General features: G+C 43.0%; 1 protein-coding gene across 7 annotated transcripts; it reads right to left on the bottom strand.

Annotated features, from left to right (window-relative positions):
- Window positions 1–12,821: 12,821 nt before the first annotated feature.
- On the bottom strand, window positions 12,822–46,651 carry RBBP6 (RB binding protein 6, ubiquitin ligase). 7 transcript variants are annotated; one of them, XM_051847515.3, is made up of 19 exons: window positions 46,512–46,641; window positions 43,628–43,808; window positions 39,104–39,203; window positions 36,693–36,729; window positions 32,433–32,477; window positions 30,334–30,422; window positions 30,111–30,207; window positions 29,188–29,327; window positions 26,354–26,526; window positions 24,096–24,199; window positions 23,658–23,995; window positions 22,575–22,671; window positions 22,368–22,446; window positions 22,210–22,264; window positions 19,901–19,969; window positions 18,187–18,549; window positions 17,793–17,894; window positions 15,183–16,937; window positions 12,822–14,811 (listed from the first exon to the last, which is right to left on the bottom strand). In XM_051847515.3, exons 2-19 carry the CDS (start codon window positions 43,791–43,793, stop codon window positions 13,242–13,244), a joined length of 5,379 nt encoding a protein of 1,792 aa, XP_051703475.3. In that variant the 5' UTR covers window positions 43,794–43,808; window positions 46,512–46,641; the 3' UTR covers window positions 12,822–13,241. The 7 variants fall into 7 exon arrangements, with proteins under 7 accessions (XP_051703475.3, XP_002711874.4, XP_089177857.1 ...); XM_002711828.6 differs by lacking the exon at window positions 46,512–46,641 and adding an exon at window positions 44,813–44,950; XM_089321731.1 differs by lacking the exon at window positions 46,512–46,641 and adding an exon at window positions 27,423–27,536 and having other exon boundaries at window positions 43,628–44,295.
- Window positions 46,652–72,089: the final 25,438 nt, after the last annotated feature.

Genomic DNA, 72,089 nt, shown 5'->3' on the forward strand with positions numbered 1-72,089 from the left:
CAAAACAAAAGACAATATTAAAGTGACAATACTACCAAAAGCAATCCACAAATTCAGTGTAAAACCTATCCAAAGCCCTAGTTGCCTTTTTTTCTAGAAATGGACAAGCTAATCTTAAACCTCATATGGAAATACAAGGGGTCCAGAATAGTCAAAACTATTCTAAAAATGTATAGTGTTGAAAGAATCATACTTCCTGATTTTAAAACTTACTATAAAGATATAGCATGATACTGGCATAAGAAAAAAATCAGTAAAATAGAACTAAGAATCCAGAATTGATTTTAGAGAAGGTGCCATGGTTCAAATTGCAGTCTTTCAACAAATAATCTGTGATAAAAAAAAAAGAATGCAGTTGGACTTCTATTTCACACTATATGCAGAAATTAACTCAAAATGCTTCATAGATCTAAGAGATTAAAAGCTATAAAATTTTAGGGAGAAAATTAAGGAGATATTTATGACCTTGTATTAGATAATGGTATTTTATATGTGACATCAAAAGCAGAAGTGAAAAAAAGATAAGTTGGACATCATTAAAATTAAAAATTTCTGTTTTGGGGTTAGAGTTGTGGTGCAACAGATTAAGCCACCACCTGCAGTGCTGGCATCCCATATGAATGCTGGTTTGAGTCCCAGCTGCTCCAAACCCCAGTTACCCCTCTTGGGAAAGCAGTGAAAGATGGTCCAAATATTTGGTCCTTGTACCCATCTGGGAGACCCAGATGAAGCTCCTGGCTGTGTCTGGCCCAGCCCCCGCCATTGTGGCCTTTGGGGAGTGAAACAGTGCATCGAAGATTATCTTTGCCTCTCCCTGTCTCTCTCTCTCTCTCTGTAACTCCATTTTTCAAGTAAACAAATAAATCTTTGAAAAAATTAAAAAAAAAACTGTTAAAAAGGACACTACAGAAATAAAAAGTGAAAAGTAAAAAGACAATCCACAAAATGGCAGCAAATATTTGCAAATCATATATCCGATGAGACTCTTATATTCAGATTACATAAAAACACCTACAACTCAACATTTTTTTAAGAAAGATTTATTTATTTATTTGAAACTCAAAGTTACACAGAGAGAGGAGAGGTGCAGAGAGAGAGAGGTCTTCCATCCGTTGGTTCACTCCCCAATTGGCCGCAATGGCCAGAGCTGCGTCGATCCGAAGCCAGGAGCTTCTTCCAGGTCTCCCATGCTAGCACAGGGGCCCAAGGACTTGGGACTGCTTTCCCATGCCATAGCAGAGAGCTGGATGGGAAGTGGAGCAGCTGGGTCTCAAACCAGCGCCCATATGGGATGCCAGCACTTCAGGCCAGGGTGTTAATCCGCTGTGCCACAGCGCCAGCCCCTACAACTCAACATTAAAAAGACAGATAGCTCAATTAAAATATGGGCCACCTGGGATGCTGGCGTCTCACGTGGGCCCCGGTTCACATTCTGGCAGCTCCACTTCTGGTCCAGCTCCCTGCTAAGGGCCTGGGAAAGCAGTGGAAAATGGTTCAAGCATTTGGGCCCCTGCTACCCACATGGGAGACCAAGATGAAGCTCCTGGTTCTGGCCTGGCCCAGTGCTGGCCCATTGCAGTCATTTGTGGGATAAACCAGTGGATGGACCATCTATCACTATCCCCCTCCCTCTGACTTTTAAACTACATAAATCTTAAAAAAAAAAAAAAAGAGGAACAGTTCAGTAATTCAAAACTGAAGCACAAGTATGTGAGGATACTGAGTTGTTTTGTCTTTCAGAAAGTTATTCCTCAGAAACAACAAAACTTAGAACCGATTTCATGTTGTAGGAGAATGAAGTAGCTTCTACATCTAATGACCAAGTTTCACGGAAAAGGAGCAGCAAAGGAGGACTGAAGGTAGATGAGAAATGTGATTTTGAATTTAAAAATTACAGAGAACACGAATGGCAGATTGTACACGGCGACTATTGAATTAAGAAGATAAACTATGCTTGCTCCCGGCAGAAAGAAAAAAGATAAAAAATTGTTGTGTCTTTAAAGTTTGTGGAAAAAAATACATGTGGAAGACAAATCTCTTAGCTACACCCTACAAGCTATCAGAGCTACCAAAGAGAGAAAAGAAGGTGTGTGGTGGGGGGGAGGGAAGGAGAATGAAATAGTGGATGAAAATGTTCTTGATCTAAAGAAACAACTTGTGTTGATATAACTGACTGAGGAGCCAGAGTCACAAAACCAGAATAGCCCTGGGGCTTGCATTGTGGCATCAGCATCCCATCTGGGCACCGGTTTGAGTCCTGGCTGGTCCACTTCCGATCCAGCTCTCTGCTGTGGCCGGGGAAAGCAGAAGATGGCCCAAGTCCAAAGCCAGGAGATAGGTGCTTCCTCCTGGTCTCCCATGCGGGTGCAGGGACAAATGACCTGGGCCATCCTCCACTGCCTTCCCAGGCCACAGCAGAGAGCTGGACAGGAAGAGGAGCAGCCGGCACTAGAACCTGGCGCCCATATGGGATGCCGGCACTGCAGGCAGAGGCTTAGCCAAGTGAGCCACAGCGCTGGGCCCAGCTTTTATTTTAAGATTTATTTATTTGTGTTTCTTTTTAAATTTTATTTATTTATTTTTTGACAGGCAGGATGGACAGTGAGAGAGAGAGACAGAAAGGTTTTCCTTTTCCGTTGGTTCACCCCCAATGGCCACTGCGACCAGTGCACTGCGCTGATCCGAAGCCAGGAGCCAGGTGCTTCTCCTGGTCTCCCATACGGGTGCAGGGCCCAAGGACTTGGGCCATCCTCCACTGCACTCCTGAAATAGATACACAGAGAGAGGAGAGGCAGCAGGCGCGGGGGACGGGGAGAGGTCTTCCATCCACTGATTCACTCTCTAATTGGCTGCAACAGCCAGAGCTGCTCCGATCTGAAGTCTGGAGCCAGGAGCTTCTTCCAGGTCTCCCATGCAGGTGCAGGGCCCAAGCACCTGGGCCATCCTCCACTGCCTTCCCGGGCCACAGCAGAGAGCTGGACTGGAAGAGGAGCAACCGGGACAGAATCTGGCGCCCCGACCGGGACTAGAACCTGGGGTGCCGGCGCCGTGGGTGGAGGACTAGCCTAGTGAGCTGCGGCGCCGGCCATATGCAGCACTTTTGACAATTACTGAACAAGCCTGCTCTGGACTTTCCATCAGGAAATACGGGGAGAAGGGCTGTTGTGAACACAGGGGAATCCAATCTAAGACTATATATGCTCAATCGAGCCTGCTTGGCTCCAAAAACTCCACGGTAGCTAGGTTTGTAATTATACCGCATCTTCCACACCTCATTCTGAAGAGTGGCGGATTCCTCTCTGGGGAGACCAAGCCTGGGAAAAGTACCTGAAAGATCTCCAATTAAATGCTCCACCCAGATCATCTCAATGCATCCCAATGCATAGCTTCACACACCAATTTATAATACAAGGAGAATAAGAAAATCCGGCCGGCGCCGCGGCTCACTAGGCTAATCCTCCGCCTAGCGGCGCCGGCACACTGGGTTCTAGTCCCGGTCGGGGCGCCGGATTCTGTCCCGGTTGCCCCTCTTCCAGGCCAGCCCTCTGCTGTGGCCAGGGAGTGCAGTGGAGGATGGCCCAGGTGCTTGGGCCCTGCACCCCATGGGAGACCAGGGAAAGCACCTGGCTCCTGGCTCCTGCCATCGGATCAGCGCGGTGCGCCGGCCGCAGCGCGCCGGCCGCGGCGGCCATTGGAGGGTGAACCAACGGCAAAAGGAAGACCTTTCTCTCTGTCTCTCTCTCTCACTGTCCACTCTGCCTGTCAAAAAAAAAAAAAAATAATAATAATACAAGGAGAATAAGAAAATCCCAACACAACCTGTCCTGTCTCCACAAGCCCTGTGACATGTATCACAAAAGAACAGAATATTATGAAAAGCAAACAATCAAAAAAACAGACAACTCTCAGATACTGTAAATATTGGGGCCTGCGCTGTGGTGTAGCGGGTAAAGCCACCACCTGCAGGGCCAGCATTCCATATGCACTCCAGTTCAAGTCCCGGCTGCTCCACTTCTGATCCAGCTCTCTGCTATGGACTGGGAAAGTAGCAGAGGATGGTCCAAGTCCTTGGGCCCCTGCACTCATGTGGGAGACCTGGAAGAAGCTCCTGGGTCCTGGCTTTGGATCAGCCTAGGTCTAGTGCTGTGGTTACTTGGAGAGTGAACCAGCAGATGAAAGACCTCTCTCTCTGCTTCTTCCTCTCTGCAACTCTGCCTTTCAAGTAAATAATAAATAAATATTTTTTAAAAAGAAACTGTGACTATGCCAGCAGAAATTTAAAAACTGGAAAATGTTGAAGGAACTCACAGCAAAAAATCCTAAATGGGAAATAAGAGAAAAGGAATAAGAAAATTAGCCCTTTGAGGATCCATTCAGGAAATCTTAACATCCAAATAATTAGTTCCAGAAAACGAATGTAGGAAAAAAATAGAACCAAGGATATTTTATTATTATTTTTTAAATTTTTAAAAAGATTTATTTTTTTGAAAAGCAGAGTTACAGGGAGAGGAAGAGAGAGAGTTCTTCCACCTGCTGATTCACTTCTCAGATGGCTGCAATGTCCAGAATTAGGCCAATCCAAAGCCAGGGGCCAGAGCCTCCTCAGGTCTCCCACTCAGGTGCAAGGGCCCAAGCACTTGGGCCATCTTTTGCTGCTTTCCCAGGTGCATTAGCAGGGAGCTGGATCTGAAGTGGAGCAGTCGAGTCTTGAATCAGTGGTCTTGAACCGGTGCCCACATGGGATGCCAGCACCCAAGGTTGCTGCTTTACCCCCTACACCACAGCACAGCCTGAAACACATTTTAAAAGAGTCATATATCAAGATACACCATTGGGGTTTTTAAAATGTATCAGGATAAAAGGAATTTTACAAAAGATTTTGGGGTAGGGGGGAATGAGAAGTCTGAATGGCTTTGAACTCCTGATCAGCAACACCAGAAGCAGGATTATGACAGAGAAGTGCCTAAAATAGGAGCGAAAATCATCTCCAGCCTGGAATTCTCTGCTAGCCAAATCTAAATTGTCACATTTGTGACAAGATGGCTTTAACATATTTTACCTCGCAAGTACTCTTCCTCAGGAATTCACTAGAGCCTGGGTCGTCCACCCCGAATGAGGGGGCAAACCTAGAGAGAGAAAAACACGGGATGGAAGACGTCAAGAGCCAAGGCTGGAGGAAAGGTGCGTGGGGGTTCCCAGGGACTTTCAGGCTTACAGGGAGACCAATTTCATTGGCTATGTAGAAGGAGGAAGGTTCTAGGAGGATTACTTTCCCCTCACGGGCCACCCCAAAAAACCCGACGGAACACTTTATTATAGGGAAAGGAAGTTTTTTCAGGTGAAACAATTGTTGCTATTAATTCCAGGAAAAGTGAAGACAATTTTATGAGAAAGAAATCCTATTACAGCAAGACTCAATTCTGAACAGTATGCATAGATCTAGTAACGCACAACATTGTTTTGACTTTTTTTAGGTGTCAATATTTACCACTTTATTTTGTACAAAACAGTAGCAATGAATATGGAAATTATCTTTCATTGGCACACAGGCAAGTTGTGAGCATTCCAAGCCAATGTATATAGTTTAGAGCAGAAGGCTAAATAATAGCATCAACCATGCTACCGAACATAGGAAAAATGTTTTTTATTTAAAAAGGTTAAAAATTAGATAGCAATATATTCTTTTTTTTTTTTTTTTTTGACAGGTAGAGTGGACAGTGAGAGAGACAGAGAGAAAGGTCTTCCTTTGCCGTTGGTTCACCCTCCAATGGCCGCCGCCGCGGCTGGCGTGCTGCGGCCGGCGCACCGCGCTGATCCGATGGCAGGAGCCAGGAGCCAGGTGCTTTTTCCTGGTCTCCCATGGGGTGCAGGGCCCAAGCACCTGGGCCATCCCCCACTGCACTCCCTGGCCACAGCAGAGGGCTGGCCTGGAAGAGGGGCCACCGGGACAGAATCCGGCGCCCCGACCGGGACTAGAACCCAGTGTGCCGGCGCCGCTAGGCGGAGGATTAGCCTAGTGAGCCGCGGCGCCGGCCGCAATATATTCTTAATATTGCTCTCATCATTCAAACCTAAAGAAAAATAAGAAGTGACTTTATAAGTTTAAAAAAGACGAGGGAAAGAAAGAAATCAAGAGGCTGCTACAATACTGCCATCCGGCCAAACCATCATCCTTCTATATTTGCATACTTGATAGTAGCATTATTTTTTCTGAACGATGTGCAACTAACTACATGTAGAAAAGCAGCAAAGCAAAAATATCATAGCAATTATCCATTAAGAACCAAAAGAAAGAAAACAAACAAAAACAATAACTCTAGGATGAACACACTGTAAGACAGACGAACATTCAGGAAGAATGAATCAATATCTACATCCTTGGACTGTTCCTCTGTCCCAAGAAAATTCAACTATCAATTCAACTGTCAACTGTGCATTTTTGGCAAATGTGAGTTTCTCCATTATTATTATACTGTATGCAAAGGGGTCATAATAAATCCTTCTACACAATGAACTTTTAAGTAGATAGCTGAAAATAAATTTACTACTTGTAAACACATACACAAAAATACAAACAATTTTTTTTATCTTCAAACAATCATTGTTTTCAAAAGCACATTATCTTTGATATTGACCTCTTCCCCCTCGGTCTCTGTCCCGATCACATAATCACCCTCTTTCTCCTTCACGGCCTCTGTCTCTATGTCTCCTCTGTTATTTCTAGAGTGATCTCACTCTCACTCCCGATTGCTTTCATGGGGTCTGCTCCTCCAGCCACTGACAACAGCTCGTGTGCGATGCAGGAACTCATCCACCCTTATATCATAATCACGCTAGAACAGGGAAGAAATGGGTTAGGCATGTCAGAAATCCAAAGAGTCTGCAAGTTCCTATATTATGACTGGTAGAGAGAAAGAATCTAGAGAAATGCAATAACGAACTGGTTCACAGAACGCTTACTCAAATCTATTCAGCTTTAATGACGTCAGGTGATTGTATTGGCGAGATTGTGGACAAAATACTCACCTAATCATAGGCATCAAGTATTATGCCTACATGCTGCCCATGTTTTTCTACAACAGGCTAACCTTATTTTTTCCCCCCCTTGAATTCTACAAGTACTCATCAGAACAAATTCTGCCCTCTTAAGGTGAAATTGGGAAGTCTTACACTCTGAATTTTCTTTCAAACTAAATAGCTGTTGCTAACAATTTATGGAATTTTAAGAGAATACGTACTTCTGTTTCAGAGTTAACACCATACAAAAGGGAAGAGAGAACAGTGAAGGGCAAGACAGCCATTAAAATGAGGCACGAGGGCAAACTGGCTACCTGTAGCTTGACTCCACTCCTGTTTAAGGTTTCCAATCTTACCTCTCGGCTTGCTTTTACTGATTTTGGTCCCTTTTCAAAAGTCAGTTTAGGGGACCAGCACAGTGCTGCAGTGAGTTAAAGTGCCAGCATTGTTGTTCTAGTCCCAGCTGCTCTACTTCTGATCCAGCTCTCTGCTATGGCCTGGGAAAGCAGTGGGAGATGGCCCAAGACCTTCCCAAGACCTTGGCCCCTGTACCCATGTGGTATTCCTGGAAGAAGCTCCTGGCTCCTGGCTTTGGATCAGCTCAGCTCCGGCCGTTGGAGCCATTTGGGGAGTGACCCAGAGGATGGAAGACCGACCTCTCTCTGTCTCTGTCTCTACCTCTGTCTGTAACTCTGCCTCTCAAATAAAATTTTTTTTTTGAAAAACAAAACAAAACAAAACAAAACAAAAACTGTCAGCTTAAATGTAAAGAACATACAATTCAAAAATACCATTCTATACTACCTTTCATAATAATGAATAAATGATCATAAACATACATATACATATACAAACCAAAAAGTTGTTATGTACAAGTCCATGAACTAGAGCTTGTTAAAAGTACAAATACACTTCAATAAAGGAATCTTAGAAAGACTTCCTATTTTAAAAATCACTTGATTATTTATAAAAGGCATGCTTTAAAACACCCCAACTCTTCAGTGCAGATATACACAGGCTGTGTATTTCTTTCTTAACTCAAAAAAAGTACTCAAAATCTGTCTTACTTTTTTAAAAAATAGAAGTATTATCAGAAAAAAATTGGGCAGCATTTAAAAAACTAAAAATCAAAGATCTCAGACTAGCTACTATCTTTCACACATCCCATTTTGAAGTGATTCAAAAAGGCTTTCAGATTAATCAAGTAATTTATGTGAACCAATTACTTTTATTCTTTTCCATTTCTTTTTTTAAAAGATTTTTATTTATTTATTTGAGAAGTAGAGTTACAGACAGTGAGAAGGAGAGAGAGAAATGTCTTCCATCTTTCATCTGCTGGTTCACTTCTCAAATGGCCACAATGGCCAGAGCTGAGCTCCAATCTGAAGCCAGGAGCCAGGAGCTTCTTCTGGGCCTCCCACACGGGTACAGGGGCCCAGGCACTTGTGACATCTTCTACTGCTTTTCCAGGCAATAGCAGAGAGCTGGATTGGAAGTGGAGCAGCCGGGACTCGAACCAGAGCCCATGAGGGTTAAACCAGGGAAAGGTTTAACCTACTGCACCACAGCACCGGCCCCTCTTTTCCATTTCTTAATGTATGCTTGTTACTTGCTAGTGTTATCATAGCCAAAGGAGGTAAAGGACAGGTGGTACCAACTTTCTTGGTTCCTAGTTTCAACAAAATTTGGTAGTAATACATTAATGAGTTTAGAAAAATCTGTTAATGTACTCTGTTTAGAAGACTTACTAACTTAATAGACACCATTTATCCTGTAAAAATTGAGTTAAATATACAAAAAGCTTAAAAATACCGATTGCAGTATTAATTATTTAACTATCGTTAAAATCCTAGAACAGAAAGAAAAATATCTTAGGTACCACCTACCCAGGACATAACAGTTATACTTGTCTGTGTAGGAATTGCTTCAACTTTGTGTAGGAGTTGCTTCAAATAATTTGTGACTTGATTGGAAAAAGGAACATAGTCTACCTAAATAATCCAAACATGTATGAGCAAGTATTTTTAATAAGAACAATTTTTGAAATACCCAAAAACAGACTACATTTAAGAATAGAAAATGGTCCATTATCCAACATAATCTGGTATTCCTATATTTAAATGACCTGCAGAATTCTAAGAAGTTCCCTCACTCCTTGGCCTTCTTGTGCAGTTGCTACTCGCTTGTTTACCTCTGTATCTTGCTTCACGTGGCACTGGCTGATGTTCTGAATAAGGTGGATGAGCTTGAAGAGGTGGAGCGCGCTGTTTATAGTAAGGATGACGTGGAGGTTCTTGCATTCCTGAATAACGGGCTTCCCTTGCCAAGACTTTTAACTGGAGAATGGGGGAGGATAGATTTGTGTTAAGGTGGTGGGAGGATGGGGAATTAGGTTGGTTTTGAACATGGACATCACTCTAAATAGCTGAAGACAACGGAACTTTGTTTATTGGCATTTTTATCAGCAGTGATATTTAACTTTTCCAAGTGTTTATTGGCCATTTGTATTTCTAATAATTGAGATTGTAATTTTTAAAAACCGTAGAGAGAAAAAGTTGGCCTTTTAAAGAACAGTAGCTTCTTCTGCCCTCTAATGGCACAATTCATCTCAAGGGAATTGTTTCTTGGTTCAGAAAGAGATAGCTCACCAATTAGTTTTTGTTTAAGAGGTGAAGAGCCTGTAACACAGGACAGAGAAGGATGAAGTGCCCTGGAAAAATGTGATTGTGTGATGTGTTCTGGGGAAATAGGAGAGAAATGACATAAAACTTACAAGATTGAGATTCACCAGGAAAAGACATCAAGAAATCAAAGAAGAAGAAAACCAGACCTCTCACAACAATCTTCAGAAACACCGGGGTAGACCCTTGTTTCCAATCTACCAGTCAGTTTGAAAACCTAAGCGATTAAAGATGAGACGGTAATCCCAGAAGACCTGAGAATGTTACTCAATTCTTGGGTCATGCCATTTTAAAAAAATAAATTATCATAGTAGTTATCTACTTCTCTAAAGCTACTTAATGAGAAATTTATCCTTTTCATATTTACTTATGCTCAAAAGTGTTACTGTACTTTTATATGAGACAATTTCTGGCATTCTACTCAGTTCTACTGAGTTGTCTATTTGAGCATCAACCTCATTGTTTTGAAAACCGCAAGCCACTCTCCCTCCTAAACGGCCAGTGGGAACAAGATCTGGATGGCCTGGCCTCCTTCCCAGCACTGAGACCAGCTGTAACTGTTTTTGGGTAGAATCATCCTCCTTTCCCATCAACACTGTATGTAGCCTATGTCCTCAGGTTTCCATTGTGAACTTTTCGTCGTGTAGGAAGTAACTTCAAAGGGAATACTGGGAATATACCTCATTTGTTCCACAGTTTACCCTGTCCCTCCAAATTATGGAGTGTTCATAATTCCCAAGATGTTCTACTCAAGCTTAAGAGCTATCTGCTATATAAGGAAAAAGAGTTGTCACTGGGTGGGTGTCTCTCCTTCTTAAAAAAAAATTAAAAAGATGTAGTACTATAGCAAAAATTTCATATTCTGCTATGTCTGCCTCATTGATTCCCACATTTCTAGCAACAATAGTTTCCCAATTTTCATCATATCTATTAGTTTTTAAGGACATTAAGTATCTTCAAAAAGTATATGAAAAATGCATTATGAAAAATGAATGAATTTCAAAAACTTTTGGACTAAGTTTAATTTGCCCCAAAAAAACTTTGAAATGCATATACATGCAGGAGCTTCAAAAATTTATGCAAAAATGTGTATTAGAAAAAGACTGAATGGATGCACCGAAAGGAACTATAGACTAGGCAACGTGGACAACAGACATAGGGACACTTGCATAAACTTAGTAGCTTTCCCCGTCTGAAAATCCTTACCTTAAGTATTGTGGTAAACTTAGTAGCTTTCCCCCTGTCTGAAAATCCTCACCTTAAGTATTGTGGAGGCTTAGCTCCCTTCCTTTGGCAGCTGACACTAGTTATTTTTAAGCTCCTGTTTTTAACACTTTGGAATATCCTTGGCACACTAAAGGACCTAGTTAATGGAAAGGGACTATTCTTCAAATCTACATAACTCAAAAACTAACTACATAACTCAAAAACTCACAAAGGAAGCGGACATACTGCTGGCTGGCTGTGAAGTTTGCTCCTTTGGCCATTACATGTATTTATTTTAGCTGCTGTGCAGATGAAGATTAATTTGCTCGGTAAAACATGACCTTAAAGTTAAAAAAGCTTATTTCAATTTATTACCATGTAGAAGATATGGCTTGACTTCTGGAATATAAGCCAGACACTCTTCTGAGGCTCAAGCTCAGTCCAATGAAGGGGACAAACACAGCCCACAGCAAACAACCTGCAGCAGGGCGGCAGCATATTCAGAGATGCCACCATCAGGGTGGGCAGGCAGACCTGTGAGGAAGTAAGTCTAAACAGGTGACTTAACACTTGAATGAGCAGGAAATTGCGGGAAAGGCAGAGAAGGAAGAAAATTTCAGATGAAATAGCCCAGTGTAAAAGATACGGAAATACAATTTGGCAGGCCAGCAAAAATAGGTGTTCTTATGTGTTGTGACTTCTCCAGTTGGAGCGATTCTTCATAGGCGGTGCAGTTTTCTGCTGAAAGTAGCAGGAGACTTTAAAAGATTAAAGTCAAGCACCTGGCGCAATGCCTGGCAAGTAGCTTCTTAAAAGTCTTTGAAGCTTTTTGTTTCACTAAGCAGCATTCAGCACCCAATTCAGGCTAGAGAATTAAGTGCAGCAAGATGGCTGAGAGGGAGCAGGTTTGGGGGGCTCCCCAAACCTGTGATTGAGAGAAGGCAAAGACACCCTCATGCCTGAGTAAAATCAAGAGGAAGGAGCTCCAAGACAAGTTGTGGATGAAATATTGGAGCTTGTATTTCAAGAGGAGGATGGCCCCAGGTGCTCTGTAACTTCAGAAAACTGACATAGGAGAGGACTACAGTTAAAGCAAAGGTCAGATGAGAGTAAAGTGAGTCTAGGCAATGAAACAAACTGCCCTGATGATGGAATTTATTAAGTCAGCTCTGTATGCCAAAATCTTCAAGAGAATATGGGAGACAAATACACATTTTTTATACAAATTAGCAAGAATTAAGAGTATAACTTAACAGGACCCTGAAAGTAAAAAGTGTGTTGAGTTGGGGGTTAGAGAGGGAAGGGCTGAAGTGTGTAGAGCAGACATCTCAGCCCAGGCTTTGGGGTGTCTGAGAAACAAAGACCAGTATCCTAGATCACCACAGACCAGAACTGTTCTCTCTTCCTTTTTCTTAACAGGGAGCAATACTTACTGCCACGTTGCTTAAGTAGTTCTTACTCTCATTCCCCACATCTCAGTAGCCTTTCACTGTTTACAATGTACCTCTTAAACCACAGCAAGGAAGGAAATCCATCAGAATCTTATCTAGTACCCACTGCTTGCTTTCATCAACCAGGCAGATAACGTAGGCCACTCAATTTAATTATCAGGGTTTCAACAAAAATATATGGCCATCATCTTCATCTCTCAAGATTCAAAACCAAGTTTTATTACAAGGCCAAACCTGTAATTACTGTAGTAAGACCCTCCCAGATTTATTCAGCTCCATCTCCAATTATCTTGACATATTTCTGGCCATCTACTACCTATGAAGTATATATTTTCAATGTTAGTTTAGAATTTTGTATGGCGTGAGTTCACTTATATTAATAAAAGCTCAAAGGATTTCCTTAAGTAGGGAAATGGAAGGGGGAAGAGAAAATGATACCATTATTAAAAAATGCGAACATTCGACATTTGAAAAGTTTACCTGAAAACTTTTATTGTAATCAAAAAGTGACATAACGGGGTTGTAATGAATTCAGCAAATCATTCTGCTGATATTTTAGAACTGGTATCAGCTTTTGCCAGGCAATTAAAAAAATTCAAATGTGAAAATTTCACAGTACAGTAAACTCCACCTCAACTAATTAATGGTGGTTAAAAATAATAGGCCCTAGCAAAACCTCTCATGTTACATGGTCACAACTCACAATTCTGTACAAAAGTTCGTGTTATAAAGCTCTGATGTAAAAATCAAATAATCAAGCAGCAATAGTTTAAGTGCAGCACAGGGTCTTCCATATCATTATTTACAAGACTTGAATCTCTTTACATTATAACAAAATTTAATACAGATGACTTAGTAATTAAGTCAATTTTTAAAATCTGTCCTTTTACACAGTGACAGATTTCACTTTTTGGTCATCTTTCTCCTTCTCCTTTTCTTTATCTTTGCTCTTCTTTGACTTCTTCTTCTTGTGTTTGTGTTTTTGGCTTTTTTCCAATTCTGCTTCGGTGCCTGCATGTTTCTTATGCTTCTTATGCTTTTTATGTTTCTTGTGCTTTTTCTTTTCCTTCTTTTTCTTCTTCTTCTTGCTGTCCTGACTCTCCGCTGAGCTGGCACTGCTACTATGGCTTCGGGTCTGGCTTCCAGAAGGGCTGTGACTTCTACTTGGACTAACGCTGGGACTGCTTTGACTCTGGCTCCTGCTTACACCCACCTGGCTGACAGTTGCTGTGTCCAGGATCTCTTTTGCTTTCTCCATTATTTTGTCTTTCAGGTCCTTAGCAATGTTTCCAGAAGTTTCCTCGTCTTTCACAGATACATTACTTTCACTGTCACTTTCATTATAGTCTGGTTCAAAAGCAGCTTCATCAGTTTCTCTCGTTAAGTCAGAGGAAAGTCTAGAGGAATGACTTAATGGGGGTTTCGGCTTGACAGCATTCTTGTCAACCTGCCCAGTAATTTGCTCTTTTTCAATCTGAGTCTCTAGTGGGTTAAAAAAATACAGCAATTTACTGCCACTTGACTCTTTATTGTTTCTTGCCTCTAATATATGTTTCTCACGATCTTTACAAGGATTTTTATCCACAGATTTTGTCTCTTCACTCGAGCGTTTAACATCATAAGTGGCTTTGTGTTCATGAGGTTTTTTGTCTCTGGAGGGACTAGAATTACTTTTTTTGGACTCTCCTGTTGCTTTTTTAGGCAAATCTCTCTCCTCCCTCGGCTTATTTTTCTGTCCAGATGATGAATCTTTATTCCGAGAAGGAGACTCTTTTCTTCTGGTCAGTTCATTCCTTTCATCTCTCCGTTTGGAACTTGAATATTCTCTGTTGTCATAGTCAGTTTTCTTGTCTCTATTGGGAGTGAAGTCTTTATTTGAGGAACCACGAATGGAATCATGCTTATCTGAAGTTCTAGTCTCTTTGGAAGACTGAGATACACTTTTAAAATTTCCCTGTTCAGCCAGACGTTCCAAATTACTATCCTTTTCTGGTTGGGTGCTGTTCTTTCTCTTTTCAGGGTTTTCCTTTTCTAACACTGAATGATCTCGATCTTTGGTTTTCCCTTTGTCACTAGATGTAGAGTTTTTTGAACTTTTGACCTCATGTGGTATTACTTCATGGCTGACTTCCTTGGTGAGTTTCTGAATTTTTTCTGGTGGCTCACTCTCTTTCTCAGTATACTTGACTGTGTTTGATGGTTTAGTACTGACATTTTTTATAACACTAGCAGGCTTCGCTACAGTTGATATAGGCTGTGTGGATTTAACATCTTCTTCTTCAGATTCAAAATCATCTTTATCCCACTTGGACTGAGGAACCTGAATCATAATAATGACATCTTCAGCAGGAGCTGTGTTGTCATTGTTATATTCTTCCATAGTTTTAATGACAGTTCGCTTTGTGTCCGTCTTTTCTTCAGATTTCCGCACAGGACTGCCTCCAGTTGAACTTGTGCTAAAAAGGAATGAAAAACTTTTAATAAATGAAGAATTTACTATTAATTTTAAGATACAATACATAAACACAAAAATCGCTAACATAAATATGATAAATGTCCTTTTAACTTTAAAAAGCCAAAACATTCTGCTCTAATATACACAGAATTTAATGAAATGACTGCATAAAAACAAATGTGGTTCTCATTCCCAACATCTACTTACAACCTTGTCTTTAATAATAATTCTTTTCTTTAAAGGCAGAAAGAGTAAGCTGGCCTATCCCCTGTGATCAGCACATTCTTAATCAACATAATAAAGCATAATCATGAACTAAAGGAAATCTTTCCCCAAAATTCCATCCCTACCCACCTACCCACAATCAAATACCTGGTATAATCCACAAGAGTTGAACTGGACCCTTCGTTTCCAGTTACTTTTCGTCTGACCTTTCCTTTGATTTTTTCCTGTTTCACTTTGCTCGACGTTGACTCCAATTTTTCAGAGGGCTCTTTTGTATTAGATGTATTTTCTGCACTTCCAATTTTTTTCCCAGTTTCTCTGTTGAGCTTGATTTTTTTGGCTGGAGCTGTTGATGAAACTTTGTCCTTTTCAGGGGTCCTGTCCATTTTTTCAATATCAGGTTCCAGTTTGCGCTTTGGTGATGGTTTCACTATTTCAGTTACTTCTAGTTTAGAGATTTTCACTGAAAAACACTCAAAATCCTTATCTACACCTTTTTCCTCTGTTTTCCTTTTTCTTTTTTCTCCCTTGCTATCAAGCAGTTTATTTTTCTCACTAGGCTTTTTGGCCTTTTCTTCCTTATTAGTTAGCTTTTCTGATTTGACATCTTTGGAATAGTCCTTCTTCACTTTTTCCTCTTTGACTGATTTTGTCTCTTGGTGTTCTTTTGCAGATTTAGAGTGAGCTTTTCTGGGTGTACCAATGACCTTTTCATCTTTCTGAGATGATGATGATGATTTCGCAACGTCAGTCTTTGGGGTCTCCTCTTTGGCTTTTTTAAGTGGAGGTTCAGGTCGAGGAGATTTTTCACGCTCTCCATCTAGTTTTTCTTGAGGTCCTTTAGAAGGCTTTACAACATTTTCTTTTTTAGATACAGCAGATCCATCGTTTTTCCGTTTGGTCTTGTCACCTTTTGCTTTCGGTTTATCTTTCTCTCTCTTTTCTTTCTCAGAAACTGACTTAAAAGTGATAGATTCTGCATCCATTGGTTCATCTCTAACAGGTGTAGCATCATCTCTACTTGGGAGAACAAACAACGAGTCCGTTTTATTTTCTTCAACACCTGTAGGTTCTCTTGATTTCCTAGAAGTCTCTAATAACTCTGGGTTCAGAAAGCCTTCACTTTCTTCCCCTTTTCTTCTTTTTCTGTGTTTCTTATGCTTATTTCCTTTACCATCCCCTGCAGCATTTTCACTCTCCTTTTCTTTCGACTTTGTATTGTCCTTCTGATTGTGACTGTCTCTTGTTGAAAGTTTTTCTGGATAGCTGCCACCTATATTTCGACTTCTATGACTTTGTCCACCAACATAATCTTCTCTGCGGCCTCTAGTGAAGGGGGAATTCCTGACATTAAGTGGTAAAAATCTCTCTGGAGAAAAGTTCTCTCTGTTTGCTGAGGGCCTAGGCTGTGCTCCAGCAGCATAACCTTTATAATATTTTTCGTACCACTCTCTGTATTTTCTCTCCCATTCTCGGTAACGGTCTTTTTCAAATGGGTCTCTAAAGTCAATATTCCTCCCATAATAAGCTTTTATGTCATAAGGTGGTGGTACTTCTCTGTACCTATTAAAATATTCACGTTCTGTCTCCCCTTGAGGTACAGCACGCTTACTGGGAGACTGTCCCCTAAATGCCTGAGGAGATCTTGATCGTGAATGATAGCGTCTGTATGGGGGTGATCTTGACCTAGATCGATGATATCCATGAGATCTAGATCGTGAACGGTAATTTCGACTCTTCCCTCTCCCTCTTCTGGGGTATGGAGGTGATCGTGAATAGGAGCGAGAATGTGAACGGCTGAATGACCGAGAATAAGAGCGTGAACGTGTTGAACCCGATCTTGATTTAGAGTAAGTATATGAACTTCTTGAATAGGATGAACCACTATAGGGCGATTTAGACCTAGAAACAAAAACAAAACAACAGTTGATAGTTGAGAAATATATCAAAATAAAATACAGATTCTCAGATTCTAGTATTCTCTCCTCACGGTTTGATTTTTTTTCTTTATATCAAGTTTCATCTCAGATGATTTAAGAGGCACAGTGACCTCTATTTGGATGGAATAAAATACACAAAATCAGAGCAATCACTTGTTACAAAACAAAAGTGAAGTCTTAACAATTAGGAGTGGAGTGCATTAATGTACCGTGAGTTATATGAGCCAATTAACATTAAACAAAATGCCAATTAAATTTTACTTCCTATCTGATTATTTAATAGGAGTCCAATTTTTGTCCTACACTGGCCAATAGTCTAGCTTTACAAAAAAAAAACCACGCCTCAAGTGTAAGTTGAAAAAAATAAAAAAATTTTAAACAAACTTCCAGGGAATGTTTATAGTTCATTTTCTATCAATAAAGCAATTTGTATTGTACTACTACTTTATAATTACACAGGTTAATGTTCCAGCAAGAAGCTGTAGCCTTATGGTGAAAGGGTGCTCAGAAATGTTTTTAAAGACTATTCCCCTATTTCTTTCCTTCCATAACCATTTCCCAATTACTTCACATTATAAATAACTTCAAGGGACATGGGCAATTTAATCCCCATAACTGCTAGTTCTACCACAATAAAATTTACACTGAGACATTATTTCAATAAACAGATATTGGGAAATAAGCTACATCTCCATTTCTATAAACCTAGACCGAATCAGAAAAATTTCATAAGTGCAATGCTATTATATCCATAGCTAATCCCTGGATATTCAAGTCCCATTTGTAATTCTGTTGTGAAGGCTTGCAAAACACTAACCTGGAAAATGAGCGCCTACGCTCCTTTTGAATCTTTTTGTATTCCATCAATTCCTTAGCAAAATCATTTGTAAACTCATCTAGCTTGGACTTTTTCTTTTCCCTAGTAAAATAAAGTTAAAGAGTGAAAGTTAACAAAAACCATTTAAGAAAACTAACAAGACAAATGTAATTAGATCATGAATGAAATGAATGAAATTGCCATTAGTTTTCCACTTTAAAACTACAAATAACTAGGAATCCCTGAGGAAGTTGCTTGTATGGCTTTGGTTTAAATTTTAGGTGAATTTTCTTGTACTAACTGGAAAACACTGTAAAATGTTTCCAAACATACCTATTTAATGTTATATCAGAAAATGAAAGAAGTGTCTAGTAATTCAAATTAAAATGCTTACTCTTCTTTCAGTCGTCGCTGCTCTCTATAGAATTCTTCCCTGGACAGCGGTGGTGCTTGTGTTGTTGGGATGGTATTTGAATGAGCTGTCTGCACTCCTGATGATACCCAAGGTGTTGATAAATTGGCAGGAGCAGGAGGAAACCCTGGCGGAGGGACACTATACCCAGCAGGTGGTGGCTGGCCAGGAGGAAACTGAGGAGAGAACTGTGGAGGAGGAACACCTGGAGGGAGAGGAAGTGTATGGGGAGGAGGTGGATACAGAGGAGGTGGAGGAACAGGCACAAAGACTGGCGTTGCTGGAAGCGATGGGCCTTGGGTCCTCTGTGATCTCTCGCTGTGGTGTCGCCCTCGGTTTATACTTCTGGAGAAATAAATTCCAAAGTATTATTCCTTCCAATTCAAGTCATCTGAGACAATCAAATGTGTCTTCTACCCACAATTATTTTCAAACTTACAAATAGCAGAAGAGAATCAACCAGTATAAAATACTGATGCCATTCATTTGTAAAAGTAATTCTATAACAAAATCATGATTTTTAAGGACACTTAGGGAATGAGATAATATGTTTATAAGACCATGGAGACACTGTATTTAAAAGCTATCTTTTGTAAACTTCAGATTGATCATCATGCCATTAGTTATCATCTTTCCCATCTCTTTTGAAAGAACTGACAGGTTAATGCTGCTGTGACCCAACTCTCCAAAATGCCTTTCAACATCAAGTTTAAAGAAAAGCCACTTTCTGGAACCTCTTTTTTGAAAGAGGATTTAGACAAGCTTCATTCAGTGTTTTCTCTCAAAGGGTTAAGTAAAAACAGTGCTCAAGTTTCTGAACTGCATCTCATTAAAGAAACTGAATGGGCTTCTGTTGAGCTCAAGGTTCACTAAATTACAGGCAAGTGGCATACAATAGAAGAGGGGTTTAGATTTTAAGTCTCTCCCCAGAGAGCTAGGAATTTGCAAATATTACCTTCTTTTAACATGTGATCTAGTAATACAGTAGTTAACTTTCATAAACTTAGCAATTTTCAATGGAACATCAGAAGATAGCTTTCTTATCTTTGTTACACCATTTTGGAGGCGGCCCCTCTATCCCTGGTGGTGACTGACCCAGGCATTAAGATCTACCTATGGCTTGCTGCTTAGATTCACACTGCTTGTGCCTATCAGGGCAAGGTCCCTTAACAATCTCCTTATGTCTTCTTGTGGAAGACAGAAGATAGGAAAAGAGTAGGACAGTTCAGTCTGGAAGAAAAATAAATGCAGTTCTTCCTCACACCTGGGAGCTAAGCTGGTTAATGTGCATCTCAAATTAAACTGCCATCTTAAATGCTGTCTGGACCTAATGGCTTCCTTCTGCCTCCAAGAGAAAATGCAAGACAATATTTTTTGGGCCCCTGTACCCATGTGGAAGATCAGGAAGAAGCTCCTGACTTCAGCCTGGCCGGCCCCAGCCACTGCAGCCATTTGGGGTGAACCAGCAGATGGAAGATCTGTTTGTCTCTCCCTCTTCTCTTTTACTTTGCCTTTCAAATAAAATAAAATCTTAAAAAAAAATTACCATTTGGAATACTAAATGTAACTTATCCTTGAAGATAACCACTAAGGACTTGAACTAGGCACAAACCAGTCACCTGCCCCCTGTGCTAAATTTCTATATTTTTCAGTATGTCTTAAGACTATTATTTTCTAAGATTTTTGGCCTTCCTACCTGTAGCAGCTTCTCTCTCCTCTTCTAATTTGCTGTGGTGGAGAAACCAGATATCCAAGCTTGTTGGAACTGTATAAGAAGAAAAAGGTAAAACAGACATGAGCATTTCTTCAAGGGTATTAATACACGACCTTAAGTGTGTAGACTTTAGGGTATCTATTTTAATTTTCTGAGAACATCTTCCTAGTCTGTGATTCTTAATTTTTCCAGATACAGATCTGAGTAGAAATACTACCTTTACTTAATATTAACATCTTTCTTACTAACTGTATTATAACAAACTTCAATATAGAATATTTTTCTGTCATGTATTTTAATTAGTACTCTATAAAAAGGAAAAAGAGCCCTTTTACCTGCAAAGCACTATGCAGGCACTTTACATGTTAAGATAGGCAGCATCATTCCAATTCTACAAATGAAGAAATGGAGGCTGAGTAGTAAAACCATTTGCTCACTATCATATAAGTAAACAGAGAGGCTGGGATGGAAACCAGGTCTACTCATCTCCAAATTCCATGTTCTCTCTACTAATACAACCTACTAGGCTTTCATTTAACATACTAAAAATATCAAAATTTTAGAATATAAGTCAAATTGGATTACAGAAATGGAACTGCTAATATATATACATATATGTAAATATAAAATAAACCCAATGATTTTTAATACCATAACACATCTCAAAGAAACTGAAGTTCCTTGTATTTCAAGGCAGAAAATTCATACCACATATATTTTAATATGTAACAAAATTTTAACAGACACTACTCAAGAAGTTTTTTTTGAGATTCAAAATATTTATTAGAATCAAGGACTTCCAGCCAGAGCAGCATGGAGGGGGCCATCCAAGAGAGGAAAACCTCAGGAATTTTGTAATTGGTAAACTTTAACCATAATATGGAATATTCACTGAAATGAAATTTGAATCATCTGAATTGAGATCAGAATTCCACAGTTAAAGTAAGTTTTCAAGTAATTATTATTTACTTGCTAACTGAGGTCCTGCCAAGATCTCTTTTATTATTCATAAAAAGTGGGTAAGAATTTGTGATTTTTGTATTTTACTATTTTTGAAAATTATAGTTAACCATTGAACAACATGGCTTTTGCATTGTTTGGTCCAATTTAAAGTGGCCTTATTTTTTTTTTAAAGATTTATGATAATTTGAAGAAACCCAGGGATGAATCATGCCAAAGAGACATTGAAAAAATATGAAAAATGTCATGAATGCATAAAATATATATAGATAACAGCTTATAATGTTCTGCGATAAAATATACACAAATTATAAAAATATAAATTTATCAAAACATACACTTTTTTTTTTTTTTACAGGCAGAGTGGACAGTGAGAGAGACAGAGAGAAAGGTCTTCCTTTTGTCATTGGTTCACCCTCCAATGGCCGCCGCCACTGGCACGCTGCCGCACTGATCTGATGGCAGGAGCCAGGTGCTTCTCCTGGTCTCCCATGGGGTGCAGGGCCCAAGCACTTGGGCCATCCTTCATTACCTTCCCGGGCCACAGCAGAGAGCTGACCTGGAAGAGGGGCAACCGGGACAGAATCCGGCGCCCCAACTGGGACTAGAACCCAGTGTGCCGGCGCCGCAAGGCAGAGGATTAGCCTAGTGAGCCGCAGCACCGGCCCCAAAACATACACTTTTAGAACCATATATGGTTCTGCCATTTGAAGCCAAGAGAAACGTAAACAATGGTACACAGTGTTGAATCATAACTGCATAAAATTACCTGTAGTAAAATACTGTGCTACTATTGTAATTTTGTAGCCACTTCCTATTGCTGCTACAGCAAGCTCAAGTATTGTTATCTGCTTAAATGCATGGGATGGAATTATTTCCACCTGAGCAGTTCCTCATTCTAGTACTACTATGTATTACAGTAAAAAGTGACCTCTTGTGGTACTCATGTATTTTTCACCATATATAATTTATATAAAATGCAAAGCATGCGATAACTGATTACATTATCAAAGGGCTTTCAGTAAATAGCCGGGCATTAGTAGATAAGTTTTTGGGGAAGTCAAAAAAAGTTTTATATATATTTTCAACTGTATGGAGACTGGTGCTCCGAACACCCATGTTGTTCAAGGGTCAACTGTACACTCATTCTTTTAGAAAACAATGCTTCCCATCAGCCTGAATTTGTGACATTTCACAGAGAAATTGTATTAATCTGCCATAAAAGGAAAACTTACAATGAAAATTATTTGGCAACATACTGCCTAGTTTGTAGTTCCCACTATCTGGTTCAAAGGCAATTATCTAGAAGATTATTTTTAACATATACTCACTGTTCCCAACCTGGTCGACCACCACCTGGACGAGCAGTATTTATTCTTACTGGACCTTAGAAACAAAAAATAAAAGCAATTAATACAAAACTGCATGTTAAATAAGCCCAAATTATTTTTAGAGGAAAAAAGTTTCAAACCAAAATGATTTTACTCACCAGTTGTGGGGATCAACTGTCCGTGTAGTAATGACTGTCCAAGCAAAGACGGGGCTCCAAGTACAGGCACCTGGTATCCCTTTAGGAACAACCAAAAATAAAGAGGAATGGTTTAAAAAATGGAATAGCTAAAAACAAAATTAAAACAAAAATCAAACCAAAAGACTACTGTAAAATAACCCTCATTTAAAAGCCAATAAAACCTACCTTCTCTTCCATAAGGGCAGTGATTGCAATTGAGGATGTTCCCTTTGAGTGTTCTGATGCCAGGGCTGCAGCTGGCAACATTTTACCATCAGAATCCCTAGAAAACACAATTTACAATACATTAAAAATTCATCAGAAGTGGAGGATTAAGGATTTACCACTATCTGCTTATCCATAGTCATCCACATTAAGATGACAAGTCAAAGATGACGAAAATTTCTGGGAAAGTGAGAGACCTGGACCTTTAGAAGTTTTTATATTGAAGTGGCAAAATAAAAAGAGGGACCCACCGAAAGTACTACAATATGATCAATAAACTTCAAAAGAAGAAGAAAATCAATGTATGAGGGGGAAAAAAAGAAGACAGATTTAGGAGTAAGTCTTAGTCACTGAAGTGAAGGGATAATCTTGAGCAAGCCAGCTCCTAAACTCTCTGGGCCTTATTTCTGCCATCAGCCAAATAAAAGGATAACCCAGCTCAGTGGGGTTTCTTAAATATGTGTTAAGGCCTCATCCTAAGAATGGTGCTGTAGTATATCTGAAACAGGCTCCTGACACCTATTTTTTAAAAGCTGCTGATATTTTAAGAAGTTGTAAGCAATTAGCCTATATGGTCACAAGACCTATACTTCATTTCTGAAGTAGGATTTAATTTTTACTATTCTGCATAATTATGCTCCAAAACAATTGTTCCCAATCTCTCTACATCTATCAATGCTTTGTCCATTTCTCTACCTTTTCCAAATATTTCTTATTTCTGCTCAACTGTACTCCTTTCTAATACCATCATTACGATCATTATGAAGTGAATTCTCCTGCTTCTGAATTTCAGAAATGTTGTGATTTAACATTTAATAGGAGTTGCGGGCAACTTGAGTAGTATTTGATATTGGGATGTTTATCATTTGCCAAATGAATCCCATTTATCTGCCTCTACCACCAATAAAGCTAAGTAATTTCTTCTAAGTCAGCCCAACTTACTGAGCATAGTCATCCACTAAAAATAATGTTACAGCAATATATAACAAAAACTATAGCACTGAACTCACTTATTTTTTAACAGTGAGAAATACACAGACTTACCGAAAAGGTCCATCTGATTTTTCTGAATGGACTGATATGGATACAGTTGCAGTTATATCAGGTACAGGAGCGGGAGCAGAAGATGGATTTCCAGGCACAGGAGGGGCCAAGGAGGACTGATTAGAAGTTAATGAAGACATAGAGGAAGCTGGATGAGCTGATGAAGACGTCACTGGAATCATCAGAGGATCCTGCTGTCTAGATATCGGAGATCTCATCAGAGGTTGCAGATTCCGCTGAATGAGTGGCCTCGGAGGTGGTATTGGTGGAGGTGGTGGAGGTAACTGTTTTCGGAGTCTTTTTGTATAACCAGTTTCATTTTTGAAGTTATTAACAGCCTATAGATACAAAACAATGTAGAATAGTGTAACGTATCACTTAAAGTAGTACAGTTAAGAAATTAAATTTTGTGCATAAAAGGAATACAAAGATAGCTACCTGTCGTAAAAACTTATTGGCAATTAACGCATCAGGAGAGACATCATTTTGATGACACGTTGGACATGTATGTTCATCTGATTCCAAGAGTGCTGTTCTTATACCTATGTATGGCAAGATTTTAAATATTAATCAGACCATAATAGGAATTCAGTGTTTATAGAATGAGTATTTTAAGAAATGGCCTATAGCTGTTCAGTTACATTACTGTTTTCCAAGCACAGATTATTGACAACTTCTTGGATAAAGAAACAAGTAAAAGATCGTCTCACAGCATTCCTCTGCTCTAATTTTTTTCCAGGACCTAAACTACATTAAAAAGAGAACTCAATACATATGCTACATTAAAAAAGAGAAAAAAATAGAAATAAGAGGTAGTCTAGATAAGAGTGAAAAAAACTTTACATAATTTGTTTAGGGTTTTTTTTTTTTTTTTTTTTTTTTGACAGGCAGAGTGGACAGTGAGAGAGAGACAGAGAGAAAGGTCTTCCTTTGCCGTTGGTTCACCCTCCAATGGCCGCCGCGGCCAGCGCGCTGTGGCCGGCGCACCACGCTGATCCGATGGCAGGAGCCAGGAGCCAGGTGCTTTTCCTGGTCTCCCATGGGGTGCAGGGCCCAAGCACCTGGGCCATCCTCCACTGCACTCCCTGGCCACAGCAGAGGGCTGGCCTGGAAGAGGGGCAACCGGGACAGAATCCGGCGCCCCGACCGGGACTAGAACCCGGTGTGCCGGCGCCGCTAGGCGGAGGATTAGCCTAGTGAGCCGCGGCGCCGGCCTGTTTAGGGTTTTTAAAAAGGCATCAGGGCAGGCATTTGTCCCAGATGCATCTTGCGACACCTGCATCCCATATTGTAGTGCCTGATTCCCAGTACTGGCTCCACTTTCAATTCAGCTTCCTTCTAATGTGCACCCAGGGAGGTAGCAGGTGATGGCTCAAGCACTTGGGTCCTCCATGCAGGAGTCACAGGCTGGGTTATGGCTTCCTACTTCTGTCTGGCACAGCCCCAGCTGTGGTAGGCACTGGAGGGAGTGAACCACAGATTTTGAAAGCCCTGTCTCTCTCTCTCTCTTTCAAGTAAATGAAAATAAACAAAAAGGTAAAAGCATCATAGTAGGGCATGTTAAGAATCAAGAATTGGGGCCAGTGTTGTGGTGCAGTAGGTCAAGCCGCTACCTGCATTATGGGTAGCCTCTATGAACAGCAGCAGTTTTGAGTCCTGGCTGCTCTGCTTCTGATCCAGCTTCTAGCTAATGCGCTTGGGAAAACAGCAGAAGATGGTCCAAGTGGTTGGGCCCCTGCTACCTATGTGGGAGACCTGGAAGGAGTTCCAGGCTCCTGGCTTCTGTGGGGCCTAGTTCTGGACATTGCAGCCATTTGGGGAATGAACCAGCAGATGGAAGATCTCTCTCACTCTCTTTCAAATAAATTAATCTTAAAAATAAAAAATCAAGAACTATTCAGGCAAGGAAATGAGATATCTACAGCAGCCTAGCAGGTAAAAGCAAATTACAGACTCACTGATGATAATTCAAGAGTAAGTGGTTTGTTAAATCCAAGACTAGACTGTGAAAAAAGTTTTAAGATATCTCTTCTTGACCTTGGTCTTCCAACTGAAGAGGCCCCCAAATTAAGATTTATATTTCAAATTATCATTAGAAATAAAAAAGCCAGAGTAGCACCCAGCAGTGAAATTTTCAGATAATATTTTCTTCTATGTAAGAGGCAGCAAACCTAGGACAAGTGACAGTGAAAAAACAAACAAAACAAAAAAGCCAAAAAAAAAAAAAAAAAAAACCAACAACAACAAACTAAACGCTAATAAAAGTGATTAAAGAAGAAAAGGCACAACCAAATGGCAATGTTAGGTAGTATGTTTACAGAAAGCAGGTCATAATTACACTCAGGAATTTTAGAATAAGCCAGTGTTCACAATCTGGTTTTGGCATTTACGGACCATTTCAAAATATTTCCAAAACTGCCTAAGACTTAAAAATTCCATATACTAAGTAAAACATACAGCAGAAATTCTGTATTTGAGAGAAAAAAAAAGGTAGTCAATTTCAATTATAAAAAGACAAAGAGGCTAGCGTTTTAAAAAGATGCAGCAACAAAACCAGACTCCTCACTATTAAATGCACTGATCAGTAATTACTATCAACATTTCCTATTATTAAAATAGATAATGTAGGTAAGAGCCTTTCCAAATAAACACAAATATTATAAAACACACATTTTTGGAGTTTCAGTATTTCTTACATTCATCACAGTAACTGTTTCCACAGCAGGGAATGACAACGGCATCAGTCATAATATCTTTGCAGATGAGACATAGTAATTCATCCGGGATAGGATCATCTTCTTCTGAGGAAGAAGATGGTTCTTCTGGTAAAAAGGGTGGTTTTTCCTTCTTCCCAATTGCATATGCTTCTCTGTAAAAGAAGGTTTTAGTGTTTCAACATTATTAGGAAGGCAATGTATTCATCTGCATGTTCTCCTACAACTTAATGGGAACATACTCGTTTAAACAAGCATAAACATTTGCCAAAGTAAGAGAGAAGATATGTACATCCTCCTCTGAAACAAAGAGACACAAAACAAAACCCTAAGTAAATATAAAATTAACAGAAATGCTATAAAAGCAGCTAAATGGATCTTGGAATCCTCAAGCTTAAAAGGGCCACAGGTAAAGCAATATATTAAGTGCCAGAAAGTTCTTCAGTGACAGACAGGATGTGAACTTAAGATAATAGCCTAATCGCAATTTTCCTTTATCATGTTTTGTGCAAAAAACAAAACAAAAACAAACAAACAAAAAAACCTCCATATTCCAACAGTCTCCAAAACCTGTGAAGGTTATTAATAGTGAATACTGCAGATGGGAAACTGAATGAATATGGACATTGTAAAATTAAGGGAAGACAGTTCAAGAGAAATACATTGTCACCAAAGTCAGAATGACACTTCAAAACCAATATCTACTTGTAATTACTATTTTAAAAGACAGCTTAGTCTATTGCTAGTCTATTAAGACATATCAATGGCTTTAATGGTCAGAATATGTTACAAAAAATATGAAGTAACACTTCACTAGACATTCTGGGCCCAGTTTTTGTAAAAATGCATTTTGTAGAAATGTTGGATATTAAATATACAAAAACAAAAAAAGCTATTCTCAGATTTGCCACTGCTGCTTTTAAACCCCCATCTCATAATCAGGCAAACTTGTAAACAGGAATTCTAGAGAAATCCTTTCTATTTCATTAGGAACACTGTGTTTATCTTAATGCTGAAAATCAAAGAATCTCAGCTATACCGAGGAGGGTACCTTAGGTGTGTTATTTGTGTTGCAGTTGCTCCATAGACATCACCACGATTCCAGAAATAAGTATCAATTTGCTTATGCCCCATTGTTCCCAATTTGTGAAAGAGGAGTCTCCCACTGCCCAAAAGAGAGAAAAGAAAAAAAAGAAAAAAAAAAAAAAGAAAAAAAATAGAAGAACAGAGGATAGAAAAAGAAACAGAAGAAGAGTCTGAGTTGCTTATCAGTGGTGTTAGTGGAAAGAGTGAAAGTTTCATTTAAAATATTTGGGCTCCCATCTTTCCCCAGTATCTTATCTGCTGTGTGTCTGACACAAATGGGCTTTGTATTTTATTTCAGCATTCTAACACAAGGAAGTTAATTATTAGTTAGTGTTCACAAGCGCTGTCAATGTTTCCAACACAAATTTCTATACTTTTAAGAACTTTTACATAATATACATTAAGCAGTCTGCTCTTAAAATTGTCTGTAAAACTCAGTAATTTCAAGTTGAAGTAGTCTGGAAACATCTATGAAATGTCTCTGAATTACAAACAGCGTAACAGACTGCTCTAAGATGAACCACAAGACACAGGATGGTGACTGATAGAAAATAGATGGGGGTGAAGTTGAGGGAGTGAGCAGGATTGGGTTTTGGAAAACATTATCTGTGACCTAAACACTGTATTTACTAAAATACATACTCAATGTCTTTTCAGTATCATTACACAGAATAATGACGTACATCATCCCCACCTACTCACTACACTACGACAATATTTTTAGCATAAACACTGTTATATAGCTGGTTTTTTTTTTGGGGGGGGGGAGGGGAGTCACTGAGAAGATGGACATCTATTCTCTTAAACTGATTTCTCCTGAATTATGTCCTGAAGATTCTTTAACTACATAATGTCATTTAAGACTTGTTAAAAACACAGAATCAGAGTCTTATCAAATCACCTCTAAATCAAAAACTGAGGAGTGAGGGCAGGGTTCTTAGAATCTTTTATCACATTTTGGTAGGAGTCTCATGTACCATGAAGTTAGAGAACCACAGTCTAAAGGAACACTTAATGCTATGTTATATATTATGTGAGTTTACAACTGTTAAAAGTATTTAAGAGCAAATAAATTTATAAGAGCAGATAAAATGGGGAAGTTATTAAGTTGAACCAAGCCACTGGGTTTTCATGTCTACCCCTTTCATTAAAAATTTATCACAAGATCTGAAAATACATATAAGTATTAAGGTGTTTTACAGAGCTATAACTGAACTACTGCTTTAATAAATCTTACATTAGAATCTTAAGATTCACATGGTATATCCAAACTTCAAGAATCCTCAATATTTCATTTGTTTGGCACTAAAATTTGCCTCAGTATCTTGAGGAACTTTTAAAACCTTCTGTTTCTCAAAATGACTATGTTTTGCTCACCTAAGAAATGCAAACAGCATCTATAATAAGATTATGTGGGAGCATGTATGTGAATGAGTAAGAAAGCAGGGAATGACAGAATAAAGAAAAAAATTAGAAGACTACAAGGGAAGTGGCACTCACTGACGACAAAAAAAAAACCCAAATCCATCTTAAAATTTGCTTTAAATGGAGCAGACTGCAGACTCTCATTCTTAATACAGAAATTCAACATGTGGAGACTTCTGGTCTTGATATATGATATACAAAGTTCTCAAGGAATCCAAATAGTGAAGTTACAAGCCCAAGATTAAAACCCTGTGCCCTGGGGCTGACTGCAGTCCTCAGAGATCACAAGTCTGTTGCACACTTACGCATCTATAGTTGGTATTGCATATTTTCCAGTGTTGGTAAGCATTGCACCTTTCATGTTAGGATCTTTTACTTCCATCATAAAACTTCTGGGAATTCCAGTGCTCTTTTTAATCCTAGGACCTGATTCAAAGTTCTTATCCTATTTGGAGGAAAAAGGGAGAACAGAGGTGAAGGAAAAAGCAGTCATCATTAATATTAGCAAACATCATACAGCAATGTTTTACAGACAATTCAAAATCTCCATGAAAAATGAAATTAAAGATATGCTTATTTTAAATGTCAAAATCCATTCATGTTCTCATAATACATATCTCTCATGAACTTTTTGAGACAACTCATACTACGGTCTCATTTAATCCTCACAACAGCCCTATGAGGTAAGTATTATTATGATCACTTCAAAGAAAAAATAGGCTTACAGAGACTAAAAACTCGCCCAAGCTCACTCAGCTACTAAGCTGTACAAGCAAGACATGAAGCCTAGCCAACTGGTACCACTGACTATACTCATTTTCTGTTTAATAGAGAAGGAAACATTTATTAAGAAAAGCTATTGGCTTCGGGCCAATATTTTATTGCAGGAGGTTACACCACTGCTTATGATGCCAGCATTCCATATGGGCACTGGTTCAATTCCCAGCTACCTGCTATTGCACCTGGGAAAGCAGTGGGAAGACAATCCAGGTCTTTGGACCCCTAGACCTACATGGGAGACCCAGATGGAGTTCCAGGCTCCTGGCTTCAAACTGGCCCAGTCCTGGCTGTTGTGGCCATCTGGGCAGTGAATCATCAGATGGAAGAACTCTCTCTTACTGTGCCTTTCAAATAAATAAATAAAAAAAAAAAATCTTAAAAAAAAAAAGTTGGCTAAGAAATAATTCTAATAAAAATATGTGTGCCACAGTTTCTACTTTGGACTTACCCCATTTGTTGGGCAATTCTTAATGTAATGGCCAGGTTTACCACAACGGAAACAAGTATAAGATGGAGGTGGTGGACCTAGAGGTTTCTTCATGTAACTGAAAGGGAAAAGGGGAAAAAAATTACATGTACATAAGGACTTTTAAAAAATAATGCTGTTGGTTAGGGAGTAAAATCCCACCCCAAAATTTCTTCTTGTTAGTGTAAAATACTTAGGAACTTACTTGATTGGGTCGTATTCATGGCCAGATTGCGACATCATTGCTTTAATTTTATCTTCTTCAGAAGCATTGGCTTCAGCCAGATTGGCAGTCTGTTTAACAGGTAATTATTTGACACACACATTAGAAGCACATTTAAGACCACACAGCCAAAGATAACACACCACACATCCTCTAAAGAGCAGTATCTAACCTTGCATAAAAACAACTAATTACATGTAGAAATCTGGGAGTTTTTTAGGTCATTAAATGAGGTGTGGGCACCTGCAAACCTTAACAAAGACTTTCTGGGGGCACTCTGGCCTTAGACCCTGTTTGTACCTTACATTAAGATTTGCATACTGTTCATCTAAGACTAAAAAACAAAACAAAAACAAAAAACTGAAATTAAGTTAAAAAAGAAACACTTGATGGTCTTCAACCTTAAAGATATTTCAAGTGTCACAGGATGAAAACTGTAATTTACACTTAGAAGTTGGAGGTAAGGGTAGGGGTAGAATGACTAAATGTATTACACAGTAGACTGGAGACGTCAGAAGGCTTGTCAGGCAGTGTACTGTTTCAGTTTTAAATTAAGTACAAAGGACGTTCATAACTGTTCATGATTTTAATTCCTTAGATAAACTTTTTATATACAACAGTCTAGATATAAGCAGGGTCTAAGGGAGCAAATTCTAACTGAAATTTTCAAGCAGCTAACATATGTTATCAGCCACTCGCTGAGTTCTCTCTTTACATTCATCCACAAAACAAGCAACCAGTTTTAACATTTTATTGCAATTTTATATACAAAGAATACTTAACATTAACAGAGCTTAGAACAGCAGCAACATTTACAGAAAACTGGATTACAAATATTTAACAACTAATTTGTTTGAACCCAAACATTATTTTACAAATAGATTAAAAAAAAAAAGTCCCCAAAAGTCCCCAACTCTTCCCCGCAAAGCAACAATGGTAGGAATAGACTAAAGCTTCAATATGGTCCTTTACAGAACATAAGAATAAAAACAGTAAACTATAAACCACTAAAGGTCTTAATTCTATGCTACAGCATTTTGCATTAGAAAATTATAAAATAGGACGGCTTTAGAATTTTTAGGTTTTGTTTCCTAGGACAGGAGCTTAAAATGCCATTATTCTTCACTAGAACATTTTGTGGAGATACAGTCTAGGGGAAAGGATACAACCTGTAACAAAGCCAAGGAATAGGGACAGCACTAATGGAAAATTCATCTTTTCATTAATCTTGGTTGCTGAATTTGGCTTCACATTTCTGATAGTAGGGAAAAAAGAACTTTGGAAAACTGGGTAACTTTCCTTCTTGGTCCCCAAAAATCTGTCTTTTTTTTAAAGGTACAATTTGCAAGCTAAGTGTATATATTTTTTAGAGTAACCCATCACTAGTGCTTTCCCAAACAAAAGATATACATTGTTGAGAAGAAAATGCAAGCAACTGTATTGAAAACACGCCACATACAGTGAGTTCAGGAGTTAACAATGTGCCCTCTGCCAAACATACATTGTGGGTATATTCCTGCAAACAGCCTTAGACACTCGCACAATTCATGTAGTCTGTGTTCAAACAAATTAGGTTGTTTAAAACTTTTTCTAAGCAGACAGACTACAAATCTATAGCATAAACAACTGTATCACATTTAAAATATTGACCTTCATGGGATCAATTCAAATTTTCAAGGGAAAAAAAAAAATCATGCAATCGTCCATGCAAAGGAAATCTTCTGCTTTGGCTGCTTAAAAAAAAAAAAAAAGTCCACATAATTTAGAGCCAAAACCAGGAAATGCCTTCAGAACTTTGTTAGCTTCCAATGTGTAACTAAACAAAAATGCATGAGGGGAAAATGATTAAGTGTAGCTTCCTTTATTTCTTCTGTCTTGAAGATGGATAATACTCCAACCTGAGGCTGAGCTGGCAAAGTACCCCCTTATCTTCTTAAAACAGCAACTACTCTTTTCAGGATAGTTATATGTACAATGCTTTCGTAAACTATATCCTCCCCCCAGCGCATCTTAACAAACTGCTCCACATAAAAAATTTTAGAAAAAGACATATTTCCAAAAAAAAAAAGATATATATATACCTTTGTAAGCTGGGCCAGTGAAATAGATGCAGAAGAGTCATCAATCTGTTCACAAAAAATTAAACACACATTCAAGTTCCACACTGAAAACATCTGAAAGTGATCATTTAGCTCCTAATGCCACTTAAGTTCAAATACTGGGCATTTTCTTACTTTTCTAAAGAATGCCATTTTGTTTAAGCCTTCAAGTGTAGCTCAACTCTCTTCATCCTTCACTACATATTTCATACCGTTATAAAGGTTATCAGTTGGGGGAGACTCAATTACAAGGGGAAAAAGAGGGTGAAGAAAAGTTTATCACACAGGAAATCTGTTGAGATTGCTAACTAAACACCAGAAAAGAGTCTTGTGTCTCTCAATGGTCTCTAAATTTGATAATGAACAAAAGAATGTACACTGGAAGAGATAATAAGAATCTTTCTGATTTTCCCCCAATGCCCATTATGTGACACTAAAAATAAGCAGCTCTTTAAAGGCTCAGATAATTGCTTTAATAAAAGCTCCTACAGAACTGCTACTTTTTTTGAGCATGCGCTGCTCTGTGCAAAGAAGTTTTTTATTCTCGCATACAAAAACTAAAATAGCTTTTTGCTAAAGATACCACAGCTTTATTGGGGGAAAGTATTAAGCAAAAATTAAAAAAAAAAAAAAAAAAAAAAAAAAGGAATAACAAAAGTACCAGGGGGAAAGAGTAAACAGCTGCCAACATATGATGATGAATCCCAGCATCTGAGACAGGAATGTTAATTTAATCAGAGTGAATCTATGAGTGACATAAGAGGGCTTTTACAGTTTTTAAAAAATTGTCATTGGATCTCCTAAATTGACTAATCAGCTTTAAAAACATGTGCATATCTACGTGTGCATACACACACACATATACATATATGTAGCAAGTAACCCTGAAGATAGGATTTCCCTACTGTTTCCTATGTAGTAAGTGGGCTGCTTATTCAACACATTATATGTTCCTCTCGAATCACTGGTCAGAACAAACTTAAAATGGACAGAATGTTAAGATGTTTGGATCAAAGAAAAAAGTCTTCATCAGGTACTTCAAGTTTTTCAGAGAATAAGAGCATTAAATTAAAGACGTATGATTTAAGAGCCCCAAATAGAATGCAATCTGTTTCAATAGGAAGTTTTTAGCCAATGCCCATTATGTGAGTGATTTAATAGATGTAAATAAAAATAGTGGCTCAATTTAAGATCCATCTTACAAGTATCTTAGGATTTTAAGAGTTATTTTTATGGGTATTATAATTGAGATTTTTAGATAAAAAGTTCTTTGCTCCATCTTGAGGAACCCAAGAGTTCACATTCCTAACACACTAATCCCACATTCCTAATGCATAACCACATAACCCATCAGTGGGTTCTCCTGCCAAGCTCTGAAGTATTTTTCTCTTTAAAAGATTAAGCAAGGGGTAAGCAGAAAAAAAATATATACAACTATTCTAAACTGCTGTCAACCATCATCTATACTACGTTCCTAACCAATAAAACAGATTAATAGCCCTTAAGGTAGTCCACTACTGTCTAGAATGTGAACGTTGAAGATTTTCTTAGAAAGCGAGCTGTTGTATTAATTTTCTTATCATTGGAACTAAAAAACTAATGTGCAAAAAAACCCCTTCCATTCCTAACATCTAAGACAGACCCTCTTTTTGTTTTTATGCTGGGCTTTCTTTTTAATTTCCTGCCAAATTATTGTATCTTATATGCTTGAGCTTAAAGTGGTTTCAGATTTATAATTGCATCTTTTCCACCAAATAAATTACAATAGCACTTTATAATCCACAAAGAAGTCAAATTTATCACAAGTTTGGAAAAGCATCCAATTTTGTTTTCTTCATGTGTAGCAAGGTGTTAAGAAATTAGCAAAGAATGCTGACAAAGAATGGTTTAAAAATTGACAAAGAATGGTTTTAAGAATTGTTTAAAAATTAGGAATATATATATATGTACCAAACATCAAAACAGTGTATGATACTGTAATAAAAAAAAAAAACCCTGCCATGTTAAAAAAATTTAGTTTTCACAAAAATGACTGGTGCACTGTAAACATTCAACTTAAACCACCTCCCTTCATTTAATTAGGGGGTCTCATTTCTGGGGGCAAAAATCTGAAATGTTAAGCCAATTTACTTGCTTGAAATTAAAGGACCCTGCAAAATGTAATTCTGATGTTTAACTAGCAAGAACAGCAACCAGCTTAAGTACCAACATGGAAGGATGACTAAATAAAACAAGGCTGGGGAATATGAAAACAGCCATCTCTGATTAGAGTTGGCTCACACTGCCAAAAATGTACCTATACTTTTATTCGTCAGAATAAAAATGAGGTCTTAGTACCTCTGCTTTGTGAATGTGCACAATCCATGCGATTCTCCCAAAAAGGGCACTAATTACACTTCAAGAACATACTCTCATTCTAAAATGTCAGCACATGTACTCCAAGCAACAAAGATGGAGATATAAGTTATCTGATGTTTCCATTTCAGATAATTCTACCTAAAAATCAAAGCCACTTTTCAATGTATAAAAAAAATAAAAAAGAACAGAAAAGAGAAACCTAAATAAGCTTAAAATAAACTGCTTATAAATGCAATACAGACATGCCAGGGAACACACAAGGCTAAAAGAATGTTAACTTTATTTATGAACATGTGATTTGTGTTTATACACATGCTAATAAACAAAAAAGAACTCTTTTCAAGAAATAAAACTTTATCTGAATTAGTTTAAATACTATATAAAATGTACTTTATACAAAATGTGTTACATTAACTACTACAGTCACCAGGATAGTCAAATCTAATTTGTGCTAGCATTTGGATACATAAAAATCAATTTTAAACCAATCAGCAGCAAAACAGAAACTTGGACAGTTTTTACAGCATTATGCTTAAAAAAAAAAAAAAACATATATCCAAAAAGAGGGGAAAAAAACCCAAACACTAAGACTTTTGATCTTTGAATCACTATATTTAGTTCCACAAGAACTAAATGCCATATACTTTATAAAAACAAGTCCAAAGTTCAGTTACTCTGTGTTACCATGTTTAGATCCAATGATCCAATGTGAGTGAAATGCCTCATACACAAAGATCAGTAGTATTTAAAAGTATAAAGGGAAATAGCAAGCAATACCCTTCAATTCTAAATGAAGATTTCAGACATCTTGCATTGTGTACAATATCAGGCCTGAGCAGTAAATGTTGAGAACCACCAAGTGTACAGAACCCAATTACCATAGACCTGTGTTCTGAAACATGCTTCAACCACAACTCAAGAATGCTGCTACCTTTTACTGAAGAGCTCAAAGTCAAGAGTGTCAAGCTTAAGGTTTGTCTGTGATCATAAAAATTAAGATGGCATCCTGGTTAAAAGGAGTTACCTTTGATAAGCTACAGCTTTCAAATAGCCTATAATAAAGCAGCATTAAACTATCTTATAAGTGGGATGTATTTTAATTGGTCATATGGAGTCTGAACAGAAGTGGAAGACCCTGTATTAAAATTTGAAAACAATGTACTCAAACTGTGTAAAAATTAAGATCACTGAGACATTTCTATACTCATGGGGGAAGAGGAGGCAATTTCAGATTTACTTTATACCACAGTTGTAAACAAGGAGCTCAAAATTGCCAAATTAAGCAAGATTAAACAATAAAGCTGCATCAAGGGTTTCTTGGAAAGCTCTTTTCTATGAGGTGTTTGAACTGGGAGAAAGCACCAAACTTAGCTTTGCATGTTGCTTATGCATTTCGGAAAGCCATCAATCAGGCAGAAAAAAAACTAACAAAAACTAAGTGATACAACGTGAAAATGGCAAAATATACACTCCAAACATTTTTTTATTGCAAGAAACAAAAAGCACACAACAGCCTGTACATACATACAAAATACTAACTATAGACAGACAGATGTAGAACATGTTATCATGTTCATTAGTGTAAAACCTACACGATCTAAAAAGATCATACATTAACTGTACAACACAGTGTCATACAGGGAGGATGCTATCATATTTAATATGGAACAGTGTTATGGGCACAAATTACCCATTTCTACAAATAAGTGTGCAAATTATGCCACATATATTCATATTCAACTGAGCTGTCAATCAAAATACATTTTATTTACAATATGTTCTATGATCAGTTGGATGTTAAGTTTTAAAATGATTTACTTCACTGCTACATTATAAAGGTAAAAGCAATGTGTAGAAAAAGTGTGAGATTGTGTTTTTACATACTGCTTTTGTAGTCCCCATGACTGGCTCAGATCGACTTCTAAAAAACAAAACAAAAATAACAAAAACTAACATTAGCTATTTACACATTTTTGTGCTAACAAATCTTAATACTTAGCTTCAATCACATTTTTTTTTTACAAGTTTTCTTTAGGTACACAGATTTAAAAAAATACCAATTTCTGAAGTAATGAACAAACTATTTTGATTAATCTTTACTGGCTTGAAACAGTTTAAAATACATCAGTAAATTCTATACTAGGATTTTATAAAATAGGTGTATCTTGTGACTTAAATATTTTCTGAAAGGTAGTATACAAATTTTGTTATATTTACAAACTGTGTTTTAGTCACAGACTGAAAAAAATTATATTATTCCCTATTTTTTGAGTGGGTCCAGATGTAAATTTTCACACATTAAGTTTTCTTAAAGTAAGACACTGTTGTTAACATTTATGATCTGGATCCTTGAGAAATTGTTGTGTTCCAAAACTATCAGATCAAGAAAAACAGGCTGATAGCTATTTTCAGTTTTACAGTGTTTCAAAACAGTGACCAAGGACTGAACTTGAATTCCAAGTCCCAGGAAAGTACAACATAGTCTTGAGAGCTTTTTAGTTCAAAGAGTAGTTAAATGGTCATATAGAAATATTCAATAAAATACATCAAAAACCTCAAACCAAAAACCTTTAGTCCACAAAGGAAAGGGGTTACATGTTAAGTTGACTTTAGAGGCTTGGTTTTGAAAGTTTATGCTACTTTATCTTAGGAAAATGTTAGATAATATCTAAAAGGAATGTCTGGGTTTGTGCAAAACTTGGAAATCCTGGTATTAAAAACACTGAAGTTTCAATTTTCTATTAGTTGCCCAAGCTCATAAATATTTTATAAGGAAAATTTATTACAAAATATTATGTATTGTGAATTAACACGCAATTCTATAGAAGAATTCAAATAATTTCTGATTACCAAAAAAAAAAATTAAAGGAAACTGAAAGTTTGCTACTTCAAAAAAAGTACACTTACTAATTAAGGGCACTAGGAGTGTAGGAATTAATTCTATCCTTAAAATTTCTTAAAATCATTTTATTCTAAAAGCACATAATACTAAGCTCACTTGATGACCACAACAAAGAAAGTCTTTAGCTTTTAAAATTTGTCACTGTATAAGATATTACATAAAATATTAAGATACAGAATTGAACTTTACAACTAATGAGAAAAATCTTAGAATACTTGCCCACATGAGGGAAAGCTCCAAGAAATGACTTTATTTTACCTCAATTCGAGAACAAATAGAATTGGCCCAAATGTCAAACAAAACTATCTGACTTCTTTCCATAGCTCCAGTTGCTGTCTTTTTCACCCCTATAGCTCACTATGACTTAAATTACTGCTCCTTCTAATGCATTTAAGAACCAAACTAGTCTTGAGATTGCTGCATACTTATTCCAGTAATGGGCAGGCACTGTTGGTTTAATTCTTACAACCCCCTTTGAGAAGCACAGTTGTCCCGCAGTATCTGCAGGGGACTGATTCTAAAGATAACAAAATCTGCAGATGCTCCGGTCCCTTATACAAGTTGGTACAGCATTTTACATATTTTACTCACTTGTTCTCATACACTTTAAATCATATCTCTACATTACTCATAATATCTAGTAATGTAAATACTATGTAAACTGTTGATATCCCATACAAGAAAATAGTCTGTACATTTTCAGTACAGAGGCAACCACCACTTGCCTAACTACATAGCACTAATCCATGTCAGCAACAACGTAATATTTTTCTCAAATATTTTCAACCCATGGTTGGTTAGGACTGCTGTTACAGAGGGCTGGCTGTACTCACAACCCCGTTTCATTTTTGAGGAATCTAAAGTAAGGACTTCTACTGGTACAAAGCAGTAAATGGATTCAAACCTAAGCCTGATTCCAGTACCTCTGAGTATAGAAATCCTATATACTCTATGGCCTCTCAATGAAAGCCCCTTATTGACAAGGAACAAATGTTAGCATTAGTGAACAATCTTGGTGCTATCAAAATATTTAGGGCAGATCTCTACAACATATCTATTTTTGTAGTGACAACAGAAACTACCACCATCAACAAAAAGGTAGACAAAAGCTAAAAGAGTATGTAAATTATACAATTACTGAGTATCATTTTCTTGTTTTTACAAATATTGCCCATAGAGCAAAACCTTTTCCTAATAATATTTCAACAACTAAGTTTAATGAGAGGGGAAGAAGTAAAAAAAAACCAAAAACCCTCATTCTAAGTATTTGGAGGGCTGAGAAGACATACATTAATCTTATCATTAAAGTTCAGTTCTAAAATACACCTTATTCTTTCTCACAAATTTAAAAAAAAAAACACCTATTTTGAGAAATGTGAATTCTGATACTTACATAACATATGTCTTGCTTGTAGATTTAACTCCTCCAATAGGAATTCTTCTAACAATTACAGATGAATTCTTAGGAATTAGAGCATTATCATCAGTATATTCTGTAAACAAAAAGAGTCGAATTTCTATTTGAGGATTTGTTAAGTACCCAAGATTTACAAAACTTCAAATGTAATAAAAGTTATGGGGCATGAGCTTAAACATGAAAGCACACTAATAACTACATTGTTCCTTACATCTTGATTTTGGGTAGTCAGAACCAACACCCAAAGCTGCCCCTATTTAAAGCAACCAAACTGTGGCTGCAGGTCCTTGATTTCAGTGCCTGCTTGTAGAACTCCAAATCTTAGACATTTTCTAGTTTATTTGCCTAGCAATGATAAACAGGAAGAAAAGCTACTACTTAAAATGAAGGTAGTGTTTCTCTCCCAGGCCCTAACCATGAGTTAAAATTATGATCCCTAGTCTCATGGAGATTACTAGGGAGGAGATTCAAAATCAAATTATGACAGGTTATGAATAACTAAGGCAACTTTGGGTAGAATGTTGACTCCAAGAAAGCCCCTCTGAGAAACACAGATCTGCTACTTAAAGACTGAGAAGCCAGACACAAACTAGATAAAGAAAAAGGCCTTTAGGCAGGAAAAAGTATGTAAAAACAAATACAGAAAGGACAGAGAGCCGAAGAACGCAATGATGTGAAATACAGGTAGAAACATACAGAGCACACACTGATTTACACTTTTGTTTTTATGTGTGACAGAAAGTCACAAAGGATTTTGAACAAGGTGATGACAATATGATTTTTGCTAAAACAAAGATTTCTCTGGGGGCCAGTGCTTTGGCAGAGCGGGTAACGCTGCCACCTGCAACATCAGCATCCCATATGGGTGCCAGTTCCTCTCCTGGCTGCTCCAAACCAGCTCCCTGCTAATGGCCTGGGAAAAGCAGCATTAGATGGTCCAAGTGTTTGGGCCCCTGCCACCCACGTGAGAGACCTGGATGAAGCTCTGGACTCCTGCCTTCAGCCTGGCTTGGCCTGGCCATTTGCAGCCATCTGGGGAGTGAACAAGCAGATGGAAGACCTCTCCCCACCTCCCCCTCTTTCCAAATAAGTAAATAAAAATCTTTAAAAGAAAAAAAAAATTACTCTGCCATCTAACTGTAGGGAAACAATACTAAATGAGACAGAGAGAGAGCGAGCATTTTCAAATAGAATTGACAAAGTTTGCTTATGGATGGAATATTGGGGAGATGAGGAGAAATGCAAGAATGCCTGGGTTCCCTGAGTTAGCACTTTCTGAGAAGACAAACAGGAGGAATAGTTCTTATTTTTCTACTCCTTAATAACATCTATAAGGAATTAAGAAACTGGATATTAATTATGGCAAAAAGATTTGCTAAGGAAGGAATCTGTAAAATTACCAAAAAGAAAAACAACTCACTACTGGGAGATGCAAAGATGTAGTCTCTTCCTTAATCTCATCACTAATTTTTAGGGTTCACTTAATGTTAAATTTCACTTAAATTATAGAGCAGAGTGGCCAACTACCTCTGTTTTTCCAATTATTTCAAACTTACAAATCTATCAGCTTTTGCACTGTCATAATGCTAGTTTTGTTATAAATTGTTTAGGCAAGGGCTCTTTACAGCATATTTCCAAGTCGTAGGCTGTACTTCACAAGTATCCAATTAAAGTGATGCCTAGACTCAGGCATGCCAATGTAAGACTATCATCATTATTTTGGACAGTTTATTAGTCCCAAATCCAAGCAAGCTCTGAGTCAGAAAAATCAGGAGCAGTGCAGACAGGGCATTTTTTGACAGCTAATCCTAGAAATGCAATTTAGTATGAAACACCCAACAGAAGTTTCTGAATATGTCTAACAATTCTCAAATACATCCACAATAGCTTTCAAAGACAATTTATTAGTTTGATCAACACAGTACTGTGTTAAACTGCAAGTCAGGTGCCCTCAGGCCCCTCAAAGGACATTCTAATTGCCTTTTCTTCGGCAGTGAAGGGAGGTGGGGGGGCTTCCATTCACTGGTTCACTCCCTGAATGTCTGGAGCCAGGAACTCAAAGACTTGAGCTGTAACCTGCTGCATTAGCAGGAAGCTGATGTCAAGAGTGGAGCCAGGACTTGAACCAAGGCACCCAGCTATGGGTTGTGGACACCCCAAATGGTGTCTTCAGAGCTGCGGTAAACGTCTGCCCCAACTGCCCTTTTAGTACCTGAATTACAATGACTTCTTCCTACCCCAAAAGTGTCAAGACTTCCTTACCAAGTAGTCTGTTAACTTTAAAAGACTCCCCAGTGTAATTTTTATTCAAAAACATGAAAAGTATGGATGGAATGAAAAACAGGATGAATCTGAGAACTGGAGAGAGTCAGGGAGATAAAGAAGGGTCTCTCTAAACTACTTCGTACTTCTCACACTAAGTTCCGAATGAAGGTTGTTTTTTAGGGGTCAGCATATAGAAAAGCTCCATATACGATGATGATCACTTTGGGCTCACTTTGATAGTTTTAGAAATAACCAAGATTCTGAAGTTTAAAACACATGGAATTCTGATACCAGCAGTTTGGTCTTATCAAGATTTAAGGTTCCTAAACACAACACATTTTTAAAACTGTAAAGAATGGTTTATAGAAACATGGAACATTAGGTAATTTAACATTAACTCAAAACAAATTTAAAGTGGTTCAGTTCAAGATTCTCTCCTAGCCAGTCTCCTATGAAGTTATACACATTTATTTTTGCAATGTTTAATGCACTGGATAGCGCTAAAACCAAATGGCATTCTTATTCAACTGTCTGGTGACACCAGATGCCATCTCCAATAAACAGCAGTTCACATACAAATATATATGCAAGAAAATATGCCGCAGGGCAAAGCACATTTTATTTCCTTGACTAGAAAAAATAAAAAATAAAAACCATAAAGTCACAAAAGTTAAATTTGTGAACAAGATTCCTTCAACCATAATTTACTCCAGTCTAACAAAGTTACGTTCAACTATCAGGTGGAAAAGATGGATAAAATCTAGTCAAGTGACTCAATCGTGTTATACACCAGTAAAATATGAAGCTTGTGTATGATCAAAAATTGCCTTAATAACCATTAATTTAGTCTTCTCATTCATAAATGCTCATTAACATCACAATGGCCTAAAATTCCTATAAATCCATCCTTTCCTTTTTAAGAAATGTAAGTTACTTAAATATTTAAATAAGTTATTTCAACAGTTCATGACCACCAACAATTTTCTCTGTAAGTAGAGAAATATTACACAATTACAAGTACCAAAGGTTAAGATATTTGTTTTAAAAAAGGGAGGGAGCAAACAACATTCTTTCCCATATTACGCTGTAGGATTCCCAAGGAATTATTTTTGAATCATATGTTGTACCACTGTTCCTACACCTAATATAATTCTGTCTTCAATGTAAACAACAAAAACTGGTCTTCTCCATGACAAGATCTACTTCCTCTACTACAACACTGGCCAGAGATAGGGGACACCTCATTTCCTCTAAATCCATGTCAAATCTTATGCCAAATTCTGTGATCAATAAACCCCCTAACCTAATTAAAACTTCACTTTCTTCTCATTCTATCAGTGAATCTCAGGAGAATGATCTACTGCAAACTACACATCAGCATTACTGTATCAACAAGAAACCGAAAACAAGCTCCAGGAGTGAGAAGAGACTCTAGTCACATGTATCTACATCTAAACTTGTATTGAAAAAGAGAATGCACAGATTCTAAGAGCAGTGGCTTACTTCTGATATGCTCACAGTCCAGTGAGCAGTGTGCTAGTATTGACAGTAGCAGAAAGACCAATAACTACTACTTCAACGCAGAGAAAGGAGTACTTCTGGTCTTTACCAAACTGCTAAATGTTAACAGTAATGCGTTGAGCTCGGGCTTCAAGCGCTCAATGATGATCTGAATCATTCTAACAAGAGTGGTCTAACGTTTCACGTTCCAAAAACCAATTCTAGCACTGCTTAAACCCTCCGAAGTACTCGAGTGATAGCCCTTCCTCACAACGCAGGGGGGAGGGAGAAAGCAAGGTCAGAGCGTTTGCCATTGAATTCCACAAGCTGGTTAGGTTAGGAAGTAACTCTACCGCTACTTTAACAAACCAGGGGAGCCTGCCTATGCTCTCTTCTTCCCGTTCTGGCGTAAAACAAGTTAGAGAGGCCTCAAGGCAAGCACCCAAAGAACCCAGATAACGCCCCCGTCTGCGTGCCCGCCCCACCCCTCCCCCTCTCCCCCCATCGCTCTCGTTTTGCACAACTGTTCATGGGACTTCCAGGCTTTGTGAATGCAGAGATCAGAGAAGCCGGTTCAACTCCAAGGCCGACTGCTGCAACCCTCCCAATCAAAGTTGTTTGGCAAAGTATCGGAACCAACAGTCCCGCAAGAATGGCGGTTAGTCTTCTGCCAGGCTCCACAGGGCCAGCATCCGTCTTCACCCAGCACGTATCTGGAGCCCGTGTGGCTCTTACCTTCTTTCGTCTGCGCGTTGGTGATCTGTAGATCGCAGTCGGCGGCTTTCAGCTTCTCTCTCCCCATAATCTGCTTCTTTAAGTCGCAGAGGGAGATGTGCAGCCCATCAAAGGTGACGGTGTCATAGTTGAGTTTAGAGGAAAATTTATAATGCACACACGACATGGTGCCAAAGGATTCCTAAGGTTCAGCGAGGAGACGTGGACACTCTCAATATATGTATATTTATCAACTTAAGAGCAAATATGTACACACACAGAACACTCAAGAGACACCGAAGGACCCTGAGGCCTCAGATTAAATACCCCCCCAACCACAAGCAGGGGTTCGTGAGAACAATAATCCAGAACCCCCCCCCGAAACTCAGAATCACTTCATGTGGGAGGAGGAGAAGGACGAGGACGGGGAAAAGGGGAAATCGAGAATCCGCCAACGGGCACAATGTCACCCGGCTGGGTCCCCCTCGCTCATGCTAAGGGCCGGCAGGAGACGGGGGGCGGGGGCAGGCGGTGCAGTCAGTAGCGGTCAGTCCACACGTTAGAGTCCGGATGGCCCCGAGGGGTCAGGGGTCCATAGCGCGGCCGCACCTCCCGGTTGGTCTCTCCTTCCGTGGATGGATTGGGGTGACCCAGGCCCCGGGAGAAGGTTGAGGGGGAGAGGGCCTAGGCCCGGAGTCCACGAGCGGCCTCTCGCCTTCCTGGCTTCCGGACGACCGGCGTCGGCGTCCCCAGGCCCAGGCCCCCACCACACACAAGCCCCTGGCGCCTGCTCCCCGGAGGCCTCGAGCGGCCCCGCGGCCTAGGCCGAAAACGCGCGGTCGGCGGAGGAGAGGCCTTCCCGCAGGCCGCCCCCGGCTCGGCTCCGCCTCCCCCCCGCCGCCGCCGCCGCCGCTGCCGCCTCAGACACAAAGCCGGTACTAGGCCTCAACTAGGCCTCGAAGCGCTTCCTCACCACCCCGGGCCCCCGCCAGCGGCCGGGTGGCTTGGGCGGACCCCGGGGACACCGCAGAGGCTCCCTGACGCTTCCTCTCGCCGGATCCTCCACGCGTCTCTCGCCTTTTCGCTCTCGTCGCCTTTTCGGCCCAGGACCGCGACAAGAAAGAAGCCCGGAAATCGCCGGGCGGCGGCAAGGGCTGCGCTGGCTCCCTTTTTTGTTTTGCCCCCCTGCCGATCTCCGGCCCTCACCAAGCGTCGGCGACACCTCCAAGCCAGGCACTATGGCGGACGCGGCCTGGCTTCGGGCGAGCGCCCCACTCCGGGGTCTCTTAAGCCGGGATCGCACGGGCGGCGCGCGCGAGGCGGGGCCGGCGTGCGCGGATAGGCGGGCCGGGAGGCGGAGCCGCCTACGTCACAAAGCGCACCGGCCCGCCCACGTGACCCTGCGCTTTGTGACTCCCGAGCGCGGAACCTGAGCTGGCCGGGAGAACGGAAGAGACCATCTTCCGCAAAATGCAGGGGGAGACCGGCAGGTCGGGAGAAACCATCTATCTCAAAAGGGAGGGGGAAGCTGTGGCGAAGAGAGGACCGGTTCTTGGGGGTGCTGGGGGAGGAGGGGTCGCCTTGCAGTCGCTGCCGTGCAGGGTTCCCCTGCCAAGTGGTGGGCTATGGGGGCTGGCCGGCTAATTCCCCGTTCCCCACAGTCTCCATCACCTGCCCCCAACCCTCCAATTTTTGTAAACATGATGGTTGCTATGCTGTCAACTATGGTTGCTATGCAAGCAGTCCCAAGCTTCCCTCCCGACAAACTGGGCACCCTAAACTCTGGTAAGTGGACAGTCTGCCTAGAGCTGACGGCCACCGCCGCCCTACAGATTTATTGAGCAGTTACTGTGTGCCAGGCACAGGGCTAGCCGCTTAATAACGTTGGCAGCCTTTTGGAGCCAACTTGTCTGGCGTGGAATCCTTGCCTTGGAGCTCTGGGTTTAACTCCTTCGTGCCTGGTTCCCCTTGGCTGCGAAATGCTGTTAAAAATAGCCCCTGGCCAACTGGGTTATCAGAGAGTAAGTGCACGCATGCCTTTCCATAGCTTAAGACCACGTCTGGCATGTCTTTCAGTCAACAGACCTGACTCAGTAAATGTCCATTTTAAACAACAAAAACCCAGTGATTAACACGGCCACTATCTCCGATTTATAGGTGAGGGTACCAAAGCTAGCAATCACGTACTTTCTGCAATTTGGAGAAGGAATGCCTTCTCAGTTGCGGGGTCCCAATCTCATTCCCAATTACAAATGCCAGGAGCTGAGCCCAGAACCCCTTGGGGGGGGGGGCTGGGGTATGTTGTTATTATTGCCTCCGTGAAATTCACGATATAATAAACGCACATTAGTGAACTGCACCCATCACTGTCGTTTACCACCTATGTTCCTCATTGTTGCTGGATTTTACAGCCCTGGCCCAGAGAAGGCAGGCAAATGACAGCAAGAACACACAGCCAAGGGGGAGCGGCGTTTGCACAGAATGCACCCCCCAAGTTGTTCCCACAGTTCAATCGTCATCAGAAAATCTTTCCTAAGACCGTCTTATTAAAATACGATGGGCACCAGGCTCAAGCCCTTTAGACTCTTCTATCCGGCGCCCATCAGTAGTTGACTATTTAACTGTCTGTGCCTCCCCACTTCCCCGCTTCCAGCTGAAACAGAGATTTTTACCTTTGTTTTTGCTGTGTCCCAGCCCTTAGAAGTGTGCCTGGACACAGCAGATGCTTAATAAATAGGTGTTAAACAACCAGATACGCTTCTACCTGAGGCACAGGAACACCATGGCCCCAGGATTTTGGCAATGATGAAGGGTAGCCCCAGAAAAACAAACGGAACCCACAGGCACATCAGTACTTTTCAAGGCAACACATTTCTCCCATCTAAAATCGTTTTTCGTAACTTACCTGCCGATGGTCTCCTTCAGTGCCGCTGGGATGGAACAGAAGAGAGCAACATCTAAAGCAGGAAAAACTGAACCACGAAGTGATAGATCGCACAGCTGAAGTGGTGAATTTAAATCCTTTCACTGGGGGCTGGCGTAGTGACGTAGTGAGTAAAGCCACGCCCACAGTGTCCTAGTGGTTAAAGCCACGCCTACAATGTCATATCACGTGGGCGCTGGTTTGAGTCTTCGCTGCTCCACTTCTAATCCAGCTCTCTGCTATGGCCTGGGAAAGCAGTGGAGGATGGCCCAAGTGCTTGGGCCCCTGCACCCCTGTGGGAGACCCGCAAGAAGCTCCTGGCTCCTGGCTTCCGATGGCACAGCTCTGGCTGTTGCAGCCAACTGGGGAGTGAACCAACGAATGGAAGACCTCTACTTCTCTCTCTGTGTAACTCCGCCTTTCAAATCCATCTTAAAAAAAAAAATCCTTTCATGTATAAAAGGATTTAGCTAATCCAATTGCCTAATTCAATAAATTTAATTGGGCCACACCCTTAGGATAGGGCAGGGTGGGTCTGGACTCATCAGAGGAGGCAGAAGAGTCCTTGGAAACAATGTAATCAATATTTCACTTTGGTCAAACCATTCTGCCCCTTTACCAAGCTTTCTTTTTCTCAGATACTCACACATATGGAGACCTCATCCTGAGCAGGTCAAAATACACCCACAATAAAGATACATATGATGAGAGTTGAGTTGAGTTGCTTGACTGGTTGACACAGGCTAATCTGGTCCATTTCATAAAATTCCTTTACTAATCTCAATTTAGTAGTTTTCTTCTGGTAATCAGAGCTGTTCTTCCTGCCATGTCCCCCTCACCCCAACCACAACCATAAAAAATAAATATCTTTTAAAAAGACTTTATTTACTTATTTGAAAGGCAGAGTAACAGAGGGAGAGACAGAGAGAAAGGTCTTCCATCTGTTGGTTCACTCCCTAAATGGCTGCAACGACTAGAGCTAGGCTGATCCAAAGGCAGGAGCCAGGAGTTTCATCTGGGTCTCCAACGTGAGTGCAGAGGCCCAAGCACTTGGGCCATCTTCTACTGCTTTCCCAGGCCATAGCAGAGAGAGGAGCAGTTGGACTTGACCTGGCGCCCATATGGGATGCCGGTGCTGCAGGCAGAGGCTTAGCCTACTATAGCACAGCACCGGTCCCCAAGCAATAATTTTATAAGCACTCAAAACCCATTTTGTACTAGACCTAAAGGAAAGAAGCATCTGTGTCTAAGATCTTCAATGTAGCAGTTACGGAATTCCTGCGTTTTAGGATTTCAGAACTTTGTGATCCTCAAACCCACTGTACTTTCTCACCACTGACCACAGATATTAAGCCAAAGGTGGAGCTGTATCTTCTATCACAAGTGTAACTTCCCCTGATGGTCACTCACCTTTCATTGTCTCTAGTGTACTTATTTAATTTCTGGCCTACAAAATTTTTTTTTTGCATTTTTTATGAAATAAAAGCCATCAGTCTTCTTTTCTTCATGGTTTTAGCCTTTATTTAATTTTTAATATCATGAACATCCCTCCCTCCCAAGAAAATCTGCAAGTCCTTCCACTTCTCTCATCCTCAGACATAACCAAGATCCTGATGTTTGTAACAATCATTGCCTTGTTTTTCTTTTTAGTTTTCTAAAAATGCATCTTAAATATATAATATATATTTAATATAATATATATATAATGCATCTTAAAATATATAAATTTTTTTTTTGGTTTGGCTGTTTTTGGATGGATGGATTCCTGCTGTCTTTCTGTGTCTTATTTCTTTGACCTGACATGTTTGGGGCCAGTGTTGTGGCACAGCTGGTTAAGCCACCACTTGTGACAATGGCATCCCATGTTGGAGCACCAGTTTGAGTCCTGGCTGCTCAGCTTCTGATGCAGCATCCTGCTAACGTGCTTGGAAAGGCATCAGAAAGTGGCCCAAGTAGTTGGGTCCCTGCAACCCGCGTGGGAGGCCAGGATGGAGTTCTTGGTTCCTGATTTTGGCTTGGCCCAGACCTGGCTGTTGTAGCCATTTGGGGAGTGAACCAGCAGATGGAAGATCTCGCTTTCTCTGTCTCTCCCTCTCTCCCTGTTTCTCTGCCTTTCAAAGAAATTAGTAAACTTTATTGTGTACAGCAGTTTCAGATTTACAGAAACACTGAGTGGAAATCCAGAGTTCTCATAAAGCCTTCCCCTCCTTAAATTTCTGCTGTTATGAGCATTTTGCATTAGTGTGATTTATTTCTTTCCTTTTTTAGTGTGATTTATTTGTTACAACTGAGGAACCAGTGTTGATACATTATTATTAACTAAGGCCCCTAGTTCTCTAGGTTCAATCAGTGGGTTTTGACAAACGTGTAGTTACAGACAACTGGGTTGTAACCCTAAAGATGTTCCATGCCTCCCTCCAGCTCGCCTCCTTCTGTCTCCCCCCCACCAACTCCTGGCAACCACCGATCTTTTCACGTTCTTCTTAGTTTTGCTTTTTCCAGGAAATATTTGGGATCATACAGTACACAGCCTTATCAGGGTTGCTATTTTCTCTTTAAAATGAAAGATGTATAATTCCAAGATAAATTGCCACACAGACTAGAAACTCATCTTTACCCTTTACTCAGATTCATCAATTGTTAAATTTTGTTCCATTCCTGCTATCATTTGTTCTCACTTTTTTTTTTAAAGATTTATTTACTTATTTGAAAGTCAGAGTTACACAGAGAAAGAGGGAGAGGCAGAGAGAGAGGTCTTCTATCCACCACTGGTTCACTCCCCAGTTGGCTGCAACTGCTAGAGCTGCACCAATCCAAAGCCAGGAGCCAGGAGCCATGAGCCAGGGGCCTCCTCTGGGTCTCCCGACGCTGTGGCATAGCGGGTAAAGCCGCTGCCTGCAATGCTGGCATCCCATATAGGCGCTGGTTTAAGTCCCAGCTACTCCACTTCCTATCTAGCTCTCAGCAATGGCCCGAGAAGGCAGTAGAAGATGGCCCAAGTGCTTGGGCCCTGCACCGTATGGTAGACCAGGAGGAAGCACCTGGCTCCTGGCTTCAGATCAGCGCAGCGCCGGCTGTAGCAGCCATTTGGGGGGTGAACCAATGGAAGGAAGATCTCTCTCTCTCCCTCTCTCTCTCTCTCATTATCTATAACTCTACCTGTCAAATAAAAAAAATTATTTGTTTGAAAGGCAGAGAGAATGAGAGAGAGAGAGAGAGAGAGAGAAAACGTAAGCATCTGTTGGTTCAGTCCCCAAATACCCACAACACTCGGGGCTCAGCCAGGAGCCTGGAACTCAATTTGAATATCTCCCATGGATTTTAGGAATCTAAGTACCTGAACCATCACATGCTACCTGCCAGGGTGGGTGTTAGTAGGAAGCTAGAATTGGAGGTAGAGCCGGGACTTGAACCCAGACACCCTAATATGGGATGTGGGCTCCACAAGTCCCAAGCCAAACACCTGTCCCAACAGCATTTTAAAGAATGTTCAACTATTAGAAGCTAACCTCATAAATGAAGTCCTCATATGAACAGATTTTTGAAGATTATTATTATTGTTATTAGTATTCATGGCTGCCCCATCATTCATTTATTAATTCAACATTCATTCATTGAACAAAATAAAAAGTGTGGCAATATGTTTGTCAGAGATGGGGATCAGAGGAATCTGTTACATTGCTGGGGTATATGTTGGAACCATCACCTTGGGAGACAGCTGGTATACTCCAGCAAAGGTGAGCATTCTTCCATCCCATGAACCTAACTCTTGTCACACACTCAAATAAAATGGAACACAAGTACTTGCACAAGAATTCCATGGGAGCTGTCTTCTTATTTTATTTACCTTTAAAAATTATTTTTATAAATGATTGGTTGTTTTAATTAATTTACGTGAGAGGGGAGGTAAAGAAAGAGTGAGAACAAGAGAGAGAGAGAGATTGATTCACCTGGTGAACTCTCTAAATGTCTGGGAGCCATGAACTCCATCCAGGTCTCCCATGTGGGTAGGTCAGGGACTCAACTTCTTGAGCCACCAGCTGCTGCCTCCCAGGGTGCACATGAGCAGGAAGCTGAAGTCGGGAGCAGAGCTGGCACTTTGAACTCAGGTACTCGGATATGGGATGTGGCTATCCCAAGTAGCATCTTAATCGTTGGACCAAACACCCACCCCTAGGCCCTCTTCTTAATAGCAAAAAGCTGGAAACAACTCAAGTGCCCATCCACAACAGAATGGATAAACACATTATGGTCTATGAACCCTTATACAGTAGTGAAAATAAAATGTAGCTACCTGCAACATCATGGTAGCGGAATCTTTTTAGTTTATTGTGAGTAAAAAAAAAAAAAACAAAAACAAAACCAAGTATCAAAAGATGACATTGTATGATAACACTTTTTATTAATTTCTAAGACATAAAACTAAGCAATACAATACTTAGCTAGGCACAAACATTTGTTAAAAGATTTATTTATTTTATTTGAGAGGCAGAGTTACAGAGAGCAGATTGAGAGAGAGAGAGAGAGAGAAAGTCCTCCATCTGCTGGTTCACGCCCCAGATGGCCGCAACGGCCAGAGCTGTGCGGATCCATAGCCATGAATTTCTTCTGGGTCTCCCATGCAGGCGCAGGGGCCCAAGGATTTGGGCCATCTTCTGCTGCTTTCCCAGGCCACAGCAGAGAGCTGGATTGGAATCGGAGCAGCTGGAACTTGAACCGATGCCCACATGGGATGCCAGCACTGCAGGCAGAGGCTCCACCTTCTACGCCCTGGTGCCGGCCCTGGGCATATATTTAACCCATTGGTAAAAGATGATTGGAAAATACAAAATGCAGGATTGCATTTCTGAGATAGAAGGACGAGATTGGGGGGGAGGGGCCCTCAGGAGATGTGAGCCTTCGGCTCTTGTTCTTTGGTGGGTGAGTGGGTTTACAGGTATTCATTATTTTATGGAAAATAAACAAGTAAGAAAAGGAGTAATTAAACAAAAAGGAAGCCATGCACAGAATGCTGCTGACAAGGCGTCACAACATAGGGTTATGAGTAATCCACTCATGTGCCCTGAGTTGCCACCTCTCCCCTCCCCCACCTGCCAGCAAAGAATCTCATCCACATTCAGACAGAACTCAGTTCCTTTCCAAAAAGCAAGTAGTAGGCTAGCTCCCTACATCTTGTTAAAATGAGATCAGATTAATTTTAGCTAATGCAGTTACGTACTGTTTGTGCACTTAATCCCATAACCACAAATAAAACTGATATTGTTGGTTAATAATTGGGTTCCAGTTTTCTTGCACTGAGATCAGAAAGGGGACTTGGCCATCAAACTCCAGGTGACATAGGGGCCTGTTGCAGGCATCTGGGGAATGAACCACTGGATGGAAGATCTCTCAGACTCTCCCTCTTCCTCTGCCTTTCAAATAAATAACATGCCACCAAATGACCTCACATCGTCCAGCAACTCCCAATTTCATTCCACTCCATAAAAACAACTCAGATACAAGCAATGTTCTTGGAGGGGTGAGGCTTCATAAAAGTGTCTGGCATGTGGGCATTCTTTGTAGGCAGACAAGCTGCTGCGCTTGCTTGCTTTTCCTAGGAATTTAAGGGCCCCCGGTAAACACGAGGGAGGAGCAGGCGATCAGGCAGAACAAAGAACCTTCCAGAAGCCTTTGTCTTCTTGGGGTGGCTGTGACCCCTTCATTCATTCCCTCAAATAAGCAATTTGTAAGGAGTGCAAGCTGTGGTTATCAAATCAAAGCTCCTGCCAGCAGGAAGTCATGTAATCTTAGCACCATGGCTTGAATTCTGGCTCCAACATTTGCTGTGTGACCTTGGGAGCACTACTTAACTATTCTGACCTGCTGTTTCCTTTCTGGCCTGGTCATGGGCCCTGCGTTTGCTTGAATGTTCTGCTGTCACCATCTTGACTTTGATTGTCAATTTTGAATGTAGGGATTCTCTTATTCCTTTGGCTCTGAATCCTTCAAACTATGCAAAACACTGTTAAAACAGTATCTTTCTAGAAACTGAAAGTACACTAGCGGTTACCAGGGCTCTGAGGGACAGGAAATGGGAAGATAGTGTTCAGTGGCTACGGGGTTTCAGTTTTGCAAGATGAAAAGTTCTAAAAATCTTTTGCACAGCATGTACATAGTTAAGAGTACTGAACATTCAATTTAAAATGGCTAATGCCGACGCCGCGGCTCACTAGGCTAATCCTCCGCCTTGCGGCGCCGGCACACCGGGTTCTAGTCCCGGTTGGGGTGCCGGATTCTGTCCCGGTTGCCCCTCTTCCAGGCCAGCTCTCTGCTGTGGCCAGGGAGTGCAGTTGAGGATGGCCCAAGTGCTTGGGCCCTGCACCCCATGGGAGACCAGGAGAAGCACCTGGCTCCTGCCATCGGATCAGCACGGTGCGCCGGCTGCAGCACGCCGGCTGCGGCGGCCATTGGAGGGTGAATCAACGGCAAAAGGAAGACCTTTCTCTCTGTCTCTCTCTCTCGCTGTCCACTCTGCCTGTCAAAAAATAAATAAATAAATAAAATGGTTAATAAAAAAATTCTATATCATAAGTAAAAAAATGTTTAAGAAGCCCATAAAAAAAGAGTTGTTAATGCAACTTAATGATTGTGCGTGTTCCAAGGGCACCATATCAACTTTGTTGGGGAAATAAATTCAAGAGATGAATGCTAGTGATGTTTCTTTGCTGTGCTTTCAGTTTGGACAAGCATAACGATAATAAAACAACACGGGGTGGGGGGGGTGCTGTGGCGTGGCAGGTAAGGCCACCGCCTGGGTGCCAGCATCCCATATGGGCGCCAGTTTGAGTCCTGGCTGCTCCTCTTCTGATCCAACTCTCTGCTATGGCCTGGGAAAGCAGTAGAAGATGGCCCAAGTGCTTGGGCCCCTGCACCCGCCTGGGAGACTGGGAAGAGGCTCCTGGCTCCTGCCTTTGGATCAGCTCAGCTCTGGCTATTGCGGTCATCTGGGGAATGAACCAGCAGATGGAAGACCTCTCTCTCTTTCTGCCTCTGCCCCTCTGTAACTCTGCCTTTCAAATAAATAAATAAATAAACCTTTAAACAACAACAGCAACAACACAGGGTGGGCACTGTACCACAGTAGGTTGAGCTGCACTTGGGATACCTGCATCCAGTTAGATACCTGGGTACTCCACTTCCCATTCAGCTCCCTGCTAATGTGCCTGAGAGGCAGTGGATAATGGCCCATGCACTTGGGCCCCTGCCACCCAATGCAGGAGACCTGGAGGGAATTTCAGGCTCCTGGCTTCAGCCTGGCCCAGCCTCAGCCATTTGGAAAGTGAACTAGCGATCAGAAGGTCTGTCTCCGCACATCTCTTTCTCTCAAATAAGTAAATAAACTTTTAAAAAAATCATCCCAAGAAGCCTGTGATTAGGTCTCAGGATTACCCCTATTTTATAAACGAGGTTATGAGGTTCGGAGAGGTGAGGATACACACTAGAAGTCACACAGGAGCCAAGATCTAAAACTGTGTGCCCGTCTGGGTAGAGCATTGCTTAATGACCGACTCCATTTTACCGCCTCTTCCTGGAGGCATGCACCTGCCCAACTGTCTCTGAGGGGCCCCTGGGAAGGGACTCCCCATCCTCTAGCTGCAGGGTGATGCTGGCCCTCTTGCCAACAGTGGGCCTCCCCCTAGCTTGTTCACCACAATCACGGGTCTTAGGTCTTTATCTCTGTGCCTACATTACCCTCCCAGAAGGCTCAGACCTTGTCTGCCTCATCTGTGCCCTCCCCAGGGCACTTGGCAGGGGTCCGGGTAACTCTTTGTGGAGCCCCTAAATGACTTAATGAGCGGCGTTGTCTGGCTGCTTCTTTCGCAGGCAGGGAGGAGCTTGGCAGACCCAGGCAGAGCAGTGGCCTTGACTCCACCCTCATCCCCCAGAACCTCCCTCCAGGAAGTGCAAACGAGGAAGTCTCGGCTTCCGGGGCCATCTCCTGACACTCCTCAGAAACACCTGCCTTCCCTCCTGTCCCCCATCGGCACCTGGGACTGTGATGTGATTGGTTGGCCAGGTGCCGGCTCAGTTTGTAACTGCAGTCAACCCTCTCTCCGTAGGAGTTCCACGTGTCTGCGGAGCCAACCAACCGCGCGTTGAGAATGTTTGGAGACAGACGTTGCATAGATGGGAAACACGTGTGGACTTGTTCCTGTTATCATTCCCTAAACAACACAGAGTAACAACTGGTTACATGGCATCACCCTCGTAGCATTGAAAGTCCTCCAGAAGTGATTTAAAGATTATGGGAGAAGGGGAAACATTTGGCACAGTGCTAATCCTCCGCCTGCGGTGCCCGCACCCCGGGGTTCTAGTCCTTGTCAGAGTGCCGGATTCTGTCCCGGTTGTTCCTCTTCCTGTCCAGCTCTCTGCTGTGGCCCGGGAGTGCAGTGGAGGATGGCCCAAGTGCTTGGGCCCTGCACCTGAGTGGGAGATCTGGAGAAGCTCCTGGCTCCTAGCTTTGGATCGGCCTAGCTCCAGACATTGAGGCCATCTGGGGAGTGAACCAGAGGATGGAAGACCTCTCTCTCTCCCTGCCTCTCCTTCTCTCTCTAACTCTGAATTTCAAATAAATCTTAAAAAAAAAAAAAAAAAAAAAAAAAAAAAAAAAAAGGTACCTGTGTCTCTGTCACCCATGTGGGAGAACTTGATGGAGTTCCTACCTCCTGACTTTGACTTGGCCAAGCCTCTCTTGTTGAGATCAGATGCAAGATCTTTGTCTGTGTGTCCCTCTGCCTTCCACATATAAATATATAAATAAATAGCTTTCCTAGAAGCCATGCCTTGTGAAGTCTCCTTTTTAAAATAAAGACAAAAAGCTTGTGGGAGGATGTGTGTATGTGTAGGTTTGATTACAAACACTGTGCTGTTCTCTCTAAGGGACTTTGGATTTTGACGTATATAGGAGGGTCCTGGTAGGAGCTATTAAAGATGACTGAATCCCACTTATGCTTCCAATGTTTTTTTTAAAGATTTATTTATTTTATTTTAAAGTCAGAGTTACACAGAGAAAGGAGAGGAAGAGAGAGAGAAAGAAAGAGAGAGAGAGAGAGGTCTTCCATCCGTTGGTTCACTTCCCAATTGGCTGCAATGGCTGGAGCTGCGCTGATCTGAAGCCAGGAACCAGGAGCTTCCTCCAGGTCTCCCACGTGGGTGCAGGGGCCAAGGACTTGGGCCATCTTCCACTGCTTTCCCAGGCCACAGCAGAGAGCTGGATTGGAAGTAGAGCAGCTGGGTCTCGAACTGGTGCCCATATGGGATGCGGGTGCTTCAGGTCAGGGTGTTAACCCGCTGCACCACAGCGCCGGCCCCCTTCCAATGATTCTATGAGGGAACTCTGATTCTCACCATTTCTCAGAGGAGAAAAACCAAGGCACAGGAAGAGGAGCTCCACATTGTGTGCCCCGGAGATGAATCCAAGGTTCCAGCTGGTGATGATGGAGCCGGCGATGCAGTGCACTCTCCCTGTCAGTGCTGTAGGTGGTGTCTGCCCACCTCGCCCATTGGGAACATAACTCTTGCCTTTGCTGGCATTGCTCCCGGAGAGCACTGGGGGAGAGAGAGTGCTGGTGGCAAAGGCATTTCACTCATCTTCTAGAACCACCCAGAGCTGCAGCTACCTCCGCAGCATGGTTTCAGGCTCTTGGGATACAGCCGTGAACACAGTAGCCAAGATTCTGCCCTCTTGGAGGTGCTACGCTAGTATGAGAGAGGCATGGTAGACAACCAGACAAGCAAAGGGAAGGCAGCTCTAGAAGGTGAGAAATGCTAGTAAGAAAATAAGACAAGGTAGCCAGATAGGGGGCTAGGTGGGGACTTAGCACTGAGTTGCAAGTTGCAAAGGCCCTGAGAGATGATCAAGGGAAAGCCACAGGCTGGTGTGGTTGATGGCAATGTGCTAGGGGAGTGACAGCACTCAGATCTCAGGCATAAGCAGGGGCCAGATCATGCAGGCCCATAAAAGTCACATGAGTGAATTAAGATTTGAGAGGGGGTTGCCATACCTGGGTATGAGACCTCAGGACCACCCTATGTTAACACTCTGGGCATGCTGAGAACGGCTGGTGCCATGGCTTCCTATGGCCTGTCAAGTGACATCTGAGCTGTGATTATCTTCGGGATCATCCTGAGATGTTCCAGGAACTTCTGCATGGAATTTCCAGGTGTGGCTTATTTAGAAGGCAGAGGTTGAGTGACACATACACTGTGGTCATAGCATCTTCGCCGGGAGTCACATCCCCAGGGCTATGGCTTCAAACAAGTGGGGACAGATGCTCCAAAGGACAGCTATTGCTTCCTGTAGCTCCTGGAGCCTGTTCTACCTGTCCTGCAGGCTGGTGACATAGATCTGTCAGGAACAGGTCAGAGGTAGCCTTAATAATCCTGGCCCGGGACTTGGTAGAGGGCCCAGAAGGAGCTGGAGGGAGCGATTCTTCTCAGTGATCAGGAAGAGGGAGATGGGAAAGGGAAGGGAAGGCTCATATTTCAGCCTTGACTCTGCACCGGGGCTTGGAGCTTTTCCCAGATACAGAGCAGATCCTGATAGGGCAGGTCTTTGCGGCACGCGCAGGTGACTGGTGCACAGCCGGGAGAAAACCCCAGTGCTTTCTAGGCACTACGTGGTTCAGTGCACAGATGCAGATGCCACATAGCTGGGATTCCAGTCCCAGCTGCACATGTACTGCATGACAGTTTCTGAGCAAGTCACAGAAAGCCAGTGGGTGCCAGTGCCCTCACCATCCATGGAGCTGACGATAATAAAGTCGCATTCCGAGGCTGTTTGCAAGCAAGAGAGTGCCGGAGCAGTAGTTAAGCGTAAGTGCCACATAATCAGTCATTGTCATTGTGTTCTCATTGGACCTCAGGATAACCCTGCAAGGAAAGCATCATGGCCATTCAGATTTACAAATGAGAACTGAAAGGGGCTGGCGCTGTGGCACAGTGGGTTAAAGCCCTGGCCTGAAGCACCCGCATCCCACATGGGCGCTGGTTCTAGTTCCAGCTGCTCCACTTCCGATCCAGCTCTCTGCTATGGCCTGGGAAAACAGTGGAAGATGGCCCAAGTCCTTGGGTCCCTGCACCTGCGTGGGAGACCTGGAAGAAACTCCTGGCTCCTGGCTTCGGATTGGGACAGTTCCGGCCATTGCGGCCAATTGGGGAATAGAATAAACTAATGGATGGAAGACCTCTCTCTCTCTCTGCCTCTCCTCCCTCTGTGTAACTCTGACTTTCAAATAAATAAATAAATATTAAAAAAAAAAAAGAACTGAAAGAAAGGGGCCTTTCGGAGGTCACACTGAAAGTGTTTTATCTGCTTACAAAGAAAAAGATGAGGAAAAAAAAATACCCCACACTCACCCCCAGATGCTCAATATGAGATGTAGGCATTTTTTTTTTTTTTTTGACAGGCAGAGTGGGTAGTGAGAGAGAGAAAGAGAGACAGAGAGAAAGGTCTTCCTTTTCCGTTGGTTCACCCTCCAATGGCTGCTGCGGCCGGTGTACGGTGCTGATCCGAAGCCAGGAGCCAGGTGCTTCTCCTGGTCTCCCATGGGGTGCAGGGCCCAAGGACCTGGGCCATCCTCCACTGCACTCCCGGGCCACAGCAGAGAGCTGGCCCGGAAGAGGGGCAACCGGGACAGAATCCAACGCCCCGACCAGGGCTAGAACCCAGGGTGCCGGTGACACAGGCAGAGGATTAGCCTATTGAGCCCTGGCGACGGCCATAGGATGCAAGCATCCTAAGCAACATCTTACCTGCCATACCAAAGGCCCCCCTGAGTCTGGCTTCTCGCATTTGGCACTCTCCTTTGGAGATCCCCCCACGCTTTTTCTATCAGTAGCTACTAAGGCTGACTGATCTTCGTGGGATGCCCCACAGTGTTGCTGATGCATCCATTGAGGACGGTTGGGTTCTTGGTCCGGAAGGGATGAATAACCAACCCTGCTGAAAAATTCATGTACAGGTTTTTTTTTGCATAAGCTTTCATTTCTCTTTGGGAAATACCTGTCTACAAGTCGGTTATTGGACCATATGGTAAGAATTTGTTTAACTTCATAAAACATGCTAAATTGTTTTTCCAAATTGCCTCCGTTCTGTATTCCCATCAGCGTAAGGTAGATACTTCCACTTGGGCCACATCCTTGTCAGTATTTGGCACAACCAGTATTTTTTTCCTTTTTAGCCATTCTAACAGATAGGTAGGGGTGTCCTGTTGTGGTTTTAATATGAATTTAATTTTTCTAACAGTTACTAACCTATTTTCCTACGCCTATTTCCCACTGCACAACATTTTTTCTTTTCTTTTTCACAGTCTTATCGACATGTAATCCCCATACCACAAAACTTGCCTTAACATCAGTTCACTGGTTTTAAGAATATTCAGTTCCGGCCGGCGCTGCAGCTCACTAGGCTAATCCTCCGCCTTGCGGCACCGGCACACCGGGTTCTAGTCCCAGTCGGGGCACCGGATTCTGTCCTGGTTGCCCCTCTTCCAGGCCAGCTCTCTGCTGTGGCCCAGGAGTGCAGTGGAGGATGGCCCAAGTGCTTGGGCCCTGCACCCCATGGGAGACCAGGAGAAGCACCTGGCTCCTGCCTTTGGATCAGCGCAGTGCGCCGGCCACGGCGGCCATTGGAGGGTGAACCAATGGCAAAGGAAGACCTTTCTCTCTGTCTCTCTCTCTCACTGTCTACTCTGCCTATATATATATATATATATATATATAATATTCAGTTCCACAAGCGTCACCACTGTTTAATTGCAGAGTATTGTTGAGAAGCCCTATGGCAATCACTGCTTATTCAGTCTCGCCTGCCCCTGCCACAGCCCCCACACAAATAATAATCCCCTTTCTATCTCTATGGATTTGTTTGCTCTGGACACTTCATAGCGACAGAATTATATAATACGTGGTATTGGGTGTCTGGCGTCTTTCACTTAGCATGGTATTTTCAAGGTTCATCATGTTATTGCATATGTGAGTAGGCTATGCTGAAAAATACTCCAGACTTCTTATGGTTGAAGAATATTCTACTTCTATGAACTTTTACTTATCCATTCAACTGATGAACACTTGAGTTGTTTTTGCTTTTTGGCTATTATAATCATGTTGCTATAAATGTTCATGTGCAAGTGTTTATATGGACATGTCTCAATTTTCCTATGCTTATAGCTAGTAGTGGAATTGCAAGGTCTTGTGATAACTCTGTGTTAAACTCTTTGAGGAGCCATCGAACAGAAGTTGACATCCCATCCACAGTGGGTGAGTGTTCTGGTTTCTCCACATCCCTCCCAATGCTGGTTCTGTCCTTGATCGATTATAACCACCCTAGTGGATATAATGCTGCCTCACTGTGGTTTTCATTTGCATTTTCTTAAGGAACAGTGATGCTGAGCATCTTTTCATGTTCCTATTGGCCATTTGTATATCTTTTTTTTTTTTTTGACAGGCAGAGTGGACAGTGAGAGAGAGAGACAGAGAGAAAGGTCTTCTTTTGCCGTTGGTTCACCCTCCAATGGCCGCGCTGCGGCTGGCGCACTGCGCTGATCTGAAGCCAGGAGCCAGGTGCTTCTCCTGGTCTCCCATGGGGTGCAGGGCCCAAGCACTTGGGCCATCCTCCACTGCACTCCCGGGCCACAGCAGAGAGCTGGCCTGGAAGAGGGGCAACCAGGACAGAATCCGGTGCCCCGACCGGGACTAGAACCCCGTGTGCTGGCGCTGCAAGGTGGAGGATTAGCCTAGTGAGCTGAGGCTCCGGCCTTGTGTTTTTTTTTTTTTTATTTTTATTTTTTTATGATTTATTTCTTTATTTGAAAGTCAGAGTACACACAGAGAGAAGGAGAGGCAGAGAGAGAGAGAGGTCTTCCATCCTCTGGTTCACTCCCTAATTGGCCACAATGGCTAGAGCTGTGCGGATCCGAAGCCAGGAGCCAAGATCTTCTTCCAGGTCTCCCATTTTGGTGCAGAGGCCCAAGGACTTGGGCCATCTCTTGATGCTTTCCCAGGCCACAGCAGAGGGCTGAATCAGAAGTGGAGCAGCCAGGACTCAAACTGGTGCCCATATGGGATGCCAGCACAGCAGGCAGCAGCTTTAACCCACAATGCCACAGCACTGGACTCCCCCTTCTTTTCTTTTCTTTAAGATTTACTTTGTTTATTTGAAAGATAGAGTTACAGAGAGAGGTAGAGAGCAGAGAGGTCTTCCCTCTGCTGGTTCACTCCCCAAATGGCCGCAATGGCTGAAGCTGTGCCGATCTGAAGCCAGGAGCCTGAAACTCCATCTGTGTCTCCCATGTAAGTGCGGGGACCCAGGGACTTGCCCCGTCTCCCACTGCCTTCCCAGCCCATTAGCAGAGAATTGGATTGGAAGTGGAGCAGCCAGGACTAGAACCAGCGCTCATATTGGATGCTGGCGCTGCAGGCTGGGGCTTCAGCCAGCTGCACCACAGCACCGGCCCCCATCTTAACCATTTTTGAGCTCCGTGCTCCCAAGTACATCCTCAGCGTGTGCAACCATCACTCCCATCCTTCTCCGCAACACTTTTCATCTTGAAAACCTGCAACTCTGCACCATTAAACAGTAATTCCCCATGGCCCTCTCCCTGAATGTATTCTTTTGCATCTTAACTTTTTTGGTGTTTAATGTTTGTCGGAGTTCTCTTTGACCTCTCACATAATGTGTCACTCACTCATTACCTTTATTGCAAAGTGAGGCTTCTCGTAATCAGAACATCCCAAAAGGTCAAAAGGATTTCCATAATGCTAGATATGCAAACGTAGTGCATGATACTAAGGAGGTACTTACCTTTCTAATCTTCATTCTCTCATGAGTGCTTTGTGGAACTTTCTAGAAAAAACATCACAATAGGCAGAATGCACTTGCCTTCTCCTAAGGCAGACGTGAAAGAAACTTACAAAATATTTTAATTTTGGAAAATAAGCTATTTTTTCCCATAGCAGTATTGTTTATGTTCACTTGTGATGGACTTATTATTTTTAGATGAATTAATAAATATATATTTTAAACATGCCTCAGTTTCACTTGGTTAATCCTCTGCCTGCAGTGCCGGCATCCCATATGGGTGCTGGATTCTGTCCTGGTTGCTCCTCTTCCAGTCCAGCTCTCTGCTGTGGCCCGGGAGGGCAGTGGAGGATGGCCCAGGTGCTTGGGCCCTGCACCCACGTGGGAGACCAGGAGGAAGCACCTGGCTCCTGGCTTCAGATCAGCATAGTGCCAGCCATAGTGGCCATTTGGGGGCTGAACCAACAGAAGGAAGACCTTTCTCCTGTCTCTCTCTCATCTCACTGTCTATAATTTTTTTTTTTTTGACAGGCAGAGTGGACAGTGAGAGAGAGAGACAGAGAGAAAGGTCTTTCTATTTGCCGTTGGTTCACCCTCCAATGGCCGCCACGGCCAGCGCATCACGCTGATCCAAAGCCAGGAGCCAGGTGCTTCTCCTGGTCTCCCATGGGGTGCAGGGCCCAAGCACTTGGGCTATCCTCCACTGCACTCCCTGGCCACAGCAGAGAGCTGGCCTGGAAGAGGGGCAACCGGGACAGAATCCGGTGCCCCAACCGGGACTAGAACCCGGTGTGCCAGCGCCAACTGTCTATAATTCTACCTGTCAAATAAAAAAAAAAAAGTACTTCAGTTTAAGTTTCCTGTGTGGTGAATATATATAGATATAACTCATACAAATGAAAAAGCGCTTTTGCACTGTATACTTTTTGAAGTGTGTGAGGGAGTTTTGAGGTCAAAAAGGTTGAGATTTGGGGACATGTAGCATCTGTTGAATGAACATGCTACAGTGTCTTTATGCTTTCTGCTGGAGGTAGACAGAGGGATGTTTCCAACAGGGTATGAACAATGCTCCGAGAATATTCTCGAACGTGTGTGAGGGGAGGAACTGCAGGTCTGTAAGGTCACAGCGTTTTTCCAAACTGGTGGTACCAATTCACATTCCCACCAGTAGCGAATGTTCCAGTGTGTATAGATTCTTGCTGGCACAAATAATTACACTGCTCTCGTTTTTGCCAATTTGTGGATGTGTGAGAGAGAGCCGCTTTCCATTGTGCATTCTTTGTGTCAAATTCTGTTCCATGTACACATAGTCATAGAAATCATTCTATTGATTTTTAAGAAGATTTTATTTATTTATTTGAGAGGTAGAGTTACAGACAGTGAGAGAAAGACACACAGAGAGAAAGGTCTTCCTTCCGTTGGTTCACTCCCCAGTTGGCTGCAACAGCCAGAGCTGTGCCCATCCGAAGCCAGGAGCCAGGAGCTTCTTCCAGGTCTCCCACGTGGGTGCAGGGGCCCAAGCACTTGGACCATCTTCTGCTGCTTTCCCAGGCCACAGCAGAGAGCTGGATTGGAAGAAGAGCAGCCGGGACTAGAACCCGGCGCCCATCTGGGATGCCGGCACCTCAGGCAGAGGATTAACCTACTGCGCCACGGCGCTGGCCCCCATTCTATTGACTTTTAAAAGAAAATGTCTTCTTAGAAAACCACTCAAATAGCTTCCTATATAAATAAGTTGACAGTGCTCATGCCTTTTTTTTTTTTTTTACCTTGAAACATTTCCTTGCAGACCTGGGATGCGCGACGCACCTGCGTGTCTTGCTGTTTTGGGGCCGGTACGGAGAGTGGCAGAGCTGAAGGTGGTGACTCCTGTGTTGCTCCAGGATCTTTCCTCTTCCCTTTGGGAGAACACGATGATAGGCGGCAGCTCGTTTCTTGTTTAAATTTTCCGCAATCTTTGCTGCTGGTGGCTGCCCCCTGGTGGACCTCCGTGAGATTGCGCCCTCTGGAAAACACCTTTTTTTTTCTGTTTCCTCCTGCAGGCTCTGGGCAGTTGATCCTTCGGATCTACGGGTGCCCCATCTGTGGATCCAACCAACTGCAGTCGGAAAAATATTGGAAAAAAATTACTTTTGTACTGAGAATATATAGACCTTTTCCCTTGTCATTATTCCCTAAATATTACAGTAGCCTAACATCTATTGATACAGCATTGACATTGCATTAAGGATTGTCTACAATCTAGAGCTAGTTCAGAGTATGTAGGAGACCTGCATGGGTTATATGCAAATACTACGCCATTTACACCGGGACTGGAGCGTCGCAGATGTCGGTCTCCACCTGCTTGTGCCAGTGGCATCCTTTTCCCAGTTGGGACCATGGAAAATGCATCATAAATGTATAAAATGTCTCTAGACATTGCTTCTTGCCCACCGTTAAGAAGCGGTGGTAGAGAGAGATTTAGGAGGTGATTTAGTGCATACAGCCTCTCCACCAGGAGCCCCAAGCTAGGGTTTTAACTATGCCTTTATGGGGTTGTTTCAGGCTTCTTTTGGACAGCCAGACCGAGTGGTGTGGACTGTCACATCCATGCCACCTTCCTTCACCCTAAGATGAGTCCTTTGGCTTAAGCCTTTTTTTTTTTTTTTTAAACCCAGAATCCCATGATGGAAAATCAGGCATGGTTTGAGTCTTCAGAGGTTGGTGATGGTTAGGGTACTGTGGACAGGAAAGGCAAGCGAACTCACACTTGGAATCTGCACTAATCCCATCTGAAGCAAATCCTTGCTGCCTCCGGCGCTGTGGCGCAGCAGGTTAACGCCCTGGCCTGAAGCAACAGCATCCCATATGGGCTCCGGTTCAAGACTCGGCTGCTCCACCTCCAATCCAGCTCTCTGCTGTGGCCCGGGAAGGCAGTAGAGGATGGCCCAAGTGCTTGGGCCCCTGCACCCATGTGGGAGACCTGGAGGAAGCTCCTGGCTCCTGGCTTCCTCCGGCTGTTGTGGCCAATTGGGGAGTGAACCAGCGGATGGAAGACCGACTTCTCTCTCTCTCTCTCTCTCTCTCTCTCTCTGCCTCTCCTCTCTTTGTATAACTCTGACTTTCAAAGAAATAAATAAATGCTCCTGAGGACTGAGGATTGAGGATTCAGTGTCAGGGGAGGATGCTGACAGCAGCCCCGTCCGTCCTGGCGGGAGGGAGCCCAGTTTTTGTTGTGGGTTCCTGCTGTGTCTCCATCTCTGTTACTCTCATCAGAGTCCCTGTGCCAGCACAGCCCAGCTGAGAGCACCGGCTGGCTGACCAGTGCCCGAGTCGCTGCGTCCGCTCAGTGTGCTTGGTGCTTTCCTTTGGTGGAGGCTATCGTTGGCGTGAGACGTGAAGATCCACACGCTTTTACCTCTTTTGCAGATCCCGTCATGGGCTTCTGCCTCAGGATCTTTGCTCGTCCAGCTTTGCTCTCCCAAGGCTCCTGACCAAGCATTTAAGCCCAGCAACGCCGCCAAGAAGTGTGCATACACTGTTTATTCAAAAACATTTACAGGCCGGCGCGGCTCACTAGGCTAATCCTCCGCCTGTGGCGCCGGCACACCGGGTCCTATTCCTGGTTGGGGTGCCGGATTCTGTCCCGGTTGCTCCTCTTCTAGTCCAGCTCTCTGCTGTGGCCAGGGAGTGCAGTGGAGGATGGCCCAGGTCCTTGGGCCCTGCACCCACATGGGAGACCAGGAGGAAGCACCTGGCTCCTGCCATCGGATCAGCGCGGTGCACCGGCCGCAGTAGCCACTGGGGGGTGAACCAACGGTAAAGGAAGACCTTTCTCTCTGTCTCTCTCACTGTCCACTCTGCCTGTCAAAAAAAAAAAAAAAAAAAAAAAGAAAAAGAAAACAAAGATATATAAATATACAAATAAAAACAAATAAAAATATAAAAAAATTGCATTTATTTATTTGAAAGGGAGAAGAGAGAGAGAGAAAGAGGGAGAGAGAATTTTCCATCCATCTACTGGTTTACTCCCTGAAGTGCCCACAACAGCTAGGGCTGGGCCAAGCCAAACCAGGAGCTAAGGACCTTGTCCATGTGGGCAGCAAGCACTCAACTACTTGAGCTGCTCCTGAAATAAATAAAATAAATAAAAAGCTTTTCAAAGAAGACAAATTCTTATTTTTTCTTTTTTTATTTTTTGACAGGCAGAGTGGACAGTGAGAGAGAGAGACAGAGAGAAAGGCCTTCTTTTGCCGTTGGTTCACCCTCCAATGGCCGCCGCAGTGCTGCGGCCGGTGCACTGCGCTGATCCGATGGCAGGAGCCAGGTACTTCTCCTGGTCTCCCATGGGGTGCAGGGCCCAAGCACTTGGGCCATCCTCCACTGCATTCCCAGGCCACAGCAGAGAGTTGGCCTGGAAGAGGGGCAACCGGGACAGAATCCGGCGCCCCTACCGGGACTAGACCCCGGTGTGCCGGCGCCGGCCGGAAGACAAATTCTGAAAGTCGGTTGTTGAACGCTGGATCCATCAGTGTCTCACATGCTCCGTGATTTGAGCCCCTAATCCAGCTCCCTCCTCTATTTTTCAGCCACTTTGTAGTGAGATTCTGCCACTTGCAGCCAAAGAAGCTGGACTCTTAAGGCAGAGCCCAAAGGCCTGGCTATGACGTTGCTCCTGGGAGGGGGTGCAAAGAGCAGCAAAAACTGGAAGCCATGCAGGCACCGCTGAAACTGCTCTGGCTTGACGTCATCATCTGCTAACCTCTGCGCTTGGGAGGAAGGGCATTTGGACATCAGCTGGTTGGAGCTGGGTTCAGGAACCCGAGCCTCAGAAGGACTTAAGGGGGACGGGGCGGGGGCGGAGCAGGTGGTGGGGCCCCTCCCGTCCGCCCTCGCACTTTCTGTCCCATTGCCTGCCGACCACATAATGCTGCAAGCAGACGCTGGCGAGTTAGTGCCCTGGGAGCAGCCATTGGCAGTACAGATGAGGGGGAGACGGTCCACGCTCTGCTCCTGCTCCTCAGAGTGCAGAGATACCTCCGAGAGTGTCTGCTGTCCCCCAGACTGTCCCAGAGGGACCAGCTCAGCTCCCCACGGCAGGAGCCTGCTTAGTGCAGCTTCACAAACAACTTCCTGTCCCCTGTCTGACTTCCTGTGATGTGATGGGCTGAACTGTGTACCTGCTCCCGAAATTCGCCTGTTGAAGCCCTAACCCCCAGTACCTCCGAATAGGATGGCATTTGGAGCTAGGGCCTTTAAAGGGCCTTCCACAGCCCAGTTCTCAGACCAGCAAGGGATAGGTGATGGGATTGTGGAATTTTCTAGATCAAGCTACAATGCCCGGAAGCCAGGGATAAAGTGATATGGTAGTGGTTAAACACGTGGGATTTGGCTCTCCCATCTCTTGGATAAGTGGCTCACTCTATTTAAGCCTTGTCTGTAAATAGGTAATACCATAGAACCCACCTCCCTTGGTGCTGGGGATTAAATGAGGAAAAGCATGTAAAATACAGACCCTCTTCGACTTTCAGTGGGGTTATTTCCTGCTAGACCCATCGTAAGTTGAATCATTATTATTTTTTTTTAAATATTATTGAGGAGCCAGCACTGTGGCACAGCAAAGACACTGCCTGCAGCATCAGCATCCCACATGGGCACCAGTTCGAGTCCCGGCTGCTCTACTTCCAATCCAGTTCCCTGCTAACGGCCTGGGAAAGCAGAGGAGGATGGCCCAAGTACTTGGCCCCTGCGCTCTCATGGGAGACCTGGAAGAAACTCCTGGCTTCCAGCTTTGGCCTGGACCAGCCTTGGCCGTTGCAGCCATCTGGGGAATGAACCAGCAGACAGAAGCGCTCTCTCTCTCTCTCACTATCCGTCCTTCTCTGTAATTCAGACTTATAAATAAATAAAATAAATCTTTAAAACAATATTTATTGGGGCCAACATTATGTGTAGCAGATTAGAGCTGCCGTCTACAGAGCCGCCATCCCCTATGGGCTCCAGTTCAAGTCCCGGCTGCTCCACTTCTGATCCAGCTCTTTGCCAATGGCCTGGGGAGCCAGTGGAAGACGGGCCAAGTCCCTGGGCCCCTGAACTCATGTGGGAGACCCGGATGGAGTTCGAGGCTCCTGGCTTCAGCCTGGCCCAGCCTTGGCTCTTGTGGCCATTTGGGGGAGTGAACCAGTGGATGGAAGATCTTTCTCTCTGTCACTCTGCTTTTCAAACAGATAAAATAAACCTTAACATTTTTATTTATTTATTATTTGCTGATTTATTTGAAAGAATGAGAGAGAGAGAGAGAGAGCGAGCGCACTTCCACCTGCTGGTTCCCTTCCCAAATGCCCACAACAGCCAGGGCTGGGCCAGGCTGGACCCTGGAGCCCAGAACTCCACCTGGTCCAGGCGCCAGGAGTACTTGAGCCATCTCCATTGCCTCCCAGCATGCACGGGAAGTAGAGTAGCCAGGACTCGAACCAGCACTCTGATGCCAGCGTTCCAAGTAGCGGCTTCACCCCTGCCACACAAGGCCTCCCCCATATCCCCACCTGTGTTGAGCTTCCAGTCCTGGTACCAAGACCAGCGACACCGGAACCGCTTTGGTGCCGGCGGGAGAGAGCGCCCGCGGGGAAAGCAGAGCCCGCAGTGCCGGCCGCGCCGCAGCCTCCACGCGGCTTGCTGTGCGTTAGCGCAGCTCATCATCTACAAAACAAACAAAAAAACAACCCCCAAAACCAAAAAACAAAACAAAATAAAAACCAAAAATACCTACCCCATAAAGCAAACTTGCTGGGCTGGGCTGGGCCATCTGCACCAGGTTTTCTGCTCAGTTTTCTGTTTGACCACTAGAGGTCAGTCTAACCCAAAAATTCAAGGCTTCTAAAAAAAAAAAAACCCATCTTTGCGGCTTCTAGGACTAGGGCTGACTTGGCCCTGGTTGTGTGCACCCACCTTTCCCAGGCGCTACAGCTTGAGGGTCTCCAAGCCTCGTGTGGAAGTCTAATCTCCATAGTGGGATAGGGAGAGGGTGCACGCTGAATCAGACTGTGGGGTTTAGAGAAGGGGCCGTGGGAGGGGAGCAGGGTTAGATGAGGTGCTGCCTCTCTCTTGCTGACCTGCCCTGGGACTCTTCGACCTTGGACCAGAATCGTGAGCCAGAATGAATCTCTTTTCATTATAAAGTACCCAGCCTGTGTGGTGTGATTAAGACTAGCAAATGGACCAAGATGCACAGTTACCCCCTGCCTTCCCCGACAAGCCCTGGGATTCCATCTCTAGGCTAAGGGATGGAGGTTCCCACTGAAGAAAATCTGCTGAATTTGTTCTGATAAATCATCAGGGAGCAAAGAAAGCAAAAGAAAGAGAAAGCTGGGGGTGGATGTTTGGCACAGAGGATAAACCACCGCCTTCCCAGATCTGAGTGCTCCTGACACCAGCTTCCTGCTAATGCACACCCTGGGAGGCAGCAGGTGATGGCTCAAGTACTTGGGTCCCTGCCACCCCATGGGAGACCTGGATGGAGTTCCTGGCTCCTGACCTCAGACTGGCCCAGCTCCAGCTGCTAGGGAGAGTTTGGGGCGTGCACCAGAGGATGGAAGCATATGCTCTCTCTGCTTCTCAAATAAGTAACATAAACAAATAAACATTTACAAAAGGAGGGGAAGCTGGAAGTCATAAGAACATTTCCTGAGTGTTAACTGTGTGTTGGGAACTTTTAAAAGAATTTTATGCATATTGGCTGGTTTAGTGCTTGTAAGGCTCAATTTTTTTTTTTTTTTTTTTTGACAGGCAGAGTAGATAGTGAGAGAGAGAGAGACAGAGAGAAAGGTCTTCCTTTTGCCGTTGGTTCATCCTCCAATGGCTGCTGCTGCTGGCGCGGCACGCTGTGGCCAGTGCACTGCGCTGATCCGAAGGCAGGAGCCAGGTGCTTCTCCTGGTCTCCCACGGGGTGCAGGGCCCAAGCACTTGGGCCATCCTCCACTGCCTTCCCGGGCCACAGCAGAGAGCAGGATCAGAAGCGGAGCAGCCAGGACTCAAACCGGCACCCATATGGGATGCGGGCACTGTAGGCGGTGGCTTTACCCGCTATGCCACAGTGCTGGCCCCTTATTTTAAATTTTTATTGTATTTAAGAGAGAGAGAGTACTGCCATCCACTGATTCACTCCCCAATGCCAGCAGCAGCTGGGACCAGGCAAGGTCAAAGCTGGAAGCCAGACAGACACTCAGTCCAGGTCTCCCACGTGAGTGGCAGAACACGGCTGCCTGAGGCATCAGCACTGCTTCCCACGGTCTGCAGTGGCAGGAGGCTGGAGTCAGGAGCCAGAGCCAGGTACTGGCTGAATCCAGGCCCTCGGGTGTGGGATGCAGACGTCTCCATCAGCAGGCTGCCACCTGTGCTATTTATGAGAGCACGTGTAATGGTGTGTGATCTAGGGACAGGGGCAGGGGGCCGGTGTCCACCACTGTTCCTCTTTCACAGGAGAAATGGAGCGGAGTGGGCTGAATCCTGACTCGGCCTGGGGAGGCCGTTTAGCCCCTAGCCTGATTTTCCACGCGTATGTGGACCTGAGCAGGTTCTTCCTCCAACCGAGCTGGTCTTGAACCAAGACCACAGCCACTCCGGGTGTGCCGCCGCCTTGCGTCTTTCTTTTGATCCAGTGAGGAAGGGACAGGAAGGGAACAGCCCTTGCAGGGCAGCCGGGGGGTAGGGGGAGCAGCTGTCATCAAACACCATCACCTGCGTGGCCTACAGCACAGACGCTTGTTCCCTCACAGTCCTGGAGGCTGGAAGTCCCGGATGGAGGGCAGGAGGCTTGGTCCTTTCTCAGGGCTGTGAGAAGGATCTGTCTCTCGTCTCTTGCTTTGCTGCTGACAAGCCTCAGCATTCCCGGGCTTGTGGAAACATCAGCCTGGTCTCTGGCTCCATCTTTGCCTGGCCTTGGCTGTGTGTTTGTGGCCCAACTTCCTCTTCCATTTGTTGAAACATTGTATTTGAGAGGCAGAGAGACGCACAGAGCTCCCATCTGCTGGGTCGCTCCCGCAAAGGCCCTCGATGGCTTGGGCTGGGCCAGGCAGAGGCCAGGATCCATATGGGTGGCAGAGAACCAACGATTTGAGCCAACTTGGCTGCCTCCTGGGGGTGCATGGTGGCAGGCAGCTGGAACTGGGAGCAGAGCCAGACTCGAACTGAGACACTTCGACATGGGGTGTAGGCGTCCCAACCAAACCCTCACTGCTGGACTGAACACCTGTCTTGAAGATTTCCCCTTATATAAAGACAGTGGCCGTATGGAGTTAAGGGATTCATGACTTTAAGTTAAAGACTTTTTGAAAGGCCATATCTCCAGGTGTGAGAATCTGGGGTGGGGGCAGATTTCACCCCCACCAGGCGATTGTCCAGAGAAGGGAGGCTTGTGAGCAGGCTACAGCCAATACTCGGGGCAGGATGGGTGTCCTGGTTGCAGCAGGGTTGGGGGAGGAAGTGCTGGCTGGGTGAGACCCCATCGGCACCTACACTCCCAGTTGCTCTCAGAGTGTGACCCCTGGATCGGTAGCACCAGCATCCTCTGGGAACCGGCTGGGAAAGCAAAGTCTATGGCCTCGCTCCAAACCTACTGGGTCAGAACCTCTGGGGATGTGCCCTACCCACCCTCCGTGGGACTGACACATGCCAAAGTGTGGGGGCCTCTGTGATGGGCCCCTGGGGCCACTGATACGCTGATGGCGGAGGAAGGCAGGGGGCATTCGTCCCGGACTCTGAGTGTCCCCTAGGGGAGTTCAGGGCTGCTGCACTCCACAACTCTAAGCGACATCCTCCAAATTGTCAGATCGGTGCTGCTCATGGAGCCCAAGGAAGACAAATGCGACGTGAGCATCCCTTGGAGTTGAGCAGTGCTGCGGCCCAGGACGGGGCAGGCGCTGGCTCCTCTTGGTAGCGGAAGGGTAGCACTAGGTGACACAGAAGTGGCAAGAACTTCGGCATCTCTGAAGCCTCCTTGAAGAGGTGACCAGTACAGGCTGATTTTACTCTGGGCAAAGAGGAGCCAGGCTGGGCTGCCGTGAGGAAGCTGCGCATGCTCCTAAACTCTACTGCTAAAAGCCAGCCACTTCTCAGCATTCCACACCCGGCCTTGGATCCCTGGTGCAAATGCACGCACCACAATACAGCCGCCCCTGCTCGTTTTATTTATTTATTTTAAGATTCATTTTATTTATTTGAAAGTCAGAGTTACACAGAGAGAGGAGAGGCAGAGAAAGAGAGGCAGAGAGAGAGAGAGAGGGAGAGGTCTTCCATCCACTGGCTCACTCCCCAAATGGCCACAATGGCTGGAGCTGCGTCAATCTGAAGCTGGGAGCCAGGAGCCTCTTCCGGGTCTCCCATGTGGGTGCAGGGGCCCGAGGACTTGGGCCATCTTCCACTGCTTTCCCAGGCCACAGCAGAGAGCTGGATTGGGAGTGGAGCAGCTGAGACTTGAACCGGTACCCATATGGGATGTGGGCACTGCAGGTGGCGGCTTTACCTACTACGCCACAGCACCAGTCCCAGGGAGAGAAATCTTACAAAGGGACACTTTACAGGCCCTGGAAGAGGCTGCCCGCTGGGAGACCCTCCACCACTAGGAATCCAGGGCTTGAGCATCTTTTGAGAGCATTTGGTGGGTTCTGGCTCATGGGGAGGGGAGCAGGTTTGACACCATGAGGTAGATCAGATGGACCTCCAGCAATGATGGGGGCACACAAAAA

Source organism: Oryctolagus cuniculus, chromosome 19, assembly GCF_051225735.1.
Source record: "Oryctolagus cuniculus isolate XC-2025 breed Fujian yellow rabbit chromosome 19, ASM5122573v1, whole genome shotgun sequence".
Lineage (NCBI taxonomy): Eukaryota > Metazoa > Chordata > Mammalia > Lagomorpha > Leporidae > Oryctolagus > Oryctolagus cuniculus.

What these genes read in the sequence shown, in the direction of transcription:
- RBBP6 (XM_089321731.1), bottom strand. Translation starts at nt 43,793, where the DNA reads ATGTCGTGTGTGCATTATAAATTTTCCTCTAAACTCAACTATGACACC. An exon ending in ACACAAATAACACACCTAAG is followed by an intron (nt 26,527 to 27,422) that starts GTACCCTCCTCG and finishes CTTCTTTTACAG; the next exon opens with AGAAGCATATGCAATTGGGA. An exon ending in CCAATAAGTTTTTACGACAG is followed by an intron (nt 23,996 to 24,095) that starts GTAGCTATCTTT and finishes TTGTATCTATAG; the next exon opens with GCTGTTAATAACTTCAAAAA.